At 36.5% G+C, this 72089-nt stretch overlaps 1 protein-coding gene across 3 annotated transcripts; it reads left to right on the top strand.

Annotated features, from left to right (window-relative positions):
• The first annotated feature begins 32033 nt into the window (after positions 1 to 32033).
• On the top strand, positions 32034 to 37155 carry LOC149141714 (G2/mitotic-specific cyclin-2-like). Of its 3 annotated transcripts, none has more exons than XM_089448416.1 (12): positions 32034 to 32443; positions 32709 to 32766; positions 33407 to 33512; positions 33832 to 33888; positions 33993 to 34035; positions 34130 to 34285; positions 34384 to 34527; positions 34647 to 34736; positions 34852 to 35073; positions 35820 to 35918; positions 36022 to 36200; positions 36317 to 37155. In XM_089448416.1, exons 1-12 carry the CDS (start codon positions 32429 to 32431, stop codon positions 36459 to 36461), a joined length of 1314 nt encoding a protein of 437 aa, XP_089304542.1. In that variant the 5' UTR covers positions 32034 to 32428; the 3' UTR covers positions 36462 to 37155. The 3 variants fall into 3 exon arrangements, with proteins under 3 accessions (XP_089304542.1, XP_089304541.1, XP_089304543.1); XM_089448415.1 differs by having other exon boundaries at positions 32035 to 32443; positions 32706 to 32766; XM_089448417.1 differs by having other exon boundaries at positions 32037 to 32443; positions 32706 to 32766; positions 34399 to 34527.
• The last annotated feature ends 34934 nt before the right edge of the window (positions 37156 to 72089 follow it).

The following is a 72089-nucleotide window of genomic DNA, read 5'->3' as shown; positions in this document are numbered from 1 at the left end:
TCTTAGTGTTGTGTGTTGGTGTTGAGGCCTCAGAAATCTGTGGCAACAACAAGGGGGATAACCACCCGGTCTGGACCTTAAAGCAGCTCCTTTTCCATTTGGGATAGTGGCTCCGACTGGGTATGATGGGACTAGTTTCCCAATGTTTTGGGTTTATATGATTTGTGGGATTTTTTCTAATGATTCGCAAAAGAATAACTAGAAATTAACAAAATTTTATTCTAAGATGCAAAACTTTAAATTAAATCTATTTTAATCTAACCCAGGGTATTGTTGGTTTTATGTGATATAAAAAGATGTCTGTGCAATCTATGATGATATAGATCAATCGTAGATTATATAGAGTTAATATATTGTAAGATAATTCCTTTGAAAAAATAGTTAATCAAAAGAATTGTGAAAAACATATCACATATTCTAATGATCACATATAAAACAAACCATTCTCTATTCTAATATCGTACAATAGTGCAACTAATACTTCAAACATAGATGATAGATTTCATACATAATTCATGAAAGATAAAATTATCACTAATACTAGAACAAAGATTTAGCAAACATGATAATAGTACCAAATGTGTACCATTCTGCTCATTTGACCAGTGACAATAGGCCACAATCAATCTTCTACCAATGAGTATCTCAAAGAATACAATAGTGCATCAATAGTGATCAACAAAAAGATATTTGATTGAAAAGACCATGTTCCATGATTCCATCAAGGCATCTACAAATTTACGATAGTGCATTCTTTGTAAATGTTCTTAATAAAATTTTGGACCCTTCCCTAAATGCATGAGAAGGGTTTAAACACTATTCTTAATTAACTAAAAATAACTTATACAAAACATCTATGAGGAGGTTTCAAATAACCTTCCTCATTCCTAGTATCCAACTTTCCAAAAATAAAAATGCTCAGAAATGACTCAGATCTTCATTGATTAATCACCGCTGGAAGCTTTGCCTCTCAGCTCACAAATGTCAGACATTGGCCTGACTTGTGGTGGCATCCTGAATTGTGTTCTCAACTTCCCTACAAATATAGCATCATGTAAAGGTGGTAGCATTCTTTGTACTGAATCCAAGGAGCAATTCAAGGTCATGATCTGACTGTGTGGTTTGACCAAAAGTTGCCATACTGCTTCCCAGTCGGTTTTTGACAGCCCCTCAATTGTTTCTTTTTGTAGCTGACTCTTATTCTTCCAATTCTCGTCTAATGATTTAAGATCGGGAAGTGTTTTTGGATCACTCTCCTTTATGAGGTTAGATGTGTGCAACATGTGATTTATTGTTTTGATAATGCTTTTTGAAATACCCGATGCTCTTTCTATTGCTAGTTCGGCCTATTTCACCTGTGAGTCCCAATTAGTGAATAGAATATCCTTATGTCTTTCGTTGATCTTCGGGAGACTTGACCTTTTCCCTTCATCTGAATCCTGCCATTCAATATAATTAGAGATCTTAGAATTGAGTTCATTGAACTCAATTCTTTGATCAATAATGATGTTTGTTAATTGTTCACTAGTATTCAACTATGGAATGATATTTGATATATGTTGGAGGAAGAGCTTCTTTTGCTTTGACAGTAAAGTATTCAGTGTTAAAGCCTCATTAATGAATTCCTCTGCAGTAGGAATATCCTTATACTTTGCTAGGTCACTCTTTAGCTCCTGGATTTGTTTGTTTTTAGCAGATAAGTCATTTTCATGACTTATTCTCAGTACTTCCATATCCTGTTGTAGCTTATGAAGCTGCTCCTCTGCTTGATGGTTCACGCTGGCTCTTTCTTCATCTAACTGTCGCTATAATAGTGTGATTTAGTCGTCTTTTTCTTTAATCAAAATAGAGACTTCGGTTGCTTTGTCGATTGTTGTTGTAGCATAGGCTCTGGAAAATTGAGATAGCCGAGTCAAATGTTCGGTCGGATTTATTTGTGTGTCCTTCCATAGGACATCCATAAATTCATGTTCTGAAGGAGTTTCGATTCTCCTCCTCTTCCTCTATCTTTTTACAACAACTTTATGAAGAGGGCTGTAAAATACGTCTAGAGGAGGGATATATGTTACATTCAAGACAATTTCAGTAGTTGGGTCTGCAGGAATTACCTTTGTATCTTGGAAACTTGTTTTTGGACCTTCAGTGGTCACTGTTGCTATTTTCCCTAGTGGGGTCTAAAATCCTGTGGGTTCTTGTGTTGATGATACCTTAGGGGTATCCTATAGTTTGTCATTGAATGCATCCCATAAATTTTCTAATTCATATGTTTTTGCTTCCTGGCCTTGCGACGTGCCTACCTTAGTCTACTCTTAAGACTTGGTTCCAATTCTATGATCAATAATCCAAAATTCTTGTGGAAGGTATTCTAATATTTGTTCTCTAAACTCCTGGAATCTTCTCAATTTCTCTGGATTGAACTTTCTCTTGACTGCATTCAGAATCTACTCAAAATTCTCAGTTGATTCCAGTAAATCTTCAAACTCATCTACTGTATGAGTTACAAGTCTGATCTTAACTGAAAGGGTGAATTTGTTTGCTACTTGTTGTGGATCAAAAGAACTTGCTAGTAGAACATGGACCTTTAATAACTACAAATTATGATATTCTTTATACTCATGACCATAATTAAAAAGGGTAAATGATCCACACTGAAGGGGAAAATTTGGCCATAGGGATTTCTTCATTTCCCTCAATGTTTTTGTGAGGCCATTTCCTACTATTTGGTATGCTACATCCCTTGCCAATAGTTTATCCGAGACATACATAGGGAGGACATGTGGAAAAGCTTGGCTACCAAATATCATGATATAAGAGAAGGATTCTTCAAGAAAATACCTTCTAATTTCTTGGTGGTCTACTATAGCTTCTTTTGTGAATCTCGGACATCTTTTGTTGAAAACTAACTGATGTAAGGGAAGAACAACTCCATGGCATAATTGGTGAAAATGTGGAATAAAATCTTGTTCCCACATTTGCTTATAACTTAGGAAGATAGGAGTAGGATCATTGGTATTCCATTTCCAACCCATGGTTGGAAAATGAGTGCATAAACAAATAGCATCGAAGACATATGCATACATGAAGAATTGGGGAACTGCTCTAGAGGAGGCAGCCCTGGTTTGGTGATATTCAGTAATCGCTTTGGCCAAATTCTCAGACAGAATGGTTGCCCAATTCATAATGTGAGAATTAACACAAGCATCAATTAAAGGAACCCAATTGATCGAGAACTTAGTATTATCAGGGAGACCATACAACCTACATAGCATAGAGGCTGCAAAATTATAAGGGTTGGCTAAAGAAGTAATGGGGTACATACCTGCTTTATCTTGTTTGTATTTATTGTCTCTTCTCATCCATTCCCGTATCATTTGAAACAGGTCTTCATTTTCCTTTACAAACTTTGCAACAAACTATTTGTCGTAAATGTCATGGGCATCAGGTAGCTTGTACATTTGTTGTAAATCTTCGGCTCTGAAAGAACCCAAGACTGTGTTTTTAGCTGTCTTGATAAGTCTGTCTTCCACTTATGTATTCTCTACTACCCATCTTATCATATCTATGTATGGCAAGAGCCTAGCCCTTGCTGCTATTCGATGAAGGAAAGAGCATGCAGCATCTCTGAACTGTACTCCTGACGGTTTTGTGCTGTCAGCAGTTGGTCGAATATCTGTTACTTCAAGGTTTTCATTCTCCAGCGTAGTATAGATAGTTTGCCATGCAGTGGCACCTCCATCTGCAATGCATACTGTATCTGTAAAAATGGACGACATATCTATGCTTTCGGTTTTTGCGATAGATTACTTAGTATGCTTCTGCATCACCTTTCGAATGGACATCACTTGAGCGGAGTTCCTATTAAAACCAACAGCAATTAATTGTCACGTAAAATAAAATATTTGATGAAATGACTAAACTTTGTAAGAAAATATCCGGGAGCGGGTTCAGCATTAATCAACCATAATGAACACCATGATTACATGCATAGGGATGATAATTGTATTAAATCATTCTGACCTAACTCGTGTCCAACTTAAAAACTCTATTAAACATTTGTCAAATCCATCATATCGGATATTTAAGATATAGCGCGAATGAAACTTTGTTGATGGATCTTGCGATATGCGATATGCGATATCGCAAAATCGCAAGATCGCAATATCGGGATATCGTAATATCGGAGTTTTGATAGATAACAATTAAGCTCTTGCCATAATATCCTCCGATGTGCGATATGCGATCAGGATGTCACATGCAAAGTTCAATCGCAAGTCACATATCGGTATTTTTTGAATGTGCTTAACTTTGTTACCAAGGAATTATGCAATTTGTGATTTGCGATGAGGACTTTAATATGTTTTAAGTTAGATTCAAAAAGGGCTCTTTAAAAAGTAACAATTTTCTGAGAGTTGGCATTTTATTCAAAAATGGGGAAAAATTCAATTTTTAAAAGGGTCCCCATTTGTATTATATATAATAAAAATGGGGGGGTTGTTGTATAGCACAACAATTGGCGATTCACTTGGGAGAACCAGCTATCTCTGATTAGTTTCTTTGACATTTCTCAAACTTTCAAAACAAGAAAAGTTGTGAAAGAATAAGAATTGTATGATTCATAAATTAAACAGTGTTTCTATGGAATATAAAGTATTCACCTATCTCACTTCTTTTCTTACTCAACTCTTTAGGTGATAAAACATAAATGTTTGTACCAGTCAATACTTAGATTTATAAAGATAAAGTAGGTATTCTCTTAAAATTGGCTTTATAGATTTTTACTCATTTATCATAGATAGAGCCCCTGCTGCCAGCAGGCGTTCATAGCCTCGACAGGGTTATCTTTTAACCAACAATGATTCATAGTCCCATCTGAAATTGATTCCTAATTTCAAAATTTAATCAAAATTTTATTCAATTTCCTTTCACTTGGAACTTGTTTCTTTTTTATGGTACTTTTCACTTTAAATATTCTTAAAAGCCATTGTCTAGGCTTGGTAACCTGATGGTAACAATGTCATTCACTAGTTGTAATTTAAACTGAACAAGCTGGCTCGTGATGAGACCCCTTGTCTTTTGATTGTTTCAATCATTAGCTATTACCCTCTTAAGATATGCAGTATTGGTAATATCAGTCTAGGTTATTTTCCTGTGATCATGATAAACAAGGTGATGACACTCATTATCTTTTAAGTTTTGAATATTTTTTAATTACACTATGAAAAAGAAATTTTTATCAGATGGGGTGAATCATTGGCTCATTTAAGAGTTATGGATGATAATTATAGAGTTGGTAAATACCTTTTGTAGAGAACCCTTGCTAAGTTACTGGTTCTTTTCTTGACTGGTACAAAAACATCTATACTTTATAAAATCTAGAGTCTTTTCAGAAACTAAATGCCTTTAGTAAATTCAAAATTTTACCAAAGGAATAAGGTTTATTTAAATCTCATATTTATAATTATCCTTCTACTCTTCTTATTTATAGAAGCGAGAAAAAATCAAGTAAATTATCATAAACTTAAAATTTTGAATAGCCAAAAAGAGATACTATTCAATCTTTATTTTCCTAAAAAAAACAACAACAACAACAACAAAACAAAACAAAACAAATAGACAAATGAACAAACAAACAAAACAAAACAAAACAAAAACAAAAAAACAAAAACAAAAACAAAAACAAAAACAAAAACAAAAACAAAAAAAAAAAAACAAAACAAAACAAAACAAAAACAAAACAAAACAAAACAAAAACAAAAACAAATACAAAACAAAAAAAAACAAAAAAAACAAAAAAACTAAAGTTTAACTTCTAAGAAAAATATTTTTTAAGAATTTGCCCGTTTACAGGTAAAGAGTCTTTCCTACAAATCTTGGAACAAAAAGGTGGATGGGCCTAATTTCTCTATGACTTGAAATGGACCAAGCCACAGTCTTTGGAATTTGGTATGTTTACCGTTGTCCTCATGTGCCTTATCCCACTTCAAAACAAGATCTCCAATTTCAAAAGTTCTTGGACTGGTGGATGTTGTATCAAATGAAGCTTTAACTATCTGTTGATGATGAGCATGTATTGCTTTGGCTTTCTCTCTCTATTCTTCTAATTTAAGGATTTGACCATGTCTAAGTTGAAGAGAAGAAGAGGGGTTTTCATCAATAAATTGAACTAAAGCAAGAGATGGTATTGTTATGTTTGTGGGTAGAATTGCTTCTTTCCCATAAACCAATACAAATGGAGAAGTACCTATTGAGGTCTTTTGAGTGATTCTATCTGCCCAGAGAGAAAATATTAGTGCTTTATGCCAGTTCTTATGATTTTTCTCTACAGTCCGTTTGATAATTCTAATCAGGTTCTTATTTGTAGATTCAGCTAATCTGTTACCTTGCAGATAATAGTTAGCTGAGTATTTAAGTTTAAAACCTCTTTTCAAAGAAAACTCTACCATAGCATTTCCGGAAAAGTAAGATGCATTATCAAACATTAAAGCTGATGGGAGACCAAACCTAGTAATTATAAACTGATCAATGAAATCCATAATGTTTTGGGTGTTAACTACCTTTAATGGGATAGCTTCTACCCACTTTGTAAAATAATCAGTTGCAGTTAGAATATACTTATGTTGTTTGGAGGAGGTTGGAGTTATTTCACCAATAATATCTAACCCCCATTGTTCAAATGGTTGTTGTATATTCACTGGATTCAACGGGAGTGCTGCTTTGCTTTCTCTTCCTACTGCGGTTTGACATACTTTGAATTTCCTCGCATATTCATGTGCATCTTTGAAAAGGGTTGGCCAATAGTACCCGGCATGCAGAATTTTATGTGTTGTGGTATTTCCTCTGAAATGACCTCCAGCTGGCCCGTCATGTAATTCCTGCATTACCTTTTCAGCTTCAGGTTTCTCTAAACATCTTAATAATACATTATCATAGTTTCTTCTAAATAACACATTATCAATTAATTGATACTAATTTTCTTTAAGCCTTAGAGCACACTTAACTATATAATTGAGATATAATGGAGCATGTCCATTTTTCAAGAAAAATTTCAGATCAGCATATTGTGATTGAGAATCGTTGAGGCTTACCTCATATAATTGCACTTCACTAGATTTATCGTCCTCTGTCATTAAATGAGAGGCTCCAATTAGCATTCTGCAAAAAACTTGACCTCTAATAATTTTTTCAAGATGTATTTCTACATCATATTCTTGAAGTGCAGTAACCCAATTTACTCTCTTCTCTCCTACTTCTCGTTGGATTAACAGTTGCCTTATAATGGGGTAAGGTACTATTATCTTACTGTGTGTTTTTAGGAGAAAAGGTCTAAAATGTTTCAAAGTTTTAAATACAGCAAAAGCCTATTTCTCACAGCTGAATAATTTATCTCAGCACCTTGTAAGTTAGAACTAAAGAATGAAATAGGTGCTTCAACGTTCTGATCATTTAGCTATGTCAAAATTGTCGTGCAAGAGATATCAGAAGAGAATGTGTATAATACAAATGGTTTTAGGAAATTACGAGTTGTTAAGGAAGGGGCCCCAATGATGGATTTCTTTATCAACCCAAAAGAATCTTTCTCATCTTTTCCCCATTTAAAAATTGAACTTTTTCGGATCATTGACTATAGGGGTAAGATGATTTGAGAAAAATCAGGAATAAATCTTTTTACAAAGTTAATTTGTCCTAAAAATGATTGCATCAGTTTTTTGTTATATGGCAAGGGAATGTTTTCAATTTCTTGAATCCTATCGGGATCGATATAGATTCCTTTCTTAGATACCATGAATCCTAATAATTTACCTTCTGCCAAGGTAAAATAAGATTTTTTAGGATTCAAAGAAATGTCGAATTTCTCACATCTCTCAAAGATTTGTTTTAGGTGACTGATATGGTTGTTTCTATGTTTAGAATAGACAGTGATGTCATCTAAATATATTACAACTAAATTGTTGATTAGTCCTCTAAAAGCTATGCCCATAGCACATTGAAATGTAGTGCCAGCATTAATCAATCCAAACAGCATCTTTTGATATGCATATGTTCCCCATTTTGTCCTAAATGTAGTCTTTAATCTATCATCTAGATGAACCATAATCTGATTGTAACCTGAAAATCCATCAAGAAAAGACATCAATTTAGAACCTGCAACTGACTGCAAAATCTAATCCATGGTAGGCAACAGAAAATTGTCTTTTTGGCAGGCTTTATTCAAATTTCTAAAATCTATGCAAATCCTAATGTCTCCATTATTTTTCTCACATGAACCATGTTTGACACCCATTTTGAATGTCTTACAGGGAAAATGATTTTGGCTTTAAGCATTTTATTGAGTTCAGACTTAATTTGACTTTCTAAGTTTGGGTGGATCTTCCTAAGTTTCTGTTGGACAGGTTTGTCATTTGAAATCATGGGTATAGTATGTTGAATTATAGAAGTATCATATGTTTTGAGATCTGAATAATCCCAGGCAAAGATACTTTTATATTTTCTTAGAAATTTAATGAATGACATCCTTTCATCGGGTGTTAAGCCCAAACCTAGGTTTATGTTTTGAGGTTTATCAGGTGTACCAAGATTAATCAACTCAAATCTTAGAGTAGAACTCTATGTTTTTGAATTGGTGGTCTTTTTAAACCTATCTTTTAAATCATAGAGATCTTCCATCTTGACTACAGACTTGGGAATTGGATTTGCATCCTGTTTATTTTCAATCTGTAAGTCATGTTCATGTTCATCTACGATTTGACCTTCATAAGATCCATCTGATGAAAGAAAGTCGATTATATCTGTATCATCATTAAACACTCTCCAATTTGTTATGTTATCAGGAATGGAAGGCCTAAAAATCAACTCAATCGAAAATCTATCTGGACTAAATTCTTCTGACGGTATCAATTTAGATGCTACATTGGAAAGTAAATCAGCACTTGCATTTTGTAATCTATGGACTGTTGAAATATTAAATGCAGTGAAATGAGAAGTGAGGCTCTGAGCTAATGCTTGATAATGTTTCAAGTGTCCAGAAATATAATGGATTGTTTCCCTGACTTGCTTAGCAATTATTTCAGAATCCCCATACACCTACAAATATTTAACGTTTAATCCAATGGCTTTGTACAGGCCTTGTATCAATGCTTCATATTTGGAAGTATTATTCGTGCATTGAAATTCGAGTCTGCAAGCTAGCATTGTTTTCTCTCCTTGCGGATTGATTAAAATGCAACCTTCTCCTGCACCATCGTCTGATTTTGAACCATCAAAGTATAGAGTCCAGAACAAAGAATGATCTAAAGTTTTATTACTAAGATTAATACATTTAGAAGTGTCTGATTGAGAAAAAATTTCAACCTAAGAAGTAACAGTATTTTCTGGGAAAGGTGAGATTTGGGCATTGAATGAGCCAAGGAATGATTCAGCAGAATAATTTCCAATAATATTATTAGTGAAAATTATAGGCTCGTTCACTCCTTCTAATTCAGTGACTGTATGTTTCATAAATTTTTCACGATCAACTCTAATTTGATTTGGTTTACCATTATATGGTAACCACATGTGTGACCAATCGGTTGCGAAATATCCATGTAGTTTCTCAGACCAATCCCTGCTTAAAATAAGACCATAAAATTCAGGGATGTCTGCCACTAAGACATCAATCACTTGCAGTACCTTTGGGTTGGATGATAATCTAATTGATACTGATAACATTTCTCCAACAACCTCAACTTTTGTTCTATCCAATTGAACTATATGCACAGTAGACTTTTGAGGGGTAACATTAAGTCTTGCACACAGAGATCTTGGCATGATATTCGAAGAAGCTCATGAATCAATGAGACAATTATGAACATTTTTATTGAAAATTTCATAAGTCAAAAGGAAAGGAGGAGTGTGAGAACTAGATCTATCACCAATCAAAACAAGATCATTTGATTTTACCTTGTTTGAAGGTGACAGGGGTTTTCCCATATCTTTGTCAGCTTGGGCTATAACCGGTGGTGGTATGGGAGCTACATGAACTACCTTGAGTTCTCTCAGTAATATTTTCTATTGTTGTTTGAGTTTGGTCATTTCATATAATGAAATGTTTGCCTTGGTCTTTTTCATGTCTTCAACTATATTGTATTCCACTGTATCTGAAACTATCAAAGTTTTGGAAGTATCTAGGGGAATAGGATCAGTTTGAACAGTTTTAGATTTCTTATTCACTGCTTTCTCCTTTGTGGGAGGAGATTTCTGTTTCTGATTTGGTATAGTTGAGTCAGCAGATGTTTTGCTCCTTGTAGATGCAGGCATAGCCTCTCTTTCTTCTTCGGTGGGGAGAATAAAGTCCCATAACCCATTTAATTCGACTTCTTCTTCAGGTTCTGGTTCTTCTTTAGTTGTTGAGGCGTCTTCAACATCTTGATCCAATTCAGCACTTGAAATCACATTCGGGGGCTGAGATGGTGAAGTAGGACTTCTATTGTATGGGTGATATGCTTTCTTAGGAACTGATGATTCAGCTACTTGTTTCTTTATTTCAATCATATCATTTGACATAGTTTTCAAGACTTTTTGAAGACCTTCAAGATCGAATGGATCCTTTGGGGCTTTCTTTTTTTATTCTTGGCTAAAAGTCACTTTTTTAGATTTCTTATCTTCCATCTCAGATCGTTTTTCTAAAGCTAGAATTCTCTTTTCTACAAACAGGGCTTCTTTCATGTTTTCTAAAAGAGTAGCCTTACTGGCTCTATCTACAAAAATGGCTATATTAGAAGGTAAAGCAGAAATGTACCACTCTATTTGTACATCAACAACAGGTTTAGAAGCAGCTGGGATTTTGTTTAATAACTTGTTAAATCTGGAGTTGAAATCTTTGATCCTTTCACCTGAATTTGTTTTCAGGTTAGAGAGAGCATTGATTAAAGATGCCACAGTTCTATCGTCTCCAAATTTTGCAAGAAACAGTTGTTCAAAAGTTACCCAGTCTGTTATAGTTCCTGCTAGAAGAGAAAAGTACCAGGATCCCGCAGATCCTTTAAGAGTATAGGGAAACAATCTTACTACAATATCTTCATGCGCAACTCCATTCAAATTCATGGCCAACATAAAATTGTTGATGTGTTCTTCAACAGGAAGACCATCATCTGGATTGTATTTGGGTAACCATTTCTCTGGATGATCAGGAAGAGGATGTGGGTTTGCAAACAACACGGCACTAGGATTAGTCCAAGGCTGATTAGCCATAACTTGAGTTGGGATTTGAGAAGATATAGAAGCAGATCCAGAAGTAGTAGGTATGGATGTGGAACTTACAACTGGACTAGTACTACTTGTGGTAGCACTAATTGTTTGAGTAGAAGAAATGGAAAGATGAGAAGATGTGAATGGAGGTGTAGTGAATGAGGGAGTGAATGGAGGGGAATTTTATGTGACCTCACTCATATCTAACTTAGATCTAGACACAAAAACTTTCTTACATTGTGAATGTATTGGAAACTCAAAAGGAGGTATTCCGAGTTTATCACTTTTTGATCACGTTAGGATACCAGTTTCTCTAAATAGTGAAGTAACACTTTCTTCAAAAGCTTTGGGTTTATCAAGCTTCTTAGCAAAAATAGATATTCGTTCTAGTTTATGAACTAAAGACTGAACTTCAAGAAATTCTGGAGTATATTCTAAAGAAGGTAACTGTCAAGATACTTCAGGAGATGAGGGGGAAGTTTCTACAACTTCTGACTTCTGAGTGGGTGACTTAGAACGTGATCGAGAAGTTGTAGGATTTTTTGAGGGAGATTGACTCTTGTGAAGGCTTCGAGTTTGAGATTTAGATTTATAGGCCATTCATAGTTGGGGCCCTCCTTCTAGCGCCAAAAATGTTGAGGCCTCATAAATCTGTGGCAACAACAAGGGGGATAACCACCCATTCTGGACCTTAAAGCAGCGCATTTTCCATTTGGGATAGTGGCTCCAGCTGGGTATAATGGGACTAGTTTCCCAGTGTTTTGGGTTTATATGATTTGTGGGATTTTTTCTAATGATTCGCAAAAGAATAACTAGAAATTAACACAAATTTATTCTAAGATGCAAAACTTTAAATTAAATCTATTTTAATCTAACCTGGGGTATTGTTGGTTTTATGCGATATAAAAAGATGTCTATGAAATCTATGATGAAATCGATTAATCGTAGATTATATAGAGTTAATATATTGTAAGGTAATTCCTTTGAAGAAATAGTTAATCAAAAGAATTGTGAAAAACATATCACATATTCTAATGATCACATATAAAACAGACCATTCTCTATTCTGATATCATACAATATTGCAATTAATACTTCAAATAGAGATGACATATTTCATACATAATTCATGAAAGATAAACTTATCACTAAGACTAGAACAAAGATTTAGCAAACATGGTAATAGTACTAGATGTGTATTGTTCTGCTCATTTGACGAGTGACTATAGGCCACAATCAATCTTCTACCAATGAGTATCTCAAAGAATAAAATAGTGCATTAACAATGATCAAAAAAATGATATTTGATTGAAAAGACCATGTTCCATGATTCCATCAAGGCATCTACAAATTTACGATAGCACATTCTTTGTAAATGTTCTTAATAAAATTCTGGACCCTTCTCTAATTGCATGAGAAGGGTTTAAATACTATTCTTAAATAACTAAAAATAATTTATACAAAATATCTATGAGGAGGTTTCAAACAACTTTCCTCGTTCCTAGTATCCAACTTTCCAAAATTAAAACTGCTCAAAAATGACTCAGGTCTTCATTGATTAATTACCGCTGGAAGCTTTGCCTCTCAGCTCACAAATGTCGGACATTGGTCTGACTTGTTGTGGCATCTTGAATTGTGTTCTCAACTTCCCTGGAAATATAGCACATGTAAAGGTGGCAGCATTCTCTGTACTGAATCCAAGGAGCAATTCAAGGTCATGATCTGACTGTGTGGTTTGACCAAAAGTTGCCATACTACTTCCCAGTTGGTTTTTGATAACCCCTTAATTGTTTCTTTCTGTAGTTGACTCTTATTCTTCCAATTCTCATCTAATGATTTAAGATCAGGAAGTGTTTTTGGATCACTCTCCTTTATGAGGTTAGATGTGTGCAACATGTGATTTATTGTTTTGATAATGCTTTTTGAAATACCTGATGCTCTGTCTATTGCTAGTTCGGCCTATTTCACATGTGAGTCCCAATTAGTGAATAGAATATCCTTATGTCTTTCGTTGATCTTCAGGAGACTTGACCTTTTCCCTTCATCTGAATCCTGCCATTCAATATAATTAGAGATCTTAGAATTGAGTTCAATGAACTCAATTCTTTGATCAATAATGATGTTTGTTAATTGTTCACTAGTATTCAGATGTGGAATGATATTTGATATATGTTGGAGGAAGAGCTTCTTTTGCTTTGACAATAAAGTATTCAGTGTTAAAGCCTCATTAATGAATTCCTCTACAGTAGGAATATCCTTATACTTTGCTAGGTCACTCTTCAGCTCCTCGATTTGTTTTTTTTAGCAGATAAGTCATTTTCATGACTTATTCTCATTACTTCCATATCCTGTTGTAGCTTATGAAGCTGCTCCTCTGCTTGATGGTTCACGTTGGCTCTTTCTTCATCTAAATGTTGCTGTAATAGTGTGATTTGGTCGTCTTTTTCTTTAATCAAAATAGAGACTTCGATTGCTTTGTCGATTATTGTTGTAGCATAGGCTCTAGAAAATTGAGATAGCCGAGTCAAATGTTCGGTTGGATTTATTTGTGTGTCCTTCCATAGGACATCCATAAATTAACGTTCTGAAAGAGTTTCGATTCTCCTGCTCTTCCTCTGTCTTTTTACAACATCATTATGAAGAGGGCTGTAAAAGACGTCTAGAGGAGGGATATATGTTACATTCAAGACAATTTCAGTAGTTGGGTCTGCAGGAATTACCTTTGTATCTTGGAAACTTGTTTTTGGACCTTCAGTGGTCACTGTTGCTATTTGCCCTGGTGGGGTCTGAAATCCTGTGGGTTCTTGTGTTGATGATACCTTAGGGGTATCCTATAGTTTGTCATTGAATGCATCCCACAACTTTTCTAATTCATCTGTTTTTGCTTCCTGATCTCGTGACGTGCCTAGCTTAGTCTGCTCCTGAGACTTGGTTTCAATTCTATGATCAATAATCCAAAATTCTTGTGGAAGGTATTCTAATCTTTGTTCTCTAAACTCCTAGAATCTTCTCAATTTCTCTGGATTTAACTTTGTCTTGACCGCATTCAGAATCTGCTCAAAGTTCTCGGCTGATTCCAGTAAATCTTCAAACTCATCTACTGTATGAGTTACAGGTCTGATCTTAACTGAAAGGGTGAATTTGTTTAATACTTGTTGTGGATCAAAAGACCTTGATGGTAGAACGGGGACCTTTAATAACTACAAATTCTGATGCTCTTTATATGCATGACCATAATTAACAAGGGTAAATGATCCACACTGAAGGGGAAAATTTGGCCATAGGGATTTCTTCATTTCCCTCAATGTTTTTGTGAGGCCATTTCCTACTGTTTGGTATGCTACTTCCCTTGCCAATAGTTTATCCAAGACATACATAGGGAGGACATGTGGAAAAGCTTGGCTACCAAATATCCTGATATAAGAGAAGGATTATTCAAGAAAATACCTTATGATTGCTTGGAGTTCTGTGATAGCTTCTTTTGTGAATATCGGACATCTTCTGTTGAAAACTAACTGATGTAAGAGAAGAACAACCCCATGGCATAATTGGTGAAAATGTGGAATACAATCTTGTTCCCACATTTGCTTATTAACTTAGGAAGATAGGAGTAGGATCATTGGTAGTCCATTGCCAACCCATGGTTGGAAAATGAGTCCAGAAAAAAATACCATCGAAGACATATGCAGACATGAAGAATTGGGGAACTGCTCTAGAGGAGGTAGCCCTAGTTTGGTGATATTCAGTAATCGCTTTGGCCAAATTCTCAGATAGAATGGTTGCCCAGTTCATAATGTGAGAATTAACACAAGCGTCAATTAAAGGGACCCAATTGATGAAGAACTTAGTATTATCAGGGAGACCATACAACCTACATAGCATAGAGGCTGCAAAATTATAAGGGTTGGCTAAAGAAGTGTAGAAATTCTCACTATAGATTAACTTGATAATACAATATAACTAAAGCAAAATACTTTAATCTACTTCTATAATCAAACTTGTGGAAGCTTAATAGATTTGAGCAAGATCAAGCGGAACACAGATAACCAGAAGAAGAATCTATGCACATGAAACACAAAAGAATACTCAGGGGAAAGCCTCATCTAAAAACCCCTTTATCTATATTATCATACAAGTTGGAAATATCTCAAAATTACACAAATCTTTAGCTCTCACAGCTAGCCAGCTCTCAGTACAATCCTCTCAGATGCTCACAGGCAAAATAGACTTCTCATTAGTCTTCCACACTGCCCTCCAAGCTCCTATTTCCTAGTGCAGTTTTTCCTGGGTGATCCTACGGTTACCCAGTGTATCACTGATCACTCACACTGATATCATACCCTGTAAAACTGCGCAATCCTCAAGGAATGAATTCCTTCTGCATGCATGAGTTTTCCTTATAGTAAAATTCATGCAACTGATAGTACAATGTCCCTGTCTTTAATATCAACTGGGTCTTTCTCAGAATAGAAATGCATGAGTTAATGATGAGAGAATCTTCAGTTATCTGGAGTACACTAGTTGGATGCATGCATGCATTAACTGACTGAACTCAAAATTAGTTCCTCAAACAGTTTGGAACTAATTTAATTGGACTTAACTCAGTAAACTAAGTTAACTGATTATAACTCAAATATAACTCAACCTTATCTCCTTAATTAAGGTATAATCTCCTTAATTTAAGGGATAATTGTTGCATGACTTCAAAAGGACTTCTAACTTGAATTTCTCCATCTAATTAACTCAAGATGAATTAATTAATTATTTTTCAAGCAGCTGGTGAGACTAAATTCGAATTTTAATTCAAGGACAAATTAAAATTGGAATATTCTTGTTGCCACATTTCAATACTCCCTCTCAACAAGAAAGGGATTATCTTCCACCCCGATCCTGTCTCTATGGAACTCGAATTTACACTTTGACAATGCCTTTGTCAAAATGTCAACATCTTGATCCTTTGTCGAAATATAATGCAACAACATGATCCTCCTCGCTACATAGTCTTTGAGATGATGGTGTTGGATATCGATGTGCTTGGACCTATCATGAAATACTGAATTCTCAGAGAGTTTGATACAAATATGATTATCACAATAGATCACAGTTGGATCCATCCTCTAATCAAACAAACCAACTAGAATTTTCCACATCAGGATGGCCTCACATGCTGCCTGACTTGCAGCCATGTATTCAGCCTCTGCCGAGCTAAGTTCAACCGACCTCTGTTTCCTGCTATACCAAGAAACTGCAGCTGACCCAAGGTTGATAATCCCTCCTGATGTGCTCTTCCGATCTGATGGACTCCCTGCCCAATCTGCATCCGTGAAGCCCTATAGCTTCACTCTCTATGTCCGTCTGTACCATAATCCATACTGAGATGTACCTCTGAGGTATCTAAATACATGCTTTGCTGCCTTCCAAAACATCTTGGTAGGCTAAACCATTTCTTGACTCAGCTAGTTCACCGCATAGCAAAAATCTGGTCGTGTTTTCACTAAGTACATCAGTGAACCCACAAGCTGCTTGTACACAGTAGCCTCTACTACTTCTCCTGAAGTAGCATCCTCCTTCCTCCAGTTACCTGCTAGAGGAGTCTACATGGGATTGCACTTCTCCATGTGGAATCTCATGAGTATCTCGTTGGCATACTTTCCTTGAGACACAAACAACTTCCCATCATTTTGCCACACTTCCATGCCAAGGAAGTAATGCATGAGACCCATGTCTTTCATCTTGAATTCTCTTACAAGGTCCTCCTTGCAAGACATGATCAAGTAATCATCACCTATTAAAATGAGATCATCAACATAAAGTACAATGATCAACTGCTTAACTTCACCATGATGTGGTACAGGTTCGCATCCACTTCACTCTTTGTGAAGCCCAACGCGGTGAAGTAGTTGTCTATCCTGGTGTACCAAGCATGAGGTGCTTGCTTCAGCCCATACAAATCTCTCTTGAGTCAGCACACATGCGACTCACAATCGAAGGTCTCAAAACCTTCCGGCTGCTCTATGTACACCTCTTCCTCAATATTGCCATTGAGGAATGCAGTCTTCACATCCATCTGATGGATCTTCCAACCCATATGTGCTAATAGTGCCAACATCGATCTGATAGATGAGTACCTTGTGACAGGAGCAAAATTCTCATCATAGTCAATCCCCTCGACCTGTGAGAAACCACAGGCAACAAATCTTGCCTTATGCTTCTCCACACTACCATCATTGGCTTGCTTTACTGTGTAAAGCCAACGGGAACTCACAACTGACTTGTTCTCCGGTCTTGGAACCACATCCCAAACACTGTTACGAACTATGGAGTCATACTCCTCCACCATAGCATCAACCCAAATCGGCTGCTGCACTGCTTCCTCAACGGAAAATGGCTCGGTCTCAACACATTCCCCAATAAGGGCCATGTATCCAGTATACCTCTCAGGTGACCTCCTCTGTCTGCACTGAGAAGATGGTTCTCCCACATTCTCTCTCGCATCTGACAACAATCTGTCAGCTTCTCTTGTGCACTTCCATCCATCTCTAGAAGACTTTGCTTGAGTGGATGTCTCCACTCTTGGATCCTTTGCATGCGGTTGCTCTGCATCAATCTGAGGATCCTCCTCCTTAGGAACCAAAATTTCCTCCACAACCTCTAGTTGGAGCTCCCTCTCAAGGGAAACTCGCATGGCCTTCTGCTCATCAAACTTGAGATCTCTGTGAACCACTGTCCTCCAACTGGTAGGCAGATACACCCGATAGTTGTGGGGTGTATCAGTGTACCCCACAAGTATCCCCAACTCTGCTGTCACCTTAAGCTTCTTCTGTGCATCCTTTGTCACATGGAAATATACCGATGAGCCAAAGATCCTCAAGTGACCCACATCTGGTCTCTTACCGAAGAAAGCTTCCTCTGGTGTCTTCATCCCAAGTATGCGATGCGGGCTTCTATTCTACAAATAGACCGTTGTGTTGCATGCCTCAGCCCACAAATGAAGTGGTAGGCCTTGGTCATGCAGCATCACCCAAGTTGCCCCTACAATCGTTCTGTTCTTCCTTTCGGCCACCCCATTCTGCTGTGGGTTATGAGGTGTCGTCAACTCTCCTTTAATTCCTTCACAGAATTCCTTAAACTATTGAGAGACATATTCTCCACCATTGTCGCTTCTCAAGGCCTTGATATTCTTCCCTAACTCTTTCTCGACAAAAGCTTTGAACTCACAAAACATTGAGAAGGTTTGGTCCTTATTTTGCATGAAATAAATCCATCATTTACGAGAAAAATAATCAATGAAAATCACATAATACCTTTGCTTCGCAGTGGATGCCATCGAGAATGGTCCACACAAATCAGTATGAACTCGCTCTAAAATCACTTATGTTTGACTGTCTCGATCATGAAAGGAAGACTTGGCGTAATTTCCCAAGGTACAACCTTTGCATGTGTCAACTTGCTCAAGTTTACCTTTGGGAAGTCTTGTAGATATCTATTGCATTATCTTCAAGGCCCCATGATGCAAATGGCCCAACCGCCTATGCCACAACTCGCCAATGTCTTGGCTTTGCACCAATTTTACTTTTGAACTCTGTTACACAGTAATTTGTCACCATTTGTCACCGTCCTTGTTACCCCTTTCCCGCACCTTGGAGGACTCATTCCGGGACCTGTGAGAAGTGACATAACTTGAAAACACTTGCATTATGTTCCCCTAAGTATGGACTTCATATGCCTTGAAGACATCTCCTGCAGAATATCCTTAAAAAGTCCCCTTTTTCCATTAGCGCGGATCCACAGTGTATCACCCGTGCCAATGGGGGAAATTCTCCAAAGAAGGCACGCCCATTGGCACTCTATCTCAGAATCTTACCCGCACCAACCAATTTTGGGAAAGCTTTTTAACAAACGCACGCCCGAAAGTTTTTTCCTTTCGACTCATGAGGCTTTTCAAGGATAATTCCAATCTCATGGATGTCGAGATTCATCGTATCTCTATCCATAATAGCTTTTCGAGGATAATGCTAATCCCATGGATGTCTGGATTCATTGTATCTCTTCCTCCTCCTCCATCTATAAAAGCTTGTTCTGGTGCATTTGACAAGCTAGTTCGAGTATAGGGAGAATTATACTTTCGGAAGTCTAAGAGATTGCTGTAAGAGTCTTCTTTGCATTCATAATCAAAGAGAGAGAGGCTTGTTCCCAATCCCAACAAGCTTTGGAAGGCATATGTAGCTGATCACCCAGCCAAAGGAGGATTCGACGTCAGAACTATGGTTGTATTCTTCTTTGTTGTTTATCAATAATAGATGACTATCATTATGGTTCCACTCTTGTTATTCATTGTAATAATGTTTGAGTTATATCTTTTTTGACCGATATATAATTGCATCTATTGGATTTTATGCTTGTATTTGTGTTGTTCTTTGCATGTGTAGGTGTCCATTCACGGAGATCGTGGGGATCGTGACTGGCCGGAGCAAAGGAACGAGAGCGGCGACTCTTCTACGAATATTAGCGTTGGAATCCAAGTAGGCTCTCATCATCCACCTTTAATTTGCAATTAGGAACTTGCGTGATAGCATTGTTTGATTGTTGCTAGACCCGATCTGGGCTAGTAGGGATCGCCTCTGTCCGCTGGGGACATGCGAACTCATAACAAGCATAGTTTTTCATTTCAAGCTTGTGTAAACATGAAACTGAATCCAAGCAGAGTTCTCCATGGTTCAAGCTTGTGTAAAAATGAACCCATACCCATTTTACATCTCGTGATTGCCGTTATTCCGCTAAATTCTGTTAGATGAGCCTTGGTTGTTTCATTCCATCGCCACCATCTCTTTGGCTGATCATATGCTCTCACTTGGTTGTTTATTCTTTCCTGAGGAACCACAACAATGAGTGGTTTTATTAGCCAGCCTCTTGACCATTACATGTTTTGAGCAGTTCCACCATTACCGGAACCAGTTGCTACCCTTTATACCACTCGTTCCTCCAGGACGAGTCTCCTTTTAAGCTCTTTTCTAACTCGTAAAAGATGAAAAGATAGCCGAGTATTTTTCCTTTTTTGACTCGTTAAAGAGAATAAAAATGGAGGTCTACTTTCAGCTCTTTTCCGACCGTTTAAATGTGAAAAGATCGTCGAGTTATCCCTCTTGACTCGTTAAACGTAAATAAGAGGCGGTCGTCTTTAAACTCTTTTCCTACCGCGTAAAAAATGAAAAGATCGTCGGACCCTTGTCGTTTCAGGTTCGTTAACGGTTACGAAGCGATGTGGTTTCGATCGTTTTTTACTTTTTCAGGTCGAAATCACTATTCATGAAAAGTACTCCTCGATCGTAATGGTCGGGCGGTTCTTTCGAGCATTGTTTTATACTTTTTTCGGGCTCGCGAGACACAACTTTACGAAAAAGGACACCCTTGGAGTTTTCTTTTCTGCTATCTTTTCAAACTTTCTAAACATGAAAAGACGCCGAGTTCTTCCTCTGTCAGACTCGTTAAAACTTGATGACATTGGAGTCCGTCGAGATGACGCTTTACAAGCATATGTTATCCCCGTCAAGCTTGTTAATAAAAATAACTGGGGTACTCGCCAGAAATGGTGGGGGAAAATGGAACCATAATTATTGTCGTGTCGGCAGTATGTCGCTCTTGAACATTGCACTTGTCTGCTTTCGTGTCTGGGTGGGGACATCTCATCTCGTTTTTCACTTGCCTCCGTGGATTTGGGTAATCCTGTTTGACCTCTCATCTACTCATTGCCTCGTCATCATGACCTTTGATCCATTGATGTCAAATACTGCCAAGTCCACTGTCGTGCCGCCGATATGTTCAAGAGAAGTTGACCTCTGCAGAATAACAACCTCCCTCTGATAGCTCGCATAATTCTGATTTACCACAACATTCTTCCTCTGTCTCGTGTCGATGATGTGGGAAACACTATGGCCCACCTTCGATCAAGGTCACCTCCTACCGACTTCAACTCATTATCCAGGAAGTTGATCTAGAGACTCCCTTCCGGTGCCTTGGAGCATGCATGCCTCAATGGAAGGTTCTTCGTGTTCAACGTGAGGTTTTCATCATTGGCCTCCGATCGAATGATTCTACGGGTGTTCGACGCCAGCTCACTGATTCACATGCCGTAGATTGTACCTATAGTACCTTGAGGGCCATTGTCATTGTTGGTGGTACCTCTCGCGTCTGTTAACAATTTTCATTATTTACTGGTAATCAGACGATGTTCATGCATATTCGACTTCAACTCATGTATTCACATGCTTGAACTTTTACTTTTGTTCGGGTCGAGATGGAGTGCAAGACCTTGGATTTTGTCTGTTGGAATCCAGGCTGCGATTTTGTGGATTATTGTTACATGACTCGTTCACTGGATGGCTGCGACCATGCCTGAGTCTATCCATCGATCCTCACCGGATGGCTGCGCCCATACCTTGGATCTAGATTATTATTTACTCTGTTATGGATGGCTGCGCCCATACCACATATATCATGTACTTGAGCTATCAGTTGTATCTCTCTATGCAGATTCTCCGGTGGCAGCTGCATGTGTTCTTGTAAAGCATTTCACCCCTCTCTCTCTCTCAGACCTCATGCTTTAGGGGGCATCTGTTACACAGTAATTTGTCACCATTTGTCACTGTCCTTGTTACCCCTTTCCCGCACCTTGGAGGACTCATTCTGGGACCTGTGAGAAGTGACATAACTTGAAAACACTTGCATTATGTTCCCCTAAGTATGGACTTCATATGCCTTGAAGACATCTCCTGCAGAATATCCTTAAAAGGTCCCCTTTTTCCATTAGCGCGGATCCACAGTGTATCACCTGTGCCAATGGGGGAAATTCTCCAAAGAAGGCGTGCCCGTTGGCGCTCTGTCTCGGAATCTTACCCGCGCCAACCAATTTTGGGAAAGCTTTTTAACAAACGCACGCCCGAAAGTTTTTTCCTTTCGACTCATGAGGCTTTTCAAGGATAATGCCAATCTCATGGATGTCGAGATTCATCGTATCTCTATCCATAATAGCTTTTCGAGGATAATGATAATCCCATGGATGTTTGGATTCATTGTATCTCTTCCTCCTCCTCCATCTATAAAATCTTGTTTTGGTGCATTTGACAAGCTAATTCGAGTATAGGGAGAATTATACTTTCAGAAGTCTAAGAGATTGCTGTAGGAGTCTTATTTGCATTCATAATCAAAGAGAGAGAGGCTTGTTCCCAATCCCAACAAGCTTTGCAAGGCATATGTAGCTGATCACCCAGCCAAAGGAGGATTCGACATTAGAACTATGGTTGTATTCTTCTTTGTTGTTTATCAATAATAGATGACTATCATTATGGTTCCACTCTTGTTATTCATTGTAATAATGTTTGAGTTATATCTTTTCTGACCGATATATAATTGCATCTATTGGATTTTATGCTTGTATTTGTGTTGTTCTTTGCATGTGCAGGTGTCCATTCACGGAGATCGTGGGGATCGTGACCGGCCGGAGCAAAGGAATGAGAGCGGCGACTCTTCTACGAATATTAGCGTTGGAATCCAAGTAGGCTCTCATCATCCACCTTTAATTTGCAATTAGGAACTTGCGTGATAGCATTGTTTGATTGTTGCTAGACCCGATCTGGGCTAGTAGGGATCGCCTCTGTCCGCAGAGGGGATTTACCTCTCCAACAAACTCAATGTTGCACAATCATATACCTCTAGTTTATAGAGATTCTTCACCCGAATCCCAATCCTCTTGGTCTGACCTGTGGCTATGTGTCTTAGGAATGCCTTTCCTTTACTGAAGACAACATCATAGTCTTTGTCCTCCAACATCGCGATCGATACCAAGTTCTTCTTCAGTCTAGGCACATACTTCACATCTATCAAGGTTAGAGGAGCTCCATGCTCCCTCTAAAAAGCAACCGTGCCCACTCCTGAAACACTGTACTTTTCGTTGTCACCCATCTCTATGCGCACCTTGAGGTCTTTCTCCTCCAAGGTACTGAATAAACTTTTATCGTCAGTCATGTAGAATGAGGCTCCACTGTCAAGATACCAAACACAACCCACCATCGATGACACCATGCATGCGATGAGGGTAAAGTCCATTTTGAACTGAGAGGCTAATGCCTCACCTTCTGATCCTTTTGAGGATCCCTTCATGGACTTCTTCAATGGGAAATTAGTTGCATAATGTCCCATCTCGTGACAATTAAAGCATCTCACTTTAGACTTGTCAACCTTCTTCCCTCGATGAGAAGAAGTCGATTTGGAATGGGAAGCCTTCCCCTTCCCTTTCCTTGCCTTACTTTGTAATGCCAGATTTTCTTCATCATCATTCATGGATGAAGAACCATCTCGTGTACTCCTCCTGATCTCCTCCTGCATCAGATCCGACCATAGTCTTTCCCAATCTGGTAGTTTCTCCCTTCTATTCACAGAGTCCTGGTAGCTATTCCAGCTCTTTGGAAGGCCAAGGAGAGTGAGGCTCACCATATCATCATCAACAATAGTTATTCCCACACTACCAAGCTCAGATATGTGGAAATAGTATCGCCCTTCTCCATCTTGATTTTCCGAATCTTATCCTTGAGCGCCAATTTCCTCTAGTCACTACTGTTTTGGTAGAGGTCCTTCAATGTCTTCCACATTGAAAACGGAGTATCCTTCCCATGGATACTCGAGACAATATGGTCTCGAACTCCCTCCAGGAAGATCCGTCTTGCCTTTGCCACACACTTCTTCCACTCAGCTAATTCTTGTGCATTAGCTGCAGCTGGCTTTGGGATTTCTTGATCAATGAAATCCTTCAAGAAATTGTCTTCTAATACAGCTTCCATTCTATCTTTCCATGCTATGTAATTCGAGTTGCCTTCCAAGGAATACTCGAGTCTCAAGCCATAGAACGCCATTGACCAACCTGAAGTATGAGATGAATTCGATTTGTACCTGCAACCCCGAACTTCAAACTTCAAATTCTCTTCTCAGTATACTGTTCACAGCTCCAATAACCTTTTCTCTGATACCATGTAGAAATTCTCACTGTAGATTAACCTGATAATGTAATATAACTAAAGCAAAATACTTTAATCTACTTCTACAATCAAACTTGTGGAATCTTAATAGATTTGAGAAAGATCAAGCGGAACACATATAACCAGAAGAAGAATCTATGCACATGAAACACATAAGAATACTCAGGGGAAAGCCTCAGCTAAAATCCCCACTATCTGTATTATCATACAAGTTGGAAATATCTCAGAATTACACAAAGCTTTAGCTCTCACAGCTAGCCATCTGTCAATACAATCCTCTCAAATGCTCAGAGGCAAAATAAACTTCTCATTAGTCTTCCACACTATCCTCCAAGCTCCTATTTCCTAGCACAGTTTTTCCTGGGTGATCCTACTGTTACCCAGTGTATCACTGATCACTCACACTGATCTCACACCCTGTAAAACTGCACAATCCTCAAGGAATGAATTCCTTCTGCATGCATGAGTTTTCCTTATAGGAAAATTCATGCAACTGATAGTACAATGTCCTTGTCTTTAATCTCAACTAGGTCTTTCTCATAATAGACATGCATGAGTTAATGATGAGAGAATCTTCAGTAATCTGGAGTACACTAGTTGGATGCATGCATGCATTAACTGACTGAACTCACAATTAGTTCCTCAAACAGTTTGGAACTAATTTAACTGGACTTAACTCAATAAACTGAGTTAACTAATTACAACTCAAATATAACTCAACCTTATCTCCTTAATTAAGGGATAATCTCCGTAATTTAAGGGATAACTATTGCATGAATTCAGAAGGACTTCTAACTTGAATTTCTCCTACTAATTAACTCAAGATGAATTAATTAATTATTTTTCAAGCAGCTAGTGAGACTAAATTCGAATTTTAATTCTCAATTTTAATTCAAGGACAAATTAAAATTGGAATATTCTTGTTGCCACATTTCAACAAGAAGCAATGGGGTACATACCTGCTTTATCTTGTTTGAATTTATTGTCTCTTCTCCTCCATTCCTGTATCATTTGAAACAGGTCTTCATTTTCCTTTACAAACTTTGCAACAAACTATTTGTTGTAAATATCCTGGGCATCGGGTAGCTTGTACATTTGTTGTAAATCTTCGACTCTGAAAGAACCCAAGACTGTGTTTTTAGCTATCTTGATAAGTTTGTCTTCCACTTCTATATTCTCTACTACCCATCTTATTATATCTATGCATGGCAAGAGCCTAGCCCTTGCTGCTATTCGGTGAAGGAAAGAGCATGCAACATCTCTGAACTATACTCCTGATGGTTTTGTACTGTCAGCAGTTGGTCGAATATCTGTTACTTCAGGGTTTTCATTCTCCAGCGTAGTATAGATAGTCTGCCATGCAATGGCACCTCCATCTGCAGTGCATACTATATCTGTAAAAATGGACGGCATATATGTGCTTTCGGTTTCTGCGATAGATTTCTTGGTATGCTTCTGCATCACCTTTTGAATGGACATCGCTTGAGCGGAGTTCCTATTAAAACCAACAGTAATTAATTGTTGTGTAAAATAAAAGATTTGATGAAATGACTGAACTTTGTAAGAAAAGGTCTGGGAGTGGGTTCAACATTAATCAACCATAACAAACACCATGATTATATGCATAGGGATGATAACTGTATTAAATCATTCTGACCTAACTCGTGTCCAACTTAAAACTCTATTAAACATTTGTCAAATCCGTCATATTAGCTATTTAAGATATAGCGCGAATGAAACTTTGTTGATGGATCTTGAGATATGCGATATCGCAAAATCGCGAGATCGCAATATCAGGATAGCGTAATATCGGAGTTTTGATAGATAATAATTAAGCTCTTGCCATAATATCCTTCGATGTGTGATATGCAATCGGGATGTCGCATGCAAAGTTCAATCGCAAGTCGCTATCGGTATTTTTTGAATGTACTTAACTGCGTTACCAAGGAATTATGCGATTTACGATTTGTGATGAGGACTTTAATATGTTTTAAGTTAGATTCAAAAAGGGATCTTTAAAAAGTAACAATTTTATGAGAGTTGGCATTCTATTCAAAAATGGGGAAAAATTCAATTTTTAAAATGGTCCCCATTTGTATTATATATAATAAAAATGGGGGGTTGTTGTATAGCACAACAATCGGCCACTAGAACAAGACATTTCTATTTTAGGTTGCCCCGATTTACCCCCTACACATTTGGATCCATGTATTGGCGTGAGTTTACCTTACTGAAGGGTTATTGAACCAAGCCCCTTTTATTATCATTTTAACTATGTGACAATTGGAGTGCAACATAAACCCCACCGATAATCTTCCATGCACTCCTCTATTCAAGATGTCCTAGGCACTAGTCTGTAATCAACCCAAAGGCTATCTCTAGGAAGTTGTCGATATCTCCTGAAGCACTTGTGCCACAAGTGCTAAAAAAGGTGACAACAAGCTCAATAGTAGATAGACAATTAATGGACTATCCACTAATGGTAACTTCCCCATATACTCACATTTTGAGTTTTATTAACATTGGGCACTTGTATTGGTACCCATTTGTAGTGTCATTTGACACCTAGTAGTTCGTATGTTGATAATCAATCTCTTTATGGCTAATATCAAAAAGGTCGATACAACATAACTGAGTGGAAACTCTATGATAGTTAAGGGATGTTATTAAGATCCATTGATATCAAGGGATTTGTTGAATGCCAACTATTTGTAGTGATCCCAATGCTCTATAGCTAATGGCTTGATGTTTGACACTAGAAAGTCGAATCGCATTCCTTCAATAGCTTGATCAATTGAATCCCCTTTTTTCTAGCTCCTGATCACAACTCCTCTCACCCATGTGACTGGTGGATGAAGCTAAAGACCCCTAATCCCCAAATTTCTAAAAAGGGACAATCCTTGAAATTAAAACTCCCAACAAGTTATTATGAATACTTTTCAAGGGCTAAAAGAGATCTTGAAAAATAAATGAGTTATGAAGGAAACCCAAAACCCTTCACTTTATAATCACTTGTCATGCCTTTCTTCCAAGGTGTCAGATTAAGGCTACTATCATAGTTTTCCCATATGAGGCATTCAACCCTTGTTATCCCAACTAGGGGAAACCTTCCAACTACTCAACAATCCAAATAGATATACATCTAGGATATTAAATCCTTATTCTAGCCTAGTAAAGGCCAATCACCTCACTTCAAAGCCACTTGAGCTCTTCATTAGGGTTTTTACTAGTTCAAGAGTCCTTTAATAAATTCTTCAACACTTATCATTAGATCTTCTGAGAAGATTCTTTCCCTTTGAGTCACCTTTTTTTTTAAATCAAAACTTATGTTCTTGCCTCTAGCCCATATCATCCATAAGACTCTTTGGTAATCTTGGCAGGCTTAGGACTTCTCCTTTCCATCTTATAACAGAGCATGGACATTAACCATACCTAGGACTAAAACTCCATCAATCCCATGCTTGATGTGAGCCATTTCATTTCTATCCATAAACATGAAAGACACAACATAAAAGTACATTAAATATGGATTAACAACCATATGAATACTATGCAACCACTCCAACTAGATTTACTAATTCAAATCTTAAATGGACAACACATATATAATATTCATTCAATACACAAGCACATGAGCTCATTTTTTCAATTATCATTTCTTTCTCATTAACATAGTTTACATTAAAGAGATGAAGTCCATAAGAGTACTTATATGATCAAAGATCCTATGCTATCTACAACTAATGAAGTGTGAGCCATGTTCTGCCCCACCGTACCCTCAGCTACCTTGCATTTTTTCTTGTAGTTAGTCACCCTTGAGTCAAGCCATGAAGCCAAAAGGGAATTTCTAACTCAACACTAGAGGGTGGAGTAATTAAGGCCATTCTCCATCTAATAAATATCATCAGTTCCCTCAATATCACATCAAGCCTAGATTTCTACCCAACTATTGTGTGGTTTCTCAGCTGCTCTACATGACAAACATCCAAAAGGAAAAATATCCCCCAGACTATCAATGGTGTAAATATGAAGGCCACTTTCCTTCATCCATATAGAAGTTAGTATAAGTCTTTCAGCCTGTTGACCAATGGCCTATTCTAATTCACAATGTGACCACAATGGGACCTACAAAACACAAGGAGAGCTCTTCACTTAACCAAGATTTCCTCGATGCCTCTCTTTGGTGTTTTATTGCATGGCCTTCAATAATACTTCTCAGTATTTGGGCATCTAGGCCTACAGTATGAAGGGAGCCATTAGCTTAGCGAAGAATTCCTGAGTGGTTCCCTCTAGAATTTTTGTGTATAACATAAATAATTCCTCAACAATCCAAATGGCCCTTTCACTCTAGCTAAAGACTCAATCTTTGACCTTTCCCACAAAGACTAGGTGGACTAAAATCATGCATAGGCATTTTCTTTTGGTTCAATCGAGAACCTCATCTCACTTCTCTTCCTTCGCAACGATCTTGTACTCCCCACAAGTGCTTCCTCCTTCCTTCAAACATCCATTCCCCTTCATGCACATGAATGCCTAATTCTTTCTTCCCTGTGAGTGCTTCCCTCTTCCTCTTTGGGTTTCTTCCTTGGTATATTTTCCTATTATGGCTATCTACTAGGGTCAATTTAGAATATTCTTGTTAGAACCTAGAAGTCTTCTAGTGGTATGCTACCGATACCTCTGAGAAATTTGGTACTACTACCCCACTCCCTCATAACTACTAGTAGTTATTACTGCACCTTGCCCTTTAATATTTTCTTGGGAAAGTTTGACAATCTTAGATCTCATGATAATTTGGAATAGCCAATAATTCATTGGTAAAAATATTAATTTTATAAATTCCCTTTTGTTGGCTTCCCTCCTCATGGATTTTCATGGTTTGTATCAAGGCCTCACCCCTTCATCAACTATTATTAGATTGCAATTACAATTATGTTGGGACTTTTGCCCATGTACATTTACATGCCTATATATGGATTAAAACATAATTAATTACAATTATAATATCAACAGGGGTTAAGTGTCGGGGATGCCACATAGAGGTCCCATTCTACGGTTTTGTATTTTGTTCCATATGTTATCACTGAAAAACCATGCACTCAATTTCACTAGCCATGATGATCAATACTGAAGAATGGCATGTGTAAGTGCATTAGTGATTTCTAGGAAACATAAAAAATCAAGAAAAACCAAAGGTTCATAATATTTCCATTCAAAAATTCACACCACACAAAGTCACCTCAACAATTTTGCAGAGATCACAACAGTTACTTCTTTGATAGCCACACTGATCTAAAGAAGTGGCCTCTCATTAGTTCACAGGCCAAATCAAATTGACAACCGCCAGGTGAAAGGATAATGTCAGGGAGCTCAATATTGAGCCACTACACCATTGAAGTGTAGATAAGCAGCCTCAAAATGACTCCCCTTGTCTCCCACTAGCTCACTCAAAGATCAAATCTCATCAATGTGCCAAGGGCAGGATAGTCATGATATTTGGCCTATAAATATCACTGCATTTGGGATCAAGACAAGAGAGAAACCTAAGTAAAGTTATGCTACCAAATTGTATAACAAACTAACATTGATTTGTGTTCATAGAGCTCACCATTAGAGAGCTCCCATAGGAATTCTTTGAGGAGAGATCATTCTTACAAGGAGAGGGAAAAGGGACCTTCCTTTAGGAGAGTTATAGGATCCATTTTCCTATCAGTTCCCTTTAGTGTCTCTAGGATGATTTTGTAACTCTTTTCATCAAGAAATAAAGAGAATTCTTACTTCCCAACCTTTATTGTTCATCTTCTTTTATTCTTTGTTTTTACATTGCAACTAAAGATATTGTTTAGATTTAGTTGCTTTGCTCGTTTGTTATGTGTTTTTCTTGCTAACCATTTTCTTGTTGGTTCTATGTAGGGAAGAACAATCTTATAATAGAGTGGATTTTGGTACATCCATGCCCCAAAAGACACACACCACCATAGTTGAGCAGAACAACTAGAAGTGGAAAGTTATAGAGTAGAACAAAGGGGTTTAAAGCTCTATAATAGTCTTACAAGCTATAGGTCTCATGTAACTCCAAAGAGTTGAACCTTTGTACATGCACATTTCCATACTAGAGAAAGGGGAGCAAAGTAGCCTCACCTTCTAATTAAGTTTTCTCTCATAAGGGTTTTAAACATTTCATTCATTTAAACAAAAAAATAGCTATTAAAAAATCTGAGATCTAAAGCAAAAATCAACCTACATAATATGTGTTTTAGTTATTTTTATTAGATTTGTTGTGACAAACTATTCTAGTGGAATATCCATAACAATTTACAGATCAACAAATGAGCCCCTTCATTTGCAAACTTGTCTACATTGAATTGAGATGCCTAAAAACACGATAGAACACAGATTCTGAAAGAATATTTACCAATCTTCGAGCTCTAGTAATGATTTGGCTTAGTGAGGGATATTGAGGGGTTGTTTGGAAGTGCATACATTAAGTTATCATTGTTGAATCACCAGTTCAAGAATTGTCACATTCCTTGCTTATTTAGAAGTAATAGCCCTTGTAGCAATGCTAATGCTTCCACTTAATTGCTTGTGGTCTTCCCTAACCTCGAGACAAAAGTGATCTTTTGTTTTCCTAAGGGATCATGGATGTTCCCCATACCTACTACCACAATCCCTATTCCAAGCTCTAGTCACAACATCTATGGATATTTTACCAACAAAATACCCTAATATAATGCGATGATTTAGGTTATCACAAATCATTCTTTATTTAGTAATAATAATTATATTCAATTTTATAAAAAGAGATTTCTTTACATTGTGAAAGACCATTAAGTTAAACCTACTTTCTTTTGTAGCACCATTAATATTATTATACAATAAGTTTTAAAATATTTAAATTGAGAAATGTTGAATGAGTAACTATTTACTCCCCTTAAACCTTATGATGATTATTAGAAACCTATAAACCAACGATAGTAATAGTAAAAGTTACCATTATTAGTGTAAAGGTTTTTGAGATGGATACATAGCAACAAATCTTTCAAACCCTTCACATTAGGTTCCCATTTTTTTTTTCACTTTGCACATTATTGATAACCTAAAAGATTTTTTTTTGTAATTGTATAAACTTATTTGATATATCCAAGTTTTTTCACTTAAGAGTATGTGGATCTCGTGGTAATAGGGAAAAGGGTATTATAAAGTATTACCACTCAATTTTTTGTTTTTGTTTTTTAATTTTCCATTACCAAATAAAAGCAAAGAGGAAGGGAAGGTCAAACAAAAGCACATTGTAAGTTGAAAAAAAAAAACTTCCAATAATAAAAACTATTCCAAAAATTTACCGTTGGATAAAAAAACACCATCTAATAATAAAAAAAACAATTCCAATAATCTAATAATAAAAAAACAATTCCAATGATCTAACATTTTAATCTTGCGCACCCAGTTCACAAAAAACTCTTGTCAGACTCCCGTTTCAAACCATTGCTATTTTACACCTTCGGGGAAAATAAATAAAAGATTACACGGAACCATTGCAAGAACGGAACTGAGAAGACCTCATAACTCGCCACGTGATAAAATTAACAAAATATTTTTGCAAATTTAATGCTTCATTCACACATCCCCTGCAACTACTTTACTACATATTATAAAACTCGCTTTTTCCGACTTTCATGACGTCATCCGAGCCGTTGGAGCGGATGACGTGGCACAATCGGTATTCTCTAATATACCCATCGCGGCTATCAATTTTGTGACCGTTAGTGACCACGAGCGAACAATATACCCGTTACAAGCAACGAATTCTTCTCAGGTCAAGGGATTTTAAATTAAAACCTTGTCTATCAATCTCATCTATATTTTCCTCTGCGGGGATCGTCTGGTTTGGCATTGGGCGGATGTAAATGTGATTCTTCGGGCTGCAGGGCTAAAGAATGTCTATAAGATCGACCATGCTCTGCAGTCCCTCTGTTCTTTGAGTTATGATGAGACTGATAAATTTGATTACACCCGTTGCAAATCCAATTATTGGGCTTCTCCCCATTTTGACATAAATACAGTATTCTTCCTTCATATTTGTTTGTCCATGGAAACTTCCCTGTAGAGGCCGGATCTGTCTATCTGTTCTATTGGACTCAGGCAGAAAACCCATCAAACCCTTCTTCAGAACAATGTATTACACCAGGGTGAGTGCTATCTTTTTCTTATGGACATTATAGGGTTTGTCTTTTTCTCCATAACAGGGTATTGCTACGGAAGCAATATATTTGCTTTCAGGGAGGGGTTAATTTTTGTTTTTCATTATGGCTTTTGGCCTTTGTTTCAGTCTGTTCCTTGCATTTTTAATGCTGGCAATGCGATTTCTCCCTCTGTGTCTATATTTTTCGCTTTTACAATGGTTTAGTAGGGCACCTTGTGACATTAACCGCTTTGGAGATATTGTGGCAGCAGCAAATGGCGGGATTTGCTGAAAACAAACCTGGATTGGCCAAGCCCACCACCACTAAAGGTATGGTTCTGATCCAATGCACCAGATATCTTTTAGGAGAAACTAAAAAAAACTTGAGGTGCAAATTTAATAAATATTCAGATGCTCTTTAATAAACATTAAGGTCTGTACCTCACCTTAATATTTGTACCTTACCTTTTTGGATGCTTTTTAATAAATATCGAGGTTTGCACCTTTCTCTCTCACACACAGTGATCTTTCTCACCTGTGCATATGCTTAATTTTTTATACTCTGTATTTTGGTTTGAGATGATCTGTATCAAATATTTGAGGTTTTCAACTCATAAGCACACACTGTGAGGTTTTCCACCTGGGCATATGCTGTGTACCCTGTTTTTGTTTTAGATGCTCTGTCTTAAATATTGAGGTTTTCACCTCAGAGAGGCACACATGGGATCTCCCCCTTACTGGGAAAATGCTTAATTTTTTGTATACTGTATTGGTTTGAGATGCCCTTTTAGTAAATATTGAGGTCTGCGCCTGGCAATATGCTTAAATGCTGTGCTCTGTTTTGGTTTGCACCTTACACAGACAGTCACACTTGGGGCATATGCTTAATTTTTCGTTTTGGCTTTACATAATTTTGAATGAAGATTCCCATATTTGTATTGAGCAATGAGTGAGTTGAGTATGCTGACAGGTCCTCCTGAAATGGAAGGCAACAAAGCAGCAGCACCATCAGGACAAGCAAATGGTCGTCGAGTTCTAGGTGACATTGGGAATGTTGTTTCTGCCATGCCCCAAAGGTGTTATTTATATGCTCTGCCTATTTATTTGAAGGGAGTTCTATACTCTGTTTTTATCTTGTGACCTTAGATTTAATCGCATGTTTGGCTTATTTTCTTCAATGTCGGTTGTGGTGCCATTAAAAATGTTGTTTCTGCTATGCCCACAAGATGTGCTAGTACTGTTAGAAATGATGGATTGCAACAATGTGTTTACATGCCTTTATTGGTGCGCTCCGCCTTTGGATTTGAGTAGCAGTTTCTATTCTCTGTTCTCTGTTCTTGGGGGACGTTATTTGATCGTGGTTACTTATCTGGGTTTTTCGTCATGGCCCTTCAGGAATCCACGTGCTGTTGGTTCTAAAAATGTTGTTCCGTTCAATCGTCCAGTGACAAGGTGAACACTTTTCTTCAAAAATCATATGCATTCTTCCTAGATAGTTTGAACTGTAGATTTATGAGTGCAGGATTTGATGCCGTCTCTGTGGTTGTTTATTCCAGGAAATATGTTGCAACACTAGCAAACAATCAGCATTTTGTACAGGTATTCTTTCAAGCATTTTGCTGTTTAGTAAATGTCCAGTACCGAGTTCCATGTAAAAATTGAGTTAAGGATACGTATTTACTTTGCCTAATAGGATTCCCAACCTGTGAATGGACCTGATGAGAATCTGTGGGTGGGAGCGAAGCAACAAAAGACACTCTCATCTACAGGGAACAATAAACATCAAATTGCACATGAAGTTGATATGGAAGATCAAATGACATCAGAGCCGACTGAGGTTCAGACTGAGGTTAGTTGAGAGGGCAATCCTTGTCTGGCAGTTAGTTTTGCATCTCTGCAATTTGTTTCTTTGCCTTTCATGGCAGAAGTCATGATACATAAGAACAGTGCATCCAATGTCAGGAATGCTGTGAAGTGGAAATGGTAGATTCAGTTGATCCAATGTCAGACATCGACGAGGCTGATGCAGGAGACCCAATGGCTGTTTCAGAATACGTACAAGACATTTACAGTTTGTATAAAACTAGAGAGGTAAGAATTTGCAAATTGCTTCTCTGCACTCCTATAAAAATTCAATTCGGTGGAAATTTTAAGTGGGTTCTGATGCCTGGAATCAATGCGGTTAACATAAAGCCTTGAATTTATGACAGAATTTTAGTTGTGTTCCACATGACTACATGTCCCAGCAATCAGACATAAATGAGAGAATGAGGGCTATCCTGGTTGACTGGCTCATTGAGGTAGATTTTGTCTGCCAGGCAGTCCTTTCGTTACAGCCTTCGAATTATATTTCTCCTTTCCTTAATTTATTCTATAAGTGCTGCTAATAGTATTAGTCCCTGTTTCCTTCTGCAGGTGCACATGAAGTTTGAGCTCATGGATGAAACTCTATTTTTGACTATCAACATTATTGACAGATACCTTTCAAGACAGAAAGTGATAAGAAAGCATTTGCAGCTTGTAGGGGTCACCGCCATGCTTTTGGCATGCAAGTACGAGGAGGTCTCTGTTCCTGTGGTTGATGACTTCGTTCTTATCTCTGACAATGCCTACACTAAAGAAGAAGTTTTACAAATGGTGAGAACTTTTATTCCATCTTTTGCAAAGAGAGGTTAGCCATAAACTATTGGTAAGCTCTTATAGAAATAGAGTCAAGTCTCAACTAAACTTCTGTAGCACCAACGAATAAATAATGCAGAAAAAACTACTTTCAAAAAACTGCTTTAAGCCCACTAATAAATTATTCAGAAATATATTTCAACAACTGGCTGCAAGCTTAATTTTGGATGTCAGGTCCTTGAAAATTTAATAAGCTGTGACTAATCTAATGTTGGGGTCACGGCTGCTTAGGATGACTTGAGCGACTTAGCTAAACGAAACCCTCTAGTTTTACAAAGGGTGAGAACTTTTCTTCCATCTATTCACAAAGAAGTTAAGCCTAATCGTTTCATATATTAGCGATAAACTATGGGCAAGCTCTTACGGAAGTAGAGTCAGTCAAGTCATAACAGAACATATCAACCAATACATGATGCAGAAAGAACTTTTTCTCGATAAACGGCTTTAAGTCAAGTCATAAATTATTCAGAAATAAATATTTTTCAACAATTGGCTGCAAGCCTCATTTTGGGTGTCAGGTCCTTGTAAATTAAATAAGCTGTGACTAATCCAAGGTTTGGATCACATTAGGCTGCTTAGAATGACTTGAGAGACTACTGAACCGAAACCCTCTAGTTTAATTGACCTGTAATGTTTGAAAAATAGATGACCCAACATTTGTGGCTTTTCACTTCACTAATTTTCAAGCCTTCTCTGAGATGCAGGAGAGATTGATACTTAGTACTCTGCACTTCAACATGGCAGTGCCAACTCCTTATGTCTTCATGAAGAGATTTCTGAAGGTAGCTCAATCTGATGAAGAGGTATGATGCCTTTTTTATATAATAGGAATAGGTTTTCATATAACACGGTATTGGATGGAAAGTATCCATGTCTCATGAATTGCAATCCTTTTATGCATTCCAGATGGAGAGATTGTCTTTTTTCTTCATGGAGCTTTGCCTGGTGGAGTACGCTATGTTGAGATATCAACCCTCCATGCTTGCGGCGGCCGCAGTTTATACTGCACAATGTACCCTGAAAAGAATTCCATGTTGGAATGGAAGTATTGAATGGCATAGTAGCTACTCGGAAAGCCAACTTTGGTGAGTCCTAACCTTTTTTTAAAATCTGATTTCTCACTGTATTTGTTATTACAGTAGTTGTTGCCATTTTATTCATTAAAGATCATTCATTAATTCACTTTTATTTGTCCTTTCAGGGAATGTGCCAAGATGATGGTGCATTATCATCAGAAGGCAGGGGAAGGGAAGCTTACTTGTGTTCACAGGAAATACTCTGCCTCCAAATATGACCGTGTAGCCAAGATAGAACCAGCTCTCTTTATTAGAGAAATGGTCCTCTAGGATACTGACAGATTAACAATCATTCTATAGCATGGTTTACTAACCATGCAAGCTCATGTCATGTCTTTTATCAGGTTTTTATTTTATGCATAAGTATTGTAGTTGGAGTTCATGTGCTGAATTAAGCTTTGAAGTGATCATGATGACATCCTAATTCTTTGATGGACAAGAAGAGCAAGAGAGTAGAGGCGTTAAATTTAAACAACTGAGGCACTGAGTAGCAATCTCTGTACCTCCTCATTGATTTTTGACGAGGTGGGTGAAGAAGCTTAGCTGTCTTGACTATTTCACCAAACTTCTATTACTGCCTGAGAACAACACTGGTAGGTGGTGATCAGAATATGTTAAGATGGTCTGATCTCTTTATCTATCAGAAAAAGAAGTGAGCAAGATCCTCCTCCATTGGGGTGATTAGGGATCAAATTTAATATTTAATAATTCTCTGTAAACCAAAAGATACATACACAGATTCAGGAGGGATGATTGGTGCAAGACCAACTTCTTCTCACTCGTGTTACAAGTAGCCACCTGACTAAGCAAAGGTACTGCTGCTGGACTTGTGTTTTTAAGTCGGATCAGTTTGGTAGGCTCAGGATATGAGGAGAATTGGTTGTAAATTCAACAGCCACAGCATTGTTAGTAGTTGAATATTTTCCACTCCGTTTTGAGATAATAACAATAATGATTCAGAGTAGCTGTTTGCATAATTGTTTTCTTTGTTATTCTATGGAGATCTTCAGTTTTTCATTTCAGTGGGTTCTAATGCTGTTTCTAAAAACATTAACCAATTTATTTCTCCATACTTAAATCAACAATTCTTTGTTTCTCAGGAAAATCAAGATGCCCTGTGTTATGGTACACTTGTTGTTGATTCTTTGTTTCTCAGGAAAACCAAGATGCCCTGTATCTTCACCAAGAAAACCAAGATGATGTTATTTTGAAAAACCATAAAGACATGGACACTAAACAGACTATTTCAATAAATCCAAATCCACATATGAGGAGAATTGGTTGTACAATCCATCCCACAGCGTTGTTAGTAGCTAATATTTTGGATAATTCGGATTTCTGTCTTCGAAATTGTTTTGTTTATTAGTCACCCCCTTTCACCATGGACTCTGGAGACTTTGTTTGCTGCTAAGTGCTAACAGGTTATTATTGAGCAATGTAAATATTGTAAATAATACCACTCTTTCTTTGTTTGATAATGTCTGTGTTGATTCGAAGGAAAAATTTTCATTTTCTCTGCTTCCCATAAAAATGTTTTTTAGTCTTTTTATGGAGAGATTATCATTTATTTGAAAAACATTAAAATTTAAAATATCATATAGATAATTGTATTAAAAATTAAGAGGTAAACCGAAAATAGTACATGTGTTATTACGTGATAATCATTTGCTATTAGGTAATTTGTTAATTGACCTAAGTCAAAATTTAAAATATTATATAAATAATTATATTAAAAATTAGGAGGTAAATAATGTAGTATAGATGTTTATTTATTAAAAAAAAAATAGATTATTAAAATGGATTTAATTCAACAAGTATAAAAATATATTTAGATTTCTAAACTTAATAAATATATTATGAAGATGAACGTATTTACTAACAAATAAAAATAAATATATAATAGGTATAGAAATGTATTTAGATTTTTAAACTTAATAAATATAGTATTAAGATGAACTTATTTATTAACAAAATCAAAATAAATATATAATAGGTATAAAAATGTATTTATATTTTTAAACTTAATAAATATATTATGAAGATGAAGATATGTATAGTAAATATATTCTGAAAATAAAGTATAATTTTAAAAAGCATTGTAAGATTAAACAAATATTGGAAAACAAATTCTAAAAAGCATTGCAAGAGTAAACAAAAATTGGAAAACAAATTCTTTAATTGAAGATTGTCATTTCTGTAACACATTCGGAAGGGGGTGAATAGCAATTAACTAAAAGACATAATCAAAGTTATAGCTCGACATGTGTTATTACGTGATAATCATTTGCTATTAGGTAATTTGTTAATTGACCTAAGTCAAAATTTAAAATATTATATAAATAATTATATTAAAAATTAGGAGGTAAATAATGTAGTATAGATGTTTATTTATTGAAAAAAAAATAGATTATTAAAATGGATTTAATTCAACAAGTATAAAAATATATTTAGATTTCTAAACTTAATAAATATATTATGAAGATGAACGTATTTATTAACAAATAAAAATAAATATATAATAGGTATAGAAATGTATTTAGATTTTTAAACTTAATAAATATAGTATTAAGATGAACTTATTTATTAACAAAATCAAAATAAATATATAATAGGTATAAAAATGTATTTATATTTTTAAACTTAATAAATATATTATGAAGATGAAGATATGTATAGTAAATATATTCTGAAAATAAAGTATAATTTTAAAAAGCATTGTAAGATTAAACAAATATTGGAAAACAAATTCTAAAAAGCATTGCAAGAGTAAACAAAAACTGGAAAACAAATTCTTTAATTGAAGATTGTCATTTCTGTAACACATTCGGAAGGGGGTGAATAGCAATTAACTAAAAGACATAATCAAAGTTATAGCTCGAAATGGATAAAAATTTAAATGAAATGTGAAATAATTTAAATAAAATGCATTTCAAAGCTTTTAATAATATAGAGAAATGACTCCTAGTTAAATGATATAAGATTTTTTTAATAAGACCACATTATGTGATCTATTTAATAAATATTTATGAAAGGTTTGCAATTTCATCATGTTGTAAATTTCTACGTTTGATTGGACCATTTGATTGGATGATGATGGTTTTTTATGGGGATTTTTATGGCACATACGAGAAAGGGATTGCTTTGTAATGAGTTACTTAGCTTGAAAGACTTGAAAGATAGAAGAATTTGACCAAGGTTATTCGAAAAGATTATCTTGTCTTCATGAAATTTGTGTGAGACTTATAATTAAAACCTCCATGTATTTTTTAGAATCCTTATTCCAATGAAAGATAATGAAAAATGATGACCAAAAAAGGAGGAACCAAACTGCTAACAATTTTTTTTGCTAATGAGTTTTAAATGTTTTTTTGTCAATCAACATTTTGTATTTAGTGTTAAAGGGAGTATTGGTGTACACATCGATATGCACCATTATATAGAGTTTCAAGGATCTAAAAATGATTCATTATAAAAGTTTGCATCATTATATAGAGTTTCAAGGATCTAAAAATGATTCATTATAAAATTAGAGAAAGGGAAACCTTTGAAACCATTTTCTTAAAAAACCACAAGTTTTTAACAATGCAAAAGTCACCTCAATTGCAGATTGCATGTGGAAGTTATGTTTCTTGTGAGTTAAACTAGATTGACCACCATGGTAAGTGTATGCTATGTGAGCCCAAAATTCTAGGAGGTCCATAAACCTTATCGCAAATTGAGGGTTGAGAATACAAAAACCCTAACCTTAGATGCCATAGTGTCAAAGTAACTCCATAGTGAGTGGCCCCTTTCATAAGCAAAGAAAAGAGAGCAAAGCATATGCCTCACCCTCTAGTTGGGTTTGCTCCTATATTAGGTTTCATAGGATACATGTTGTGCTTGTTTGCATGGAAGACGTGTTCTTTCTCTTATTTTTTCATTTTCATATTTAAGATACTTTTATAAATTTTAATAATAAGCTTGTAAAAGAGTTTAGCATAATATAAGATCTATTATGATGAATTGTTCCAATGGAATATTCAAAATAGTTTATAAATCATATTGGTACCATAGATAGGTTTCTTTGGAGCATTTGTGGATGGTTGTAGGATCTAGGAATAAACTTAAGAAGGAAGTCATAGAACCCTAATCATGATAGATGAGTTTGTTCATAACAACCCTTATTATATGTTGTGATGAATTGTTCCGCTGGAATATTCACAATAGTCTACAGATCATATTGGTACCAGAGGTAGGTTTCTTTGGGGTTTTCATGGAAGGTTGTAGGATTAGGAATTATAAGAATTAACTTAAAGAAGGAATTCATAGAACCCTAGCCATGATAGTTGAGTTTATTCATAACAACCCTTATGATGCAATTACATAGATATTTGTGAGGCTAAAGTTTTCGATATCCCTTACAACATGGTCCTCCTCATGGTAGCCCTAGAAAACAAGTTTTCTAACTTAGAATTTGGACTAGATGAGAAATTAAGATAACAAAAACACAAAATGAGCCCCAAAGAAGAGCATGAGAAAGAGTAACTAAGTTCCAATGACTTCATTACCTTCACAACCACTATTCAAAATGGAAGAAAAAGCATACATTAAGCCCTATTAAGGTGAGATTAATGTTGTTAAGTTGAATCATTGGTTGGAATAGTTAGAAGTGTATTTCAATGTCCACAATTATAGATGAAGTGTGAAATATTATATTTGTTTGACTGAAACTAGAGGGTGATGCACTAACCAGGTGGGAAATCCATGCAGAGAAACTTAGTTTATAGGGTAATCCACTGGTAACGAAGTGGAAGGATTTTAAAACCATCATCTATTAACATCTTTAGACAAAGATAAAGGGTGCTATATCTTTCCAACAATGCAAAAAGCACCTTATCAAAGTTTATATGTGGAATTTATGCCTCTCACAAGTTGATCTACCTTGTTGATCACCATGGTATTGAGTGGATGCAAGAAAAAATCTCATAACTCATGTGTGGCAATAGTCATGTGTGGAATTTTTAAAACATTCTAGAAAGTCCAAAAATCTAAGCAGTACTTGAGGGTTGATGATGTAAAAACCCTAACTCTATATGGATATCAAACTATGTTAAACAATGGGTTGCTAGTTCCAATCTTTAGCATTATGCTTGTTCCATAGTTGAGTAGAGCATCTAAGAGTGGGGTTTAAGAGAATAACATAGGAGGAAGAAGATTTATTAACTAATCATTCATGCCATAGGGTCAAAGGAAACTCTATGGAGAGTGTCCCTTTCATAACCAGAGAAAATATAGCAAATCATAGGCCGCACCTTTGAGATGGGTTATCTTCTATATTAGGTTTCATAGAATACGTATGTTCATTTGGGTGGATGGTGTGCTATTTTTCTTATGTTTTCATTTTCATATTTAAGTTATTCTTATTAATTTGCATAATCTGTTATCTAAGAAAATAAGCCTGCATAGTAAAAGAGTTTAGGATAATATAAGATTAGTTGTGATGGATTGTTCCAATGGATCAATATCCACAATAGTGGTATCAAAAGCAAGTTTTTTTGGGGTATTTATTTAGAGTTGGGGGATCCATGAATTAACTTAAGAAGGAATTCAAGAAACTTAGCCATTGCAGATGAGTTTGCTCATAAAAACCCTTATAAGGATGTAATCGAAGCGATATTTATGAGGTTAGAAGAGAAAGTTGTTGATATATCTCTTGCAACATGCCCTCCTCATGGTGGCTATAGAAAATTATTTTGGACCTTTCAAGGTGGTTGGTTTCTCTAACTTAGAAGTTGGACTATATGGTGTTGTAGCTACAACAACAATAATCCTCAAATATCCTCTTAGTGCCTTGTACCTAGAGGGAATTGAAGGACCCACTCTTTCAAAATAATGCAAAGATGAAAATAATGCTATAATATATGAGCTATGATCAACCCTCCTAACTTGATATATCAGAGGAATGTTTCCGAGCCTAATGCAACTTGCTTGACTAGCCAAAGAAGAAAGCACCAAGCACCTTCCATGTTTTCGCCTCCTAAGGTAATCCTTTGAGAGGTTTTTACTTAATTTTTCTTGCAAATATGACTCTCTTGTTGATTTTACAAGGTATTTCAAACTGATAATTATTTTAGATATATTCACAATCATCATTCAATAATTACACAGAAAGACATCAACCATATAACATATTAGTATATCCAGAATATAAAGAGATGATCTACACAAAGAGCACATAGATTTACCCTGGAAAACCCCTTAAACGGAAAAACCCAACAACCAATTTCAAACAAGAATTCTTTAACTCAATAGAGACACATCTAAGTCCAACTAAGTCAAACCTGGTCTAAGGTCCTTCTTCTTCGTCAAGTCAATCAGGCTCACAAACATACTCTTTTTATTCTATCTTTACTATCTTAGAGAAGACCCTTTTGTTGACCTCAGAAAGATCCTTTGCTTGCCACATAAATGCACTTCATTATACTAGAGAAGTGCCCTTCACATGCCTTAGAGAAGGTATTTTATCTACCTGAGAAGTGCCCTTCACATGCCTCAGAGAAAGACGTTGATCTGCCTCATAAGTGCCCTTCACATGTCTCAGAGAAGGCCTTCATTCTACCTCAGAACATATGTGGGAGCTACCTCAAAATGGATATAACAAAGTTACCAATCAAATAAGAACTGTACAAAGTTCTCACTTTTTAGAGGTAGCAAAAAAATCATCCGATTTTGAAAAGTGTTGATTCAGAATACACCTTTTTTTTGGAGCATATTTTTGACATGTTCAATTTTATTATATAACAAGTATGAATATATTTTTTAAAATATTAGTGATTTTCATGTTGATTTTGAAAAGTGTTGATGTAGCATCAACCCCTTTTTTATGGGGCTTATTTTTGACACTCTAAATTTTATAATATATTAAGTGTGGATAATTATTTTTAAAATTTAACAGATTTTGAATTAGTCATTGTCTTCTTCTTTTTCTTCCCTGCTTTATTTATTTTTTATTTTTAAGTGTTTTTCAGGTTCATGTTTTTTGTTCTTATTTTCAATTTTTTTTGTAATAAAATCTTCGTTTTTTTGCATAGCTACAAAAAAGGGGGTCAATATTTTAAAATTAGGATTTTCTATATATTTATGTATCGTTAATTAATATTTCAATGCACATCAAATAATTGTCACTAAAAAACAATAATTTTAAACATTTGACAAAAAATACACATTTTGAATATAGATATAATAAAAATATTACACATTTTGAGACTTTCTTGCTAAAAATGACATATCAAATAAATAATTTTTATGGGAAAATTTTAGCAAAAAAACTTTAAAAAATAACATTTTTTTATGATTTTATGTTAAAAAATAATAATAATCACATTTTTTTTTCAAAAAATACATAAAAATTAAATTGAAAATTAGATAATACAAATATTAAACATATAACAACAATAATTGAATACTTATTCTTCTCATAAAATCTCAAAGTCAAAACATTACAAGTATAACTAATGAATAGTTCTCAAAATTGAGCTTGATTTGCAAGCATAACTTAAATTTAATCAATAATATCATATAATCCATGTTCATCATCTTCTAGAGTTTCGTTATTATCTTCTTCCATAGTATTATGTGCTTCAGTTTGGTCATTTTCCTCTTCTAACAGATCTTTGATGTCTGCAAATCTCCCAAAGTAACCTTTTCCACATTCCATCCAACTATGGTTGAGGTTCCTTTGTCTTTTTTTCCACACTTATTCATTAAAACCCCCTTTCCTCAAACCAACTTCTTGCATTGCATTTAGAAGAAATTTAATAGCATTAATTCTCTATTGAATAAAATTGCGTTCTAGTGAGCCTTTTTCAATGACAATGAAATTTCTTCCTTTTTGTAGGCAACATGCTAGTGTTGTACCTAATCATCAAGTAGAAAATATATAATTAAGTAAATTAGTCTAAACACAAAAATTTAAAGAAAATATTGAAATTCAATTTTATATAATAAAAATTACCTAAACCTGAGAATAAATCCAAGAGTCAATCTCTTTCATTTGAACATAAATCTATAATATAGTTAATAAATGCCTGTGGTTTTTTATAAATGTTAACTATATCTCCTTTTTCATCTTTATCCTCATATATTAGTTTTATTACGACAACATCATGAACCAATACTTTGCTATGACTCTTTCCATCTACTCAATTCAGAAGAATAGACTTATACCTATAATCCTTTGTCCAACATTCAACATGGATGAACTCACAATCACTTATAATTGGTTGATCTCTGCAACCAATAAGATTTGACTTTTGCCTGTAACATGAAATAGTAAAAATTCAATTAACTTGTAAATAAATAATTTTTTTTAACATTAATCAAACATACAATTTCAATGCCTTACCATGTAAGGTGCATCCTTGAGTTTGCTTTTCCCTTGAATCTTGATAATAACATTGCAAATTGCGTGTCTGAATGAAATGTCAAAAATCTCCAAAGTGGTGATGTTGTGACTTTTTGAAAGCATGTAACCACTTTATTAAAAGGCTGATAACTATAAGGCTCGCTATCATATCCAGTGTTTGAGAAATTGAAACCATGAGGAATACATGCAATAACTAGTGCATATTCCCTTTTACGTATGAATTTTGTAATGTCTTCACAATCACCTTGTATTATTTGATATTGGATAGTGTCGAGCCCATTCCAAATGAAACGATTAAGATGATGATCAATCTCAACATTCTTAAGAAGATGCCTGCTCATCATTTCCAACTTAATTTTTTCAATAAAGCTTTTGAAACTATTTGGTATTCTATCTGCACCCTTCTTCGACATCTTTAATGGAATAAACAAATATATGTATAATAAAACAAAAATAGTTTACATATGAATAAAATGAATGTATAAATCAACGTACCTTTTTGAATGCAATATAAAAATCTTTAAGTGTTGTAGAACTTGAATCTAGGTAGTTGCGTACAACATCATCCCAACTCTCTTCATTCAACATTTTAACCATATGTTCTTGTATTTTTATATAAACCTTATGACTGAATAAATAAAGTAAACATGTTAATAGAGTTGCATGTATAACAAATACTACCAACAACAATATGTTATATAAGCAAATTATAATTCAAAAATAAGTAAAACTAATTCAACAAACTTACTTTTGAAATTTCTTGCACATTTCGCCTAATGATAATTCACTTGACTTCACACGAGATAATATTGATTTGACTAGTCTAGATCATCCTTCACTCCTTGCATTGTTCTTCAAGGCGTGATAGTCATATCATCTGGGAGATGTTTGATTTCAGGACCTATCTTACAACTAGTACATATTAAGGGTTTAAACATTTTAACCTTCTGATTTTTTTATGGCAATATTCTCCCACATGTTGGAAATGTCATCAATCAATTCCCATATATCCCCAGTTCTAAATGCTAACTAGAAAATGTTATCCATACATCTGAATATATCAGAGTTTATTTTTCCACCAGTTGAATTGATTTTTTTTCTCAATTTGATAACCTATTTCCATACAACATTCCTTCTAAAAGATTAGATTCACTTTTGCCTTATCCCCACCACATTTTTCTTCAAATTCACTACGATTAAATCTGACCCTTTGGATGAGATTCATAGACATCCTGTACTCATTATTTGTATTATGATCCTATGTTAATAAATTTTCTTATGTTTTTGTTAAACTAGCGTAAATGATACATTTCACTATTTCAAAAAGTGAGTTATTGGGATATTCCTCCATCAATTGTCTTATAGCCTCTGAAGACTGGTTCCCCCGAATTACATAATATTTTTATTCAAAACATCTTGACCTATTAAATGCCTCTTTGTTGGGAACTTGAATTGGATCAACAAGAACCACATAATCAACCACATGTGCATATGAATTATACCTAATCAATGTTTTCAAGTTATGAACATGTAGGTGGTGTGGCTTTCTAATTTGATATTTAGATTGTCCTTCATTTGAATTATAGAATTCACTAACATTAGGTTGAAATGTTTGACCACCGTTAATTAAATTTTTCTTCATCAACTGATTTCAAATGAAATTTTGTTTTATTTTAATAATGTCATCCTCTAAATCAACACTTGGTGTTATGATTTCCCTGCTGCCTTTAGAGCTTTCACTTTGATATTCACTGGTGCCCATGATTTTTTTAGATTGACCAACTTTTGATTTCTTCCTTTTATTGGTTAACATATTTCCTTCTAAATAAGAAATCTCATCATCATCAACTGGAAGAGAGACATCTGTGGGAATTTTTCGTTTGGTCTTTTATAGTTTTTTTCCTTTTCAACAACATTTCTAATCTCATTCATACTAATGGCAACCTATCTTCAGCTTCAGCTTCCACATCTTCAAAAATAACATGTCTAGATTTACTAGATTAATCCACTTTAGCCATTATTTGCTAATCCCTTGTATGTACTCTTGTAGTTTCATGAACTATTGTTGTTTGCTTCTTTCTCTTTTCTCTTTCTATTTCCATGTGGAAACTATTGACCACATTCATAATATTTGGCTCTAGATAATAAATACCCTCCAACATAATTGAAAGACTCTTAGAAAAATCCTTTCATACAAAATATAATATTTCAATGATAAATAAGTTATAAAAATATATTGATACTTACAATAACGCATAACACATAAATATAATAAGCATACTTACAATGTTATTTGCAATGTTGAGTCTGATTTCTTCACCCAACTTTGTAGATTCTTCGTATGTGTCATACTTGACCTTTACGAGACGATATCTAACCTTCTCACATGTCTTGGGTAGTCTTGTAAGAACATAAAAAATATATGTATTCGACACCAAACATATGTCTCGTACTTTTCCCATCACCTCATAATTTTCACCAAAGTTAACCATACCACAATATAAATAGATATGTACACCTTCATTACTTTCTCTATCTTTAACATGCCATGTAAATTTAGTTTTATTATTTTTCGTGCATTCTTCCATTATGAAATAACCTTGAATATATTTGAGGGGCAGGTTGTTTGACTTTTACCATGTGTCTCAGTTCAACTTCGTTCACCAATATTCATAGAGGGTCCAACTGCAACTTTAGATGATATAATCGCTGCCCTTGTTCCAAATACATTCACAGATACCTTCTTTATATATATATATATATATATATATATATATATATATATATATATATATATATATATATATGATGATGATGATGATGATGGTTAACGTCCGCTGAGACCAAATAATGATCTATCGGACCTAAAAAGACAAATTATTTATTTTGATTTAAGATTTTATTCCTATGCTCAAAAAGCTTGGAGAGAAGCCTCCCGAGTTCACTATAATTTTGGCATTGTAAAAGGCTAGGAAGGTCAGTATTGTAACAAAGGTTGTGAAATTGAGATCTAATGTGGTTGTATGCAGGGCACTCTAAGAGGAAGTGGTTTTCATCCTCGATGCTCCTATTCTCACAAATATGGCAGATTCTTTCCATCCATGGCGTTTTAGGAACTATATATAACTTAATTTTTTAAAAATGCATATCTTAATTAAACAAAACAAAAATTAAATACATTCATTCTAATTTAATTAAAAAAATACAAAAAATAAAACACTTCAAATATTAAAAAAAACAAAAACACACGCACACACACACACACACACATATATATATCAAAAAACCAATTAAAATTTAATTTCAAAATTTCAAATAAAATAAAAAATAAAAATAAAAACCAATGAACAATTTTTATAACAAAAAAGAAGGAAAAAAAAATTGTCCCTAGGCAGGTGCTCCTGGCCTTCTAACCGTTCGCTGGGCAGAGGGCCGATTCCAAGAATCAGTTGCTCCGCCCAACCAAGGGCTGATTCCAGGAATCGACCCCTCCGCCCAACTGAGGGATGATTTCGAGAATCAACCCCTCTGCCCAGCCAAGGCTAGGCCGCTCGCAGCCCTTCGACCCCCTGTTAGATATAAATCGACCCCTCCAACTAGCGAGAGGCCGAAGGCCTATGAGCGTTCTTGGCCCAGGCCTGCTTGTGACCTTTCGACCCCTTGCTAGGAGGAGGGTTAGTTCTCGGAATATAGGTTTAGATTAACTTTTATTCAACGTGGGATAAAAAATAAAATATAAATTATAAAAATTAACTTAATTACCTAGTTAATGTTAAATAATTTAAGTAAAAGATTTATTTTAATTTCGAAGGAATGCATTAAAGGAAAATTTGAATAGAAAGTAGGGTAAAAATTTTGAAGACAAAATTTTAGTAGAATGTTTTCAAATAAATTTTAGAGGGAAATTTTGGAGGGAAATTTTTCGGCAATTTTTTTGGGGGGAAATTTGGAGGGAAAATTTCATTCTCTAAGTTATAAATTGTCATTGGGAGAGAGTGAATTTGTATCATTCAACATCTTCTATTTGAAAGTCATGGATTCTTCTGATAGTGAAGTTTCTCTTTCTGGAGCATCAACATCTTCCTCACGTAACAACTCTATTTATATTGATGAATATAATAAGAATTCTTTCACTATGAATAGAGATTCAAATTTTCCACGTGGTCCTAATCCTAAGGATTATGAGATTAGTATTGATGAAGGGTAGGGTGAAGAATTTCCTGTAAATAGAGAGTCAAATTTTCCACTTAGCCCTAATCTTAAGGTTTATGAGAGCACCACTAATGAAGGGTAGGATGAATAATTTCCAGCAAATAGAGAGTCAAATTGTCCGCTTGTCCTAATCCTAAGGATTATGAGAGCACCACTGACAAAGGGCAGGATGAAGAATTTCCAGTAAATAGATAGTCAAATTGTCCGCTTGTCCTAATCCTAAGGATTATGAGAGCACCACTGATGAAGGGGAGGATGAATAATTTCCAGTAAACAAAGAGTCAATTTTTCCACATAGTCCTAATTTTAAGGATTACGAGAGCACCACTAACGAAGGGGAGGGGGACTATGAAGAATTTTCAGTAAATAGAGAGTCAAATTTTCCACTTAGTCCTAATCCTAAGGATTATGAGAGCACCACTGATGAAGGGGAGGATGAAAAATTTCCAGTAAATAGAGAGTCAAATTTTCCACTTAGTCCTAATCCTAAGGATTATGAAAGCACCACTGATGAAAGGGAGGATGAAGAATTTTCTGCAAATGATAATTTTACTATGAATAGAGAGTCAAATTTTCCACTTAATCCTAATCCTAAGGATTATGAGAGCACTAGTGACGAAGGAAAGGATGAAAAAATTCCTGTAAATATTAATTTTACTATGAATAGAGAGTCATATTTTCCACTTAGTCTTAATCCTAAGGATTATGAGAGCACCAATGGTGAAGGGGAGGAATTTCCTACAAATGATAATTTTATAAGCACAATGTGAATAATGCATTTTCTCTGAGTCAGTATTTCAAAGGCACTCATGGTGATGATGAATTTCCTCCAAGCGAGGATTTCAAAAGCAGAGATGAGGATGGTGAAGGATTTCCTCCAAGCAATGATTTGAAGGGAAGAAACGATGATGATGAAATTCCTCCAAGTGAGGATTTCAAAAGCATGGATGAAGATGGTGAAGAATTTCATCCGAGTTAGGATTTAAAAAGCGCAAATGATGGTAATGAAGAATTTCCTTCAAGTGAGGATGGTAATATTTTCCAAGCAATGATGGTGATGAATTTCCTAACTATGTTCATAATGATCATAGTGAGGATAATATTCCTCCTAATGATGATGAAAATGCTTCTAGAGAGGATAATTAAACGTTGGATGTGTTGCAAGCAAATATTGTATCTAGGAGTAGGAGTAGAACTTTTCATATCAATCCAAGATATTCTGGTTATACAAGGGGTAGGACAAAATATCTCACAAGAAGAAGTTCTATCAGTGATCCGATTTCAAGCGAATGTTTTTAAAAGGATTGCTTGAAATATATGGATTTCATGTTTTCATTGGAGAAAAGGAAGATAAATTTGTCAATGAATAAAAACATGCAAAATTCATATTTAGTGGGTTGCATGCAATCTACACTGGCAGGTTATGATTATCTTATTGAGAAATTTATTTCTATGTAGAAATACTTTCAAAATGTTTCATTCAATTGGTAATTTTCATTTGTCAAGAATCCAAACAATATTGGAAAAAGATCCCACATTTTATTCAGAAGTACGTCATAGAGGAGAGGTTGGGCCATTAGACAATACTACAATGTCATGGATGCAAGAATTATTTTCTTGAGAATGGCATGGAGAATGTATGCCAAATAAAGGCATATACATATTCCAGATAATTTCTCAAGATGAGAAATCTACAAATTATAGAAAGAATATGCATAAGGTGCTGAAGGAGATGGTAATTTTATTACATATTCATATTTTACAAGGATATGGAAGAATAAATTCAATAATGTTTGTATTCCTAAGAAGACAAGGATGGCGGTTTGCGATACATGTGCTTCTCATAAATAAAAAATGGATAAATGTAAAGGGACAGAAAGATGTATGCATTCATTAAATTATTTTTAAAAAATGGATAGTTATCAACTATGAAAATATATTTATTAATAGGTTTATTTTATGTTATGTGCAAATTCCATTGTCAAAGAACTTTAATAACATCACAATCAACAAACGAGTGAAAGGAAAAGGTTGAATAAGCATCAAAATAAGTGTTATGATAATCCAAATAAATATTTGGGTTTGATAATTGATGGTATGGACTAGAAGGAAACACCTACCACATTTTGTCCGCACACCAAAAAAATTATAGGAGGAAAATTTTATTCAGTTTTGCTTGGTTGGTTATATAGTCTTTAATGGGAAAATGTTGCAAAGGTTTTACTTCACAACTTCAAATATTCATAATGATGAAAATTTGACCATAACCATAATTCATGATGTGCTTTCTCATCGGTGTGGTAATCTTCCTAAAGTTTTGTATCTATAATTAGACAATGCTAGTCATGAAAACATAAATCAAATTGTTTTTTGATATCTAAACATGCTTGTTGAATTGATAAATTTTCAAAAGGTAAAGGTTAGTTTCCTTCTTGTTGGGCACACTCATGACCATATTGACCAGATGTTCAATCGTTTCTTAGTAACATTGAGTAGGAAGGATGTTGGGAGCTTGCCATCATTAATTGAATGTATTAATAAATCATACATTTCAAAGCCTGTTTTTTATGTGTTGGAAAAAACTATTGACATGCGAAGGTTTATTATGGGATCACATGGTGAGGAGAATGCATTGAAAAACTTAATGACATTAGCTTCCAACATCAATTTCGTATCAAAAAAATTGATGGGAAAAAACTTATTTGAGGCAAGAAGTATTCAACTACTGCAGAATGGGGACCGTTATGAGGTTTAGCAGTTTTGAAGTTTATTCTAGATCATCCAATATATATATCAAATATATTGTTATTACAATCAGTTGTTGAACTCCATAATGCACAAATACATAAGAGAGATATAAATTATTTTGAATGCTTGGAAGAAATTAAAAAAACTATTAGAGATAAATATGAGTACTTTGATGTTGGTGATTTAGTTTGGCAAGAGTCTTTTTTCAATAATCAGAGTGATATCATTTCAAGATAAAGAAATGAAGATATGTTTTTGAAGACTCCATTTATTTGGCCAAAAAATATGCCAAATGAACATGAACAAAGAAACATTGTTGAGCAACAACAATCTCAAGGTATTATTAATTCTCCACAAGTAGACAAAAGATAAATGTATATTGGTTCTAGAAGATCATGTGCACAACGTGAAGCCATGGAATCCCTTTATAGGGGTTCTATGCAAGATGTTAAGGAGGGTTGCATGATCACAGTGTTAGTAGATGGAGATCCACATGGCTATCCATTATGGGCTTCTAATATTATAAAGGCCATTAAAGAAAATGAATATGTCACAACTATTGAAGTACATTGGTATGCCACAAATACCCACCCATTCAATGGTGTTGTTGACGGTGCTTGACCCACCAACAAAGGGGATCTCCTCAGTATGAAGTCCCAACTAGACCTCACACCGTTTGGTGTAGGAGTCCCATCCGATACGATGGCCCAATTTCCATTATATTAAAGATCTGCCTTGGCTCTAGCTGTCAGCACATGAGAGTTTTACGTTGGCATCTTCAAACAACAAGGTATGTGTGCCTAGTGAGTGAGTAATGTAACTCGTGTCTATATTCTCTTAATGTAAAAGGGGAGAGTGAAGTGAGTCTCTTCATGAGAAGGAGTAGTCCTAACCCAGGAAGAAACACATGTGAAAACAACAATGTTTGTCTAGCATCCAGTGGAATAGTCCACAGTAGATGCAACAGTCATTAAAAACAAAGTTCAAGGGAAAACACGTACACCGTCCAGCGGAATAGTCCACGCAGGGGCGATGGTTGTTAAAACCAAGAAAACACAAATATGGCCTGTCTAATGTCCGATAGTTTAGTCCACATGGACAGGAAAATGATGATAAACAATACAACACATCTTCAACAATGTAAGTATTAAAATAACCGAAGTAGTTCAACTATCTTAGTACAAATTAAGCAAACATGCATTGCAAACGTTTAAATAATAGTCTTACAAACGAATACAAATCATGCGTGAAAACATGCTAGCCTGAGATAGGCTTCTGAATTAAGAAAAAGTTCCAAGACACATCTGTACACCATACATCACTAGCTCCGATAGTGGGACATTGGAGCCACTCCTCACTCCTCAAAGAACATACTACAGACTCTCAAGGCTATGCAGGAGGAGCCATGGTGAAAAGTCCTTTGCTCATACAATGAGGGGGTATACATAGCCAAGAGGGGATAATTGACCCTTATGACTCTTCGACTTCCGTCATGATTGTTTGACTTCCTATGACTTTTCAACTTTACATGAATCTTCAACTTCATATGTGGGTCTCTTGGACTTTCACTTTACATTACATTGACTACAATAAGTATGGCCCATAGTAGTGATGTGGTTGAGACAACTCATGACAGAACTCGACATGACACTGCTAACATGTACTAGATGGTTGTGGTGTCCATGTCGATCTGTTGTGTTGTTGAGTGATGGTATGCTCTCAGTGTAACATGTCTTCACATCCACATGGAAAAGTGCACAGGGTCTTCGATGGTCTTGGTATTTGCTTGATGGTGCATGTGTATTTGTCCCTTTCACTCGCTTGCTCAATGTGTTTCATGCGTTCGTTCATTTGCGAGCAAGTCTTATAGCATGCGCTCCTTTTCCATCCCATTCTTCATCGTGCCATGTTTCATCAATGTACATGTCCCTGCAATCACCCATGACGAGATGACAACAAATCCAAAAATCTCCTAGTCTAACATGATGGATTGTTTTCCGTTTCAGTGTAGGTAATCAGGAGAGGGACAAGGTACTGAAACTGTGCTGAGCATAGCTTAGGTCGGGATGTGAGGATCTAGAGCACTATCAGGAAAAACTACGCAGATGTCACTTGGAGGAAGATTTGCACAATCTGGGACAACGGTGACAGTTGCAAGGAAAAACCCAACTGGGAGGAAAAATTGCGCAGTTTTCAGTAGGAAGACTAGGTAGGGTATTAGGGAACTGTTGGGCCAATCTACGCAATTTTCAAGGGGAGCACAGGGCAGGTCATCCAGTTGGGATCTGTGCAGTTTTTCTGGGAAGACATTGTGGGCAGCAGGAGGCATTGACAGAAAAATTTGCGTAGTTTCCCAGAGGAGGACATGATCGAGCTATAGGAGCTGCTGACCAACATTACACAATTCTAGGAGACAGTCTGAGCCTGGACATAATTGCACAATTTCTAGGTTGATTGAAGAGCGGGGAAGAAGGGTTGGTGACAGAAAAATCTGCATAATTTCTGGGCTGATCGAGAGAGAAGGCCAACAGGGAAGCCTGCATGTCAGATCTGCGCAATTCCTCGGGACAATGCAGTGACCAGCAATAGAGACCTGTCCCACATTTCTGCGTAGTTTATGTAGTCAGTGAAAGACAGACATACGGGGCAAGTTCTGCACAATTTTGAAGATCAGTGCAGCTCTGGGTCACAACTCAAGTCGTTTTTTTCGGTTGACCAGTAGGAGGCTTGATGGGTGATCTTGCAGGAAGCGCAGACTAGATCGGGTTCTGGGACAACTTTTGCACAGTTCTGGGAGACAGTCAGCTATCCCACTTATGGAATTGCATAGTGCAGGCTACCCGAAGGACAACCTCAATCTTTGTGCAGTTCTGGGCAACAATGCAAGGTCACTGCGATCGGGGTTTGGTTGAAGGAGGGTTGTCCAGTTGACAAATTTTTAGGAAAATGGAAAATAAAGTGTACTTTTGCATACATGAAAATGTGATCACAAACTTAACACGACTCAATGACAAGACACCTCAAACCAACAAGACAAACACATGCACAGTGAGACTGACTCAAAGGTTAAGAGCGACAAGTGCAAAAATTGAGATATGTCTTTGAACGACCTTGATGACACTTGCACGACAGTGCTTACAACTTTGTGTGTGAGTGCGACGAGTGTTCGCATAGCTAAGATAACCCAAACACACAAAGACAAACCTTCAACATTACCAGAACTGGGTCGCAAGCATGACATAGCAATCAACATGCCAAAGAAGACAGTTGGTCAAACAAGCGAAAAGGAAGCAAGACACATAGAGGAAACACATGAAATCACTTTGTGCTTGCAAACATACATGTTATCGAAGAAAAAATGATATGACAATGACAAGCAGTCCTTCAAGCTACACTGAGAGATGTACTTCAAAATAATTCTTTAATTACCATACTTAGCCTCGACACGATCATGCATCTGACAAAGTTTGCATGAGGTCTCGATATTTTGTCATAACCTAGTTTCTTGCTCCTTGTCCTCAACTCCTTGAGATTGATCTAGCATGTCATCTTTTCCTATAATCACTAAGAGATAGATATACATAGTTTTAGCGGGCAGTGGCTGCTAATGGGATGATTTGCACAATTTTCTAGAGCAAGGTTGGGTTGCCTGCTCTGCGCAATTTCTGAGAGCAAGGATCCTGGCTTGCTTTGCGTAGTTTTCTAGAGAAAGGTTGGGTGCCTGCTCTGTGCAATTTCTGAGTGCAAGGCAGGTTGGAAAAATAGGATGACATGACGCAATTTTGAGATGCATGACACCACTGCGGGATGGGTCCCGGAAGGAAACCTCTCCGCAATTTCTGAGTGAAATGCAGCCTGAGTATCTGAGGGACAATATTGCACATTTTCTGATGATAGGACACTGCTGCAGGATGGGGTCCTAGGAGGAAGCCTCTGTGCAATTTATGAATGCAGGGTAGCTAGACTACTCTACGCATTTCTGGAGAGCAGTGTTGGCTACCTGACTGCTCTGCACATTTCTGGAGAGTAGTGCTGACTGCCTGACTTCTCTGCACATTTATAGAGAGCAGTGTTGGCTACTTGACTGCTTTATGCATTTCTGAAGAGCAGTGTTGGGTGGGCAACTGAGGGACAACACTGCGTAGTTTCAGAAGATAGCAGGTTCCAGCTGGGAAGGACACTGGAAGAAACCACTTTGCAGTTTTGGATTCCAATGGAGGCTATGGTCTTTGCGCATTGTGCAGTTCCAATAGGAAAGGGAAAAGCTTAAGGGTTGCAGAAGCAAAGTGTGCAGTTCCAAAAAGTTGGATGAGGCTAGGTTGCTCGGGAAACTGACTAAGTGTGAGATCAGTGAAATTGGTGTAAACAGTGATAGGACTTGACTATGATCACACACGAACACTTAGTGATACAACATAAACCATCCATAATGTATAAAACATACTTTTCTTGATGCAACAACCTTTGTGGCAAGAGTGTGTGAAGTGAGTGTGAAACATGTCTCTGTGATGAGAACAGCCATATGCACAAAGATTCCCCCTACAACAGAACAACATTCCCTTTGCATGAAAAACAATAATCCCTATGCCCAAAGATGACACATATTGAATGAGATGAGAATGTGAACACATTTTAACATCAAGGAGGGGAGCTTGAGATCATCAGCTTACCAACAAGTGACCAAGGAACGATCGATCACAGGATCCAAGGTAGGCTCTGAAATTTGCATGCGAGCCAAAATTTTGGAGGGTGGTTGTAGCCGCTACAACATTGGTGACACACTGGTATAACTCCAGTTCTCTGTATGGACCTTGCTTGTGAAAAGCGAGTCTAACCCTTATGAAAGTATTATTCGATTCTTTGATTGTCATGGCTTAAGCACTCGCTTGGGTGAAAGATATAGTCCCTACTATTCTCTTGATCGGTTAGAACACATTCCAAGCCAAGTCAACTAAGTTGTTTCAATTAGGATGAGGGGTATGTAGATGCACAAGTAATATAAATGTTAGAGCCTTAGTTTCATCTTTGGTGTTGCTCCGCTGCCAACAGGCCTGGATAGTGCCCCGATGGAGTCACGCAAGAACAAAAGCATCACTTTTCTACAAGCGAACCTCGTCAATACCCTGGCGGAGTTACTTGCATCACCTATCTGCGTAGGTAGCCTTTCTCTTCTTTCACCTTGTCTATTTTTTCATTTTCAAATTTTTGTTTTCAAAGAACTCTGCATAGGCACTTATTTATTTTAGATGCGGAAGAGGGATCCCGACTTATTGAGAGCATAAGAGGTTATCCTGTCAAAAAAGTATTTATATATACCTCTAACAACCTTGTTAAGGTTTTCCCCCTCACCTTACTCTACTGGACTGAGCTGACAAGGGTTAACCCAAAAGAACCAATTAGAGTAGGTGGTACTAGTTAAAGTGCAAGTGTTCTGTTTTCACCAAAACTCACTCTGAACAAAACATATTTTCCATCAGGGTATCATCGATTGAAGACAACAAGCTCTTCATAAAGAGAGAGGAAAACAAATAACCAAATGTTGATATTTGTACAAGTCCTCTTATATTTTCTCAGCTTATCTCGAGATCCAAACACGGTTTCGTGTGAGGCTAACCTACAGTTACAAACAAGAAAGAAAAGAGCAGAAGTAAAGCAAAAAAAAAATAAGAAAATCAAGCGAGCAAGCAAACTAAACCAAGTAAGCAGGAAAACACACCAAGTAAGCAAGCAAACAACGATGAAAACCAAAAAGCGAAGCCAAGCAAGGAAGCAAACACTACTCCTACTCCTACACTAAACAGTCGGGATTACGTGACATGAAATTTCCAGTGAACCCACCATAGTCGTTCCCGACCTACAACCACAAAGATACAAGCAATTAAAACAGATAACAAATAGTGTGCATCAGGAAATAAAAAAGCTTGAAAATCTTGCACATGGAAAGAAAGGTCTTGCCTATGGGCAGAAAAATGTGTCATGACCGCCCAATACACATGCTTACCTTTTCGATGGATACTATTCTTCAACAAACATTAGAAGCCTCTTGCGAGTGTCTATTCATCTGCAACGATCTTCTTAGCGAGTGCGAGGAATGATTGAAGCTTGTTTCCTGCAACATGGCTCGCCAAGTAAGATTGATCCAACCATTGAGCGATTGGATCATGAAATTCATAATGGTTAGTTGGAAGGTCTCATGACCTATGAAAAGATGATTTCTAATTGGAGAGATGGGATCATGATGGCAATCTTGGACAAAAAATTAAATCTGATCATTCTCATCAGTGATGCCAAGACAGTGAGGATCTACCATAACCATGAGCGCAGGCTGAAGTGCCTCACTCGCTTGACAAAAATGTGAGGAGAAAGATGTTAAATAGTGAACATCAAAGAGCGCGAAGTAATTTTCATTGGATGTACTGTTGGGAAAATGATAAGCTGCATGATAGTCACCTGAGATAGGGAAATGATCAAATGATTTTGTTAACATATCAGATTTTGAGTTTGAAATGAACAAAGACAATTGCATTTGAACAATCTTACAAACACTTTGATCAATGGAACCAAGTTCGCTGTGAGCTAGACATGATAGACCACCCCCTGCAACTAGTGAAAAATTGCATAGGAATCATGCTCATCACTGGAATGTAAAAGGGATGACAACATTGTAAATGCGTGAAACTATTTGGGATGTGATGAAATGAAAGGAACTTGATTCACATGATAGATTGTGTGCTCATCATCACACAGGGGGATCGTTGGTGTGATGAGCGAGCAGATTTGAAGTACAAGGTTCGCAAGGGGACTGAGGAGCTAATCATGAGCTGGAAAATAAAATGAGTATGATCGTGGTCAAAGATAGTATTTGAGATGGTCAACTTCATAATTCCATGATTTCATGAGGGACAAACATTCCCACCTTGATTTTGATGCAATAGATGTGCATGAAAACGTATGCACTGTGAAAGATTTGTGAAATCGACCATAAGCGAAATTTTGAAAATTTGAGAGATCACATCCAGAATACTAAACGTTTTTTACATGTGAATTCACATCGAGTGCAAGCATGGAGATAGATGGATTATATGTGAGAAACTAGATCTGATTGGGTTCTGGAGGTTTAACAGAGTCATGAGGTCCTGACATAACCATCAATGGATGTTGAAGTGCCTCAACTCCCTGGCACGTCCTGAAACTTTCTAGAATTGCAGAATCATATTTTGAAGTTTGAACCAGATCATGCATGGCTTGAAGTTGGATGTTCTTTCTGATTTTAAAATTTATCTCAGGATGGCAGCCATCTCTGTCACATGTTGCACTAGATTTTTCCGCTTTAGCAAGATGACTTGAAGAGTTGTCTTCATGCAAGAGAAAAGATCACAGAGAATGGGAAGTATACTTTGTGATTAAATTGTTTTCAACTTCATCATGGAAAACATCATTGCATTGTGTCAATTGAGGAGATAAATCATCAGATGACGAAGTAAGAGAAAATGGAGTATCTCCGATGCATGCGGGTGCATTATGAATGGTAGGACACATGGGCGAGTGAGGTGAAGAGGAAGCTTCGATATGAATGTCTTCTTTGACCGAAGGAAATTCTAGCTCTGAGTTAGAGTATTCATGATAAAAGGAAAGATCACATGATGTGCTTGGGCATTCATCAAGGTATATGGAAGGATGGGAGTGATGACTACCCAAGACTGGGGGTTGATTGAAAGGATTAATTGTATAAGATGTTTCACCAAGATTAGCAAATTGAGAATTGTTATAGAACGGAAGCTCATTTTTTTGATGCATTTTGAATCAGAGAGGGGGAATTGGTAGTGTCCTCACCTTTCTACTCCTCTGTTGGTGTAATGTGACTACCTTGTGCCTGATCACAATTTGAGCCAACAACTTGAGAATCGAGAGAATGTGCACAACTGGCTGGTGAAATAGATTGATCAAGCGAGTCATGGTACAAGGAGTCATGGCTTGTGAATGATGGAGGATGGCAGAGAGGCAGATCAACTTCGAGACTTGAGTTGTGAATGGTGATGTCCTCTTGCAGAATGGAGGAGTGAGTCTTGGCTATAGGCTCTCTAAGCCATTCTAGAACTTCCTCCATGGAAGCGGGAGACAAATGAGAAGATGGGTTGGGGACATGCTGCGCAGATTCCTCAGCTATGCAATCACCACAAGGGGGCACCCACATTGGGACCAGAAAAGGAGGAGGACAAGGAATAAACAGGGCGTTGGGCTCCTCTTCTACAATTTGAGGTACCTCATGATCCACAAGAGTTAGGGAAGCAGAAAAATCGAGAGGTTCAAGTTCACTGTATGAAGAGACATGAACCAAGCACTTAAACTCTTATTTTAAGAAATCCCAGTTCAAATCTTCTTCCATAATTTCATAGCAAAGGTGAAGAAATCGATCATAAAATTTCTCAACTGATTCATTAGGCTCCATTCTTAATAGGTTGATTCTCCCAAAAACATATCACTTGTTATACTTATCGAAGGCTTGATGGAGCTCCTTGAGGAAAGGGAGAAGGGAATGGACAGAAGTAGGTGGCAAGGTATGACACCACCGATTAGCACGACCTTCAAGGGTGAGGAAGAAAAGCACACAAGAAGACTCTTCATTATCGATTTCATAAGGTTGGAAAATTTGAAGAAAATCATAAATGTGCTTGGATATGGACGTTCCATCCTCACCATCAAACTTTAACTGGGACAAGTGATTGAGAAGCTCATTGGGGAGTGAAATTTGATCAAGGGAAAAATTGGAGAAACACCTCGGGAGCATGATTGGTGTATGAGCCATTTTAGATAAGAGATTCAAACCAGATGAAATGGGCTCAACTTGTCATTTGGCCCTCCTTCTAGTGCCATTTTTTTGACGGTGCTTGACCTGCCAACAAAGGGGATCTCCTCGGTATGAAGTCCCAACTAGAGCTCACACCATTTGGTGTAGGACTCCCATCCATTACGATGGCCCGATTTCCATTATCTTAAAGATATGACTTGGCTCTAGCTATCAGCACATGTGAGTGTTATGCTAGCATCTTCAAACAACAAGGTATGTGTGCCTAGTGAGTGCATAATGTAGCTCATTTCTAGGTTCTATTATTGTAAAAGGGGAGAGTGAAGTGAGCCTCTTGATGAGAGGGAGTAGTCCCAACCTAGGAAGAAACACATGCAAAAACAACAAGGGTCTGCCCAACATCTAGCGGAATAGTCCACAACGGATGCGGAAGTCATTAAAACCAAAGTTCAAGGGAAAACACGTACACCTTCCAGTGGAATAGTCTACATGGGGGTGACGGTTGTTGAAACCAAGAAAACACAAAGATGGCCTATCTAATGCCTGGAGGAGTAGTCCACATGGATGGGACAACGGTGATAAACAATACAACACATCTTCAACAATGTAAGTACTAAAATAACCGAATTAGTTCAACTATCTTAGTACAGGTTAATCAAACATGCATTACAAATGTTTAAAGAATAGTCTTACAAATAGATACAAAACATGCATGAAAACGTGATGGCATGAGACAGGCTTTTGAATTAAGCAAAAGTTCCAAGACACATCTGTACACCATACATCACTAGCCCCAATAGTGGGACTTTGGAGCCACTCCTCGCTCCTCAAAGAACAAACTACATAACCTCAAGGCTATGTGGGAGGAGCCAAGGTGAAAAGTCCTTTTCTCATACAATGAGAGGGTACATATAGCCAAGGGGGGATAACTGACCCTTGTGACTCTTCGACTTCCCTAACGACTGTTTCACTTCCTATGAACTTTTGAATTTACATGACTCATCAAATTCATATGTGGATCTCTTGGACTTCCACTTTACATTACATTGATTACAACAAGTATTGCCCATAGTAGTGATGTGGCCCAAACAACTCATGACACAACTTGACATGACATTGCTGACATGTATTGGCTGGCTGTGGTGTCTTTGTCGACCTGATGTGCTGCTGAGCGATGGTATGCTCTCGATGTAACATGTCTTCACCTCCACATGGAAAAGTGCACAGGGTGTTTGATGGTCTTGGTCTTTGCTTGATGGTGCATGTGTATGTGTCCCTTTCACTCACTTTCTCGATGTGCTTAGTGTGTTTGTTCAATTGTGAGAAAGTCTTCTAGCATGCGCTCATTTTCCATCCCATTCGTCATTGTGCTATGTTTCATCAATGTACCTATTTCTGCAACCACTCATGACGAGATGACATCAAATCTATAAATCTCCTAGTCTAACATGATGCATTGTTTTTCGTTTCGGTGTAGGTGACCAGCAGAGGGTCAAGGTATTGAAACTATGCATAGCACAACTCAAGATGGGATGCGAGGCTTCAGAGCACTGTCAGTAAAAACTCTGTAGATTCCACTGGGAGGAAAAGGACAAAAGTGACAGCTGCAGGGAAAAACCTAGCTGGGAGGAATAATTATGCAGTTTCCAGGAGGAAGACCAAGTAGGGTGTTAGGGAAATGCTAGGCCAATCTGTGAAATTTTCAAGGGTAGCACAGGGTAAGTCATTTAGCTGGGATCTGCGTAGTTTCTTTGGGGACGATAGTGTGGGAAGCAGGAGGCACAGGATTGGGCTGCAGGAGCTGCTGATCAACATTGCCCAATTCTGGGAGATAGACTGGGTCCTGACATAACTGCACAATTTCTTGGTTGATTACAGAGTAGGGAAGAAGGGTTGATGATAGACAAATTTGCACAATTTTTGGGCTGATTGACAGAGAAGGCCAACAGGGAAGCCTTCCTGTCAAATCTGTGTAATTTCCCGGGACAGTGCAGTGACAAGCAGCAAAGGCCTGTCCCACATGTCTGCACATTTTCTACTGGCAATGCAAGACAGTCAAGCTGGGTAAGTTCTGCACATTTTTTGAGATCAGTGCAACCATGGGTCATAGCTCAAGTCATTTTTTCCGGTTGACCAGTGAGAGGCTTGATGGGTGATCTTGTGGGAAGCCAAACTGGATTGAGTTTTGGGACAACTTCTGCGCAATTCTAGGAGATAGTCAGCTGGCTCGTTTCTAGATATTCATAGTGCAGGCTTCCCGAAGGACAACTTCAAGCTCTACATAGTTTTGGGCAGCAGTTCAAGGTCACTAAGATCGGGGTCTGGTTAAAGGAGGGTTGTCTGGTGGACAAATTTTCAGGAAAATGGCTAAGTGTGAAAGCAAGTGTACTTTTGCATACATGAAAATGTGATCACACACTTAGCACGACTCGATGATAAGAAACCTCAAACCAACAAGAAAAACATGTGCTCAGTGAGACTGAATCAAAGGTTAAGAGCGACAAGTGTGACAGTTGAGATATGTATTTGAACGACCGTGACGACACTTGCGCGACATTGCTTAAAAGTTTGTGTGTGAGTGCAATGGGTGATTGCATAGCTAAGATAACCCAAACACACAAAGACAAACCTTCGACATTACTAGAATTGGGCCGCAAACATGACATAACAATCAACATGCCAAAGAAGACAGTTGGTCAAACAAGCGAAAATGAAGCAAGACACATAGAGGAAACACATGAAATGACTTTGTGCTTGCAAACATGCATGTTATCGAAGATAGAATGATATGAAAATGACAAGAAATCCTTCAAGTTACACTAAGAGATGTACTTCAAAAGATATTCTTTACTTACCATACTTACCCTCAAGATGATCATGCATCCGACAAAGTTTGCATGAGGTCCTGATATTTTGTCATAACCTGGTTTCTTGTTCCTTCTCCTCAACTCCTTGAGAGTGATCTAGCATGTCATATTTTCCTATAATCACTGAGAGATAGATATGCACAATTTCAGTGGATAGTGACTGCTGACAGGATGATCTACACATTTTTCCACAGCAAGGCTGGGCTACCTAGTTTATGCAATTTCTGGGAGTAAGGTTGCTGGCCTACTCTGCATAGTTTTCCAGAGCAAGGTTGGGTGTCTACTTTACACAATTTCCGAGTGCAAGGTAGGTTGCATAGCTAGGATGACACTACGCAATTTTTAGATGCATGACACTACTGTGGGATGGGTCCTGGAAGGACACCTCTACACAGTTTTTGAGTGTAGTGCAACCTGATCAGCTGAGGGACAATATTGCTCATTCTCTGATGACATGACATTGTTGCGGGATGGGGTCTTGGGAGGACACCTCTGCACAGTTTCTGAATGCAGGGTAGCCAGAATTCTCTGTGCATTTCTGGAGAGTAGGTTGTCTGCATGACTACTTTGCGCATTTCTGGAGTGAAATGTTGGCTGCCTGATTGTTCAGCACATTTTTGAAGAGCAATGTTGGCTGGGCAGCTGAGGGACAACACTGCATAGTTTCAAAAGACAATGGGTTCCAACTGGAAATGACACTAGAGGAAACCACTACACAATTTTGGATTCCAAGGGAGGCTAGGGTCTCTACGCATTGCGTAGTTCCAACAAGAAAGGGACAATCTTGAGGGTTGCAGAAGCAAAGTGCACAGTTATGAAAAGCTGGATGAGGCTAGGTTTCTCGTGAAACTGACTAAGTGTGAGATCAATGAAATTGGTGTAAATAGTGATAGGACTTGACTATGATCATGCACAAACACTTAGTGTTACAACATAGACCATCCAGAATGTATAAAACATACTTTTCTTGATGCAACAACCTTCGTGGAAAGAGTACGTGAAGTGAGTGTGAAACATGTCTCTATGATGAAAACAACCATACGCACAAAGATTCCCCTTACAGTAGAACAACATCCCCTTTGCATGACAAACAATAATCCATATGCCCAAATATGACACGTACTGCATGAGATGAGAACATGAACAAATATTAAGATTGATGAGGGGAGCTTGAGATCATCAGCTTACCAACAAGTGACAAAGGAACAATCGATCACAGGATCCAAGGTAGGCTTTGAAATTTGCATGCGAGCCAAAATTTTGGAGGGTGGTTGTAGCTTCTACAACAGGTTTGTATAAGCCAAAGATGGTAACTGATAAAAAAATTGGAAGAAATAGAAAAATAAAGGGTACAAATATAAATCTTCATCACACAGGCCTCTTAAAATTGGAGGATGTTGACATACTTTTTTATGACTTCAATTTAACAAAGAGAGGAACTCTTTGCTTAAGGACCATAGATGTTTTGAAGAGGTTTCTCCCATAAGAAACAATGTTAAGCTGGGAATCTTCTAAACCCATTCGTAGATATAGAAGACTTTTGAAACATGAAATGGTTGGAATGCATGTTGAATCAGATGGAGAACTAGCTGACTCAACCCCTTCCTTGTTGGTCGTTAGGTCTAAATTCTGAAAGGATCTCACTACACCCTATCTAGTGTGTTATTGTGTGTGGAGCCTAATTATCTTCTTGTTTCAAAGGTATCAACCATGTTGGACCTTAGTTCCTAAATGGGGTGGCAATTTCGCTTGTATGATAGCCGTCAGGGGGGGTGACGACTACTTTTCAAGAGCACCCCTTGGCAGGGATTCGGGGGCAGCGCCCCCGAAGATAAAAATAGAAGAAAATTTTCCTTGTAAATTATTTTAATTTTGTATTCAATCTGGACAATTCATTAGGCGAATGATCTAACGGTAGAAGTTATGATAATTTAGGTTTTTTCCCTAGAAAGCTACCCTCAGTTTATATGAGGGAATTGTATTTCGGTTGCGTATGATTATTATGAGAGAGACAGGAGGTTGTGTGAGAGAAAAGATGAAATTACAATGGATATGATGTATTTTGTATCTCTTCATTTTGTTGGATAACAAAGGACTGACTGTTTCTCTATGGATGTAGCCCAAATTGGGTGAACCGCGTATATCCATGTCTCTCTTGTTTAATGAATTTCTGTATTTGTGTGTTTGCAATATTTTATGTGTTCTATTATTCTGGAATATATAATTTTCTAAAAACTAATGTTCAAGCTGAAGGTCTATTTGGCTAATAAACTCGCAGGGAAGAAGGGTTCCTGGTTCAAGTGGGAGTAATAGCAGAAGATGGTAGGTTTAGGGTCAAGAAATTTAACAGCCAAAATTACTAGTTGTGGAATATGTAGATGGAAGATTATTTGTATCAGAAATATATGTACCTACCATTGAGTGGAAAATCAAAGAATTCGACAAGTATGACAAGCACAAAATGGGATATTCTCGACATAAGGGCACTAGGAACAATATGGCTGTGCTTGGTAGTGTTGGTTTCATTCAAAATTTCAAAGGAATTAAAAACAAAAGTTTTAGTGATGGCATTGGCCAAACTATATGAAAAACCCTCGGCCTCAAATAAGGTATTTCTTATGAAGCGTCTATTTAATATGAATATGTCATAAGGTGGATATGTTGCTGATCATTTAAATGAATTTAACACGGTTACCAGCCAGTTAAGTTTTGTAGGGGTAAATTTTGAAGATGAATTTAGGTCTTTGTTATTTTTATGCTCATTTCCAGAAATTTGGAATGGCTTAGTTATGATTATTAGTAACTTTGTCTTTGGATCTAGTACTTTAAAGTTTGATGATGTTGTTGGTGCCATCCTTAGCAAGGAAATGTGGCGGAAAATATCTGGTGAGACATCAAGTAATGCTTTGACTACAAATACTAGGGGAAGAAAAATGGAAAGAGGAAGGAGCCCAGGAATTCAAAGTAAGTCAAGAAAAGGCAGATCCAAATCTAGATCAGGGATAGTGCGCTGGAAATGCGGGAAGAAAGGACACCTGAAGAAAGACTAAGAAGGAGATGGACAACAAGAGAATAATCATGAAGTGAATGTGACAGGTGATGTGTTGAAAGAAGTTTTGATTCTTTCATTAGAGAATATTATTGATGCCTAGGTGGTAGATTTAGGGGCTTCATTCCATGCCACACCTGATAGGAGACATTTTCATGATTATGTTCAAGGATATTTTGGACAGGTTCGTTTGGGTGATGATAAACCCTATAAAATCATTAGAATGGGTAAGGTTATTATAAATAAAAAGAATGAAAACCAATGGCTATTGAAGGAGGTAAGGCATGTTCTAGATCTGAAGAAAATATAATTTCAACGAGACAGTTAGGTGGTGAAGGTTGTGTAACTACATTCACAGAAAAAACCTGGAAGGTCACTAAAGGATCCCTAGTAATAGAAAAAGGAGAAAATGTTGGTATATTGTATTTACGAAATAGTATTTCTAAATTTTTTAATGCTTTAACCTCCACATGAGCAATACACCACTCTATCATCATAGGCTCAAGCACATGAGTGATAAGGGGATGTTGGGAAAAATACTGAGAATGGGGGGGGTGAATCAGTATTTTCAAAATCACTTATATTTTGATTTTTGTACGTGACTTTACTGAAAGGAACCTGCGTTTGTACACGATTGTTCTTAAGACAACTAGCGTACAACCAATAAACTTATGATTTAGTTAATTCTTCATTTGTTTATCTTCAGCCAGTGCATTAGTACTTTATTAAACATTAGATAGATAGTAACCATGTGCAGTAAGAACAAAATAAACCATCACACATAAGAAACACACATGAACACCAAGATTTAAGGTGGAAACCAAATGTGGGAAAAAACCACCTGTTGTTGTCGTCTCTATCTTCTTTTTAATATAAAGAAAATATTTTACAATCTTGTACTGGCACAAACTCATACTAGTACACAGGCACCCACCTGCAAAAGGCTACAACCTTCACTCGTTCTCCAGCTCCTACTAGAAGGGAGCTCCAACCCCCTAGCTCTTTTACTAGCGTAAACTTGTACCAGTACACAAGCGCCATCCTATAGAAGAATACAACCTTCACTCATTATCCAATTACTACTGGAAGGGAGCTCCAACCCCCTGATCTGATTTACCAACGACCATTGGAAGGAAGCTCCAACTCCCTTAACTCTGGGGACCACGTTTCATAAATTTTTATAATGGATCCACCTGCTACAACACATCATAACTTGTATGCCACATTTCATCAAATTTTTATACTAGACCCACTACCAACATTTAAGCTCAATATCAATCATCAAATTGTAACTTATCACTACAACTCAATCATCAATCTTTAACACAACTACATCAACTAATCAATGAAACCCAATAAACTGAAACTCAATCAAAACTCAACCAATCAACTGGAATAATCAAATCATTGTAACCAGAATATCAAAAATCATACTGCATATCACAAAAACCAGATTTTGTTACTACAAACCCTGATATACCATCTGTCAAAATGTATACGCTACTTTACTGTAGCAATCCTGCGCCTCCCATGAAGCATACCCGCGTATAGATATTAAACTTCTACAAACTAAAAACTCAACCATTGACATTCTGAAACAAACACTGAATCATACTCAAATCTACTAAAACACTTTGAACCAATCACAGAACTATCTCTAATATTCAATCAAAATCAACAAGTAATCTCGACATTCTTCAATTAATCAATCCACAATCAAAACATAAATGTTTAAACCCAGATCATCAAGAAGACTTCATTGGCAGACAACATAAACACATCATAACTGATAAAATTGATCAAACACCCTTTCATCAAAAGCCCTACTTTATGTACACGCTTTCCTTAAAGCACAGTCGTGTTTGTACGTGCTTTTCAAGAACCAAAACCACGTGTACGTGACTTACTAGAAACATATATGTGTTTGCATGTGCCTTTCAAGCTATAAAACCCGCGTACATATTTGCAAATTCAAAATCACTTCTTCATTGGAACACAAAACTTCAGTCATACCCATATCTCGACATATGTAGACAAACCATGCGTTAAAACACCATTAGCACAAAAGAATTCATCATGATTGTCATTTCATATCTATTGGATCTGATCCATCATTAAACTCTCGAGTGCATACTTAGTTTAGATCAAGCAAAGAATCATTATCCCATAACATGCATAATTTCAGATCTAACTATTCATAAGATTTCCATCACTTGCACACATTGCACTCTTTGATCTTCATCAATTTATATGTTTAGTATTTTTCAATACCATAGGTCAAAACCATACTCCAGCCAATGGTTTTCTTAGATGGGATCAAATCATCCATTACTGGGCTCAATACCACATGGAAATACCATGGTAAATACCCTTGGTATTTAGAATACCATGGTGCGGAAACTGTACATGCCTTTGTTTCTTTAAAATCACGTGTGTACATAGATTTTCTTAACATAACCTGCATATAATTCTTGAACTTCCGACTTAATAATTCTTCTACCTCTGAACTGATATGCCTTTGCAAAAACACTCTGTTACATATGTTTACATATTCAACAAGTAGGTTTCCATCAAGAGACTAATCGACAAGTAGGTTTCCATTCATTAGGTAGGTTGTCATCAAGGACAACTTATCAAGTAGCTTTCCATCAAGGACAACATTTAATTCATAGTTCCAACAATCCCCCCCTTTGGACTTGATGGCAACCATTTTGGTGTTTGGTCACAACAACCTGTAAATACATCAAGCCAAGCATCAACCTACTCTCCAAACATCAATCCAAACACCAAGTTACTCTCTCCCATTAACATCAAGGGTAAAGGGCTGACCAATGCTAAATGAAGACTTCCATGTATGAACTGTTGAATATGAACACTTACAATGCTCCCCCTGAGCTCATGCTGAATTCTCTGATCATGCTTCCCCTGAGCATATGATGAAATCTCTTACGGATGTATATTGAAGTACATGAATCTATGACTCATAAGACTTCTACTATCACCAAGGACTCAAACTTACATTGATCACCCAATCACAGTGGGTTTGCATATTTGACATCATTATTACATAAACTTCCCAAACATATTGGAGTTACAAATTACATCACATGTCCAAAAGGACTTGACCACAATAGTCCATACATGACTGAATTTTACAATGAGTACATCATAGCTCTTTACATGAGCTTTACATAAAATGATACACATAACATGTATAACCAAGATCGAAAACCTCAACAAGACCATGATAGTTATCAACAACTATCATATACCATATATGATATGCACCATAAGCATCTATCAGCAGCACCAAGAACAACAACCTGTATATGTCCATCATCAATTTCGCAAGATAAGACAATGTAGCTTCAATATCATCAACCTATGACTAAGTATGTCACATATAGATTTTCATAGATATCTACTATCAATTCATCCTCTTGACCTTATCAAGATCAACTTGCTCTTTTCCCTTAGTAGAAAAATACTTAATCTATGTTCATAAGAAAACATAGCCTTTCATGCATCAACTAATCATATGCCATATCTCCAAGCAGTAATGTCCATATCTTCACAAAACCATTTGCATCATATCATGTACATGTGAAAGCACCATGTCATCATCCATGACCACAACATCATCATCAAATCATCATAGCAAGAACTACATGTTCTTTCCACAACAACCCTCAATATATCAAACATGTATCATCACTAATGAGTTTTCTAACATCCCACATTTGATAAGAATCAACCATGATAATCAAAATATGTGAGAACCAAGCCTATCATCATAAAGTAAGATAAGAAGAAGTATTCATCATTCCTTATCATCATCATTATTTGACTAAGTAAGCCACGTCTCCAAATAGCCATGTCTTCATGAAACCTGCCAATTTTCTTCATACAAGAAGATCTTTCATACCAACATCATTGCAACTTAAGTAATCATCCATAATATCCTTACCTGTAATGTATCCATCATAGAGATAACAATATGTATCTAGCTTCTCATCAATGAGAAAAGAAAACCATGAGCTCACAATCATTTGTCAAACTTTCTTGATACCATCAAAAGAAACAATCCTCAAACAACATATCATGTGAGAGCAGAAAACTACAGGAATACTCATCCATAACTGCACCATATGCACTTTATGCATCTTTCAAAATATGATGAGAGAAGAAAATGAGTGACACTTATCATCATTGAATAATGAAGATGTGTACTCAAGCTTTGTTTATCTCCTTGAGCTTATGAGGATCACCATGTAAGCAACATAACATATGTACCATTTACATCATCAAAAGAATCATCCATAAATCTGATTAGTACCATAAAAACAATTATGTTGCTCGAGCAAGATATAAGTATCATCTGTGATTTCATCATAGGAAACCCATGACCGCAACATAGCATGATGCATCATTTATCAACATAAGCATCATCACCATTGTTAAGCATCATTACATACCAAGGAATTCTAAGAAAACATAATGCCAACAATGCATTATTAGAAGCATAGAAAATACTCCCCCTGAACCCGTGCCAACTGTTCACTGTCAGATATGATCATATCATTTCATATATCATTTGGAATCATCAAGGCCTCATCATCTACCAGTCACCCATCAGGTAATCAAAAACTTATACAAGTCAAAATCACTTTCAATTAGCATCGACAGACTGTAACCTCCAACCATCGAAACAAAAAAGCCAATTGATAATTGACTTAACCATATTAGACCCTTTTCCTATCTCTGTCCCATTGTTTCTTCATCAAACTAAAATATACACGACTGTGAAGTTTAGAACTCGCGTATACACGCGACTTGTCTTCATAAGATCCGTGTAGAGAAAGTGAAATCCTAAAATTTCACACTTTCAGCTCCCCTCGAGTCTATTCTGACTATACCTATGCACTTTTACTACACCAGAGCCACTTCCAGTAGTATAAGCAACATGAAAAAAAAAACAACCATGAGAGTCATCATCAACAAAACACATGTATTACTCCCCTTGAGATTACATATCACTGATCCTGAGGACTTGATAATTATCTTTTTTTTTCATGTGGTCAAGTACCTTGTCAGTCTAATTTATTGAGGTAAATTAAAATATGTATTTTACTTATCAATCCAGGTTGATAGACTTAGAAGCAAACCAAAGTTTATGGAATCTTAGATTAAACTAGTGTAGGAAGTAGTTGTTTAGATGAAAATAATGGAAATGCATATTACAAATATAAATTACTTGAAAAGAAATCATTAAAATTTAATCTAGAAGCAAGAGTGCAATGAGTCTTTGTGGAGCATAGACAAGGAGCAAGAGGATCAAACTTAGAGGTCTTGGTTGTCCTTCCTCAATATCCTTATTCCAACAAGATCAGTTCCACCATAAAGCATATCATAACCAAAACAATAAAGATCAAATGGATAAACACAATTTCTAGTTCAGTTCTTAATCTAGAAGGAAGAGTATCTAACTTAGATGCCTTGGTTGACATTCCCTAATTAAACCAATTACTGAAAATAAATCATTCCAAAAGCATAAATGATAACTAATTCAAGAAAGTAGTAAAGATTAAATGCACAATTTCCATTTCAGTTCTTAATCTAGAAGGAAGAGGATCTAACTTAGATGCCTTGGTTGACCTTCCCTACTTAAACCAATTACTGAAAGGAAATCATTCAAAAACATAAATGAACGTGGCATATAATGAATCTATTCATAAAATATTCACAAGAAACTATAAAGGAAACAACAATCTAAAATATTCACAACTATATGAAAAATTACACTGCAGTGTAC

This window comes from Pinus tabuliformis, chromosome X, assembly GCF_031772625.1.
Source record: "Pinus tabuliformis cultivar Carrire ecotype Pingquan chromosome X, CPIR1, whole genome shotgun sequence".
NCBI lineage: Eukaryota > Viridiplantae > Streptophyta > Pinopsida > Pinales > Pinaceae > Pinus > Pinus tabuliformis.
This window is presented reverse-complemented; position numbering and strand designations above follow the sequence as displayed.

What these genes read in the sequence shown, in the direction of transcription:
- LOC149141714 (XM_089448415.1), top strand. An exon ending in ACAATCAGCATTTTGTACAG is followed by an intron (nt 34,036 to 34,129) that starts GTATTCTTTCAA and finishes TTTGCCTAATAG; the next exon opens with GATTCCCAACCTGTGAATGG. An exon ending in TAGCTCAATCTGATGAAGAG is followed by an intron (nt 35,919 to 36,021) that starts GTATGATGCCTT and finishes TATGCATTCCAG; the next exon opens with ATGGAGAGATTGTCTTTTTT.